Here is a 72089-nt window from a genome sequence, read left to right on the forward strand (position 1 = left end):
ATACTTTTTCATACTTGTAGCATACTTCATTGTTTTTCATACTTCATACTTGTAACACTTCATACTTCATATTTTCATCTTGTAAACAAAAAACAATAACAAGCTGGAGTATTTATATAATAGCAATATTCATAGGCAGCGTAGTCGTATCGGGATCCCGAGATGGGATGGGTGACCTGGTCATCTCCTCATTCACCGTGGAACCCTTTAATTAGTAAAGTAAAATGGTGAGTTCACGAACACGTAAAAGCTAAACACATAAAGACATAAAATGATGCAAACCTTGCACATAGATTGCAACAATGACAGGATGGCCGACAATTGCCCTTTCATGTCAGTCATGTTTTCCTCCATACTGGATACACGACTATCTAAACCCGATATACGGCCATCCAACCTCGATAGTGAGCTGTCAATAGACTGCAGGTACGAATAAATAGACTTGTCGGCATTGGCTCCCTCCCTGTGGCGGGCAGTACACTCAGGACACTCTTCATCCACAGGTCGCTTTGTACCGGAGTCCGCAAGAAAGACATCAACTTAGTTCAACTCGTCCTCCTCGCGTACGTCCCTCATCATATCATGGAACATATCATTACTATGTGTATATGTCCCTCCTTCCACCCTTCCATATTAAGTTTCATCGTGCTCAGAATGCTCGGGTTCATTCTCTCCCTCCACCCTGACAACCTCATCATTGTCATCTCCATGATGGTTATCACCGTCACTTTCACTTTCGGGACTACCCCCCTCACTCGTCGACCTATTGCCATTTTTAGAACTATCATCATCTGCACCTAGCTCAAATATAGGTCGTCGTTCCACTGGGTATCCCGAAACTCCCTTTCAGCATCTGACATCACAGTGCCCTCTTTAACCTTTATCTGCATTAACAACATAGTAAACTGGTTAGTGTCAATTTAACAACCAGATAAACATATTATGCATAGAGTAAACATACATTGTTAGACTCGAATATCTCTCTCTCTCATACTTTGAAGGACACTGAGTGGGAGCATGACCATCGTAATATGTGGGGCAAAGCCATCTTGCTCCTTCGCTCCGCAATGTTCCCAGCTATTGATGAAGCTAGGATCTCGTACGTCCATACCTAAATAAAATTTAAAATATATTAAGAACAATAGTAATGTTAGATCAAACAACACGATTATTATGTTAATCAAATTTACCTAGAACACTTGTGGAAATCCACATAAAGAGTACTTCACACAATGTAGTTTTTATTTACTTTGACCTTTATCTTGTATAGACTGCTCTTATCATTCAATGTAGTCTTTAGGGCATCCAATGTCCTCTCCCAAATAATGGTACCCCAATCAAGACTATTGTAGTATTCCAAGTTTTGAACGTCCTTGAAACGTTTGAGGTCGACTGGATTTTTCTGTTTGTTTTTTCCCATCATTGCGACCTTAGTATAGTAAACTAGGCTGATCTTCACAGCATCATCATCATTTTCAAACTCTAAGTCCTTGTATTTTTCTTCAAGTTCACGGAGGTGTAAAGTGTCCTTCGTCACTCGATTACCAAAATACTTGATAGCAAGTTCATATGAGGACTGTTGGTTCCGATCAACTCGTGATGGGGATTGCCACAAACCAGTCATCACAAAAAAGTCATCCTTCGAAAAGGTGACAACCTTCCCACAGACAGAGAATGACATTAAGTCAGATTTTGTCCTTTTCACTTCTCTAAGCAACATGTGATGGACAATTGGGTTGTTAAACACCATATCAACGTCTACAAATCGTCCAAAAACTGTTCTCCTGAACATGGCCAACTGCATTGGCATGAGCTTCTCTTTTACAATCTTGTTTGCATTAGCAATGTGGGCCAAACTGATTACTTGACCAGGAAATCGGTCGACTTTGGCTATTCTGAAATGTGTAGCCATCTTAAATCACTCCTGCATTTATTAAAAAATTCAATCAGTAAACTTCTTCAGAAAAACAAAGTAAAACAACATTCCGTTTAAATCTCGCTAGATTTGCTCTCGCTAGAATCGCTCTTGTTGGCATTACTCTCTCCGGTATCGCTCTCTCTAGTATCACTCTCTCCGGTATCGCTCTCTCCAGTGTCGCTCTCACTTATCTCTCTCACATTCTCTCTTTTTACTCATCTTCAAACAAATAACACATCAAAAACCAGAAAAACAAACAAAAAAACCATAGGTTCACTTATCTCGCTCACACTCGCTCTCTCTGGTGTCGCTCTACCGATTTCACTCTCACTTATCTCGCTCACAAACTCTTTCTACTCGTCTTCAACCACATAACACATCGAAAACCAAAAAAACAAACAAAAAAAAACCACATTGAAAGATTTACTAATAAGATTTGATTTGTCAGCGGCAATAGAATTGTTTGCAAGCCGGAAATAGTTTTTTCGTTTATGAGCGATACGAAGCTATTAGCCTTGGAAAATTTGAATGAAGAATAGTTTAGTTTTGATGGGTTCTCAGTAAAAAGGTAAGAAGACGAAGAATTAAGGGAAATTTACATAATTTGGTATGACGATGATATCAGCAGAGAATCAATTGACATTATTTTTTAAAAATAGGTCATTTGACATTTTGGACCCAATTTTTGGGTCATCCGTACAAATTTCCCATAAAAAGACCCCAATATAATAACTAACTTATTATATAACTATCAAATATAACATATAACCTATGTTTATATTATATCAAATATAATATAACCTATAGTTTGTAATTCTCTCAATAATTGTGGTATTTAATATAAATCAAATTTATTTTAAATTTAATTATATGAATCTAATCCATATAATCAATATTTGAATAATATTCAAATATTTATTTCCTCTCAAAATAAACTTTATATTATAATATATCAAATATATTATATTAGTAATATCATATATAATTAATTTATATTAATTATATCATATATAATTAATTTCCATAATTAATTTGAACAATTCAAATTAATCTAAGATTAATTTGATTCTCAATAATCCTAGTTGAGCTACCGAGGGACCTTATGGACCTATAAATTAAAACTCCAATGGTACTTCGATAATTGATTTAACTATTTAATAAGTTACCCAACATCCATTAACTGTCGGTCACTCCACTAAAAGCCTGACAACTGCACTTTTTGTACTACAAATATATTTATGTGTCTGTTGGATATAACTAATCACCGATGCGATGGCCATTTTAAAATTGCTCGTAAGTACAACTGGTCCAATCTACAACTGGGCCAAAATTACATTTAACTTCTTAAGTACCATTGATCTCTCTAATGAATAGTAAGTCATAGTCCAACTATGACCAAGCCTCACTCGGGCTAGGAGAGGGTATGACACCACATTATTCAAGTCGGTGAATTAACCACTCTCACCCATGCAAATCAAAGGACTACATTCATAGGCAAGAGTTCACAAATCACTTAAAATTTAGGTCAAGTCACCTATGGTCATCTCACTGAAATGTAGGTCTATTCTATCAATAGTGTTATATAATGAGACTATTCATTTCGTGGTCTGATCTTATACAAACTCTTTGTATAGAACACCTCCGCTCTCATGACTTCACATGAATGATTAGGATCAGATCATTTGTAGCACTTTACAACAATTGTAACATCTACAAAGCGGGTAGTATTCGTAGTGTCACTAGGATAAGGTACCCAGTCTTATCCATATACTACAGACCATTTAGGTTATCACTTAAACACGATCCACCTGTATGTCTCTACATACATGTTTAAGTTACAAAACATAACCTTGGATCTTAGTTTATTGGTTTTCTTGGTTAATGCTACTAAATGTCAAATAAAATGCCTCGAGTTTTATGAGATAAATAAAATGTTTTTACAATACAATTACAAAGTACATGATCCATGAGATTTAGGACATCAACCCCAACAGAAATAACTTAGCTTCAAGATTCAGAGGTGGTAACCCATGAATGGCTTCCTCAGTGATGGCCCTTTTGATTTATCGAAGGCTTATGTGACCAAGACATGTATGCCAAATTTCAACTTCACTAGTTTTAGATGAATGACAGACATTTGTAGACCTATAAGGAATCTAGTGATAACAATCGTTTGAAGATCGATCACCTCACAGTCATGCTTTATCGTCTTTTACTAAGCATTTGCCTTTGGAGAAGCTCACTTGATACCCCTGATCGCATAGTTGACTAATGCTAATTAAGTTTGTCGTTAATCCTTTTACCAACATAACTCACGAAGAATAGGAAGGCCAAGTTTTGACAGATTCCCTTTACCCAACACCTTTCCTTTTGCCCCATCTCTAAAGGTTATGTGTGTAGATCCACAAGCCTTTCACTCAGGTATAAAATATTTTTCACCTGTCATGTGTCGAGAGCACCCACTATCAAAGTACCAATCTTTCTTTGATGAAGTGTGAAGAGATGTAAACACAACATTTCAGGAAATGTTTTCTTTGGATTTTTCTTTGATATGCCATATGAGTTTATTTGGATGAACAATTCTACTTGGATGACTTATGGATCGCATTCTAAAGAATGAGTGTTCAGATGGTTTATATGTATTTCTTCCATAGAAATACAGACATAATGGGTGAATATGCCCAACCCTTCCACAGTAGTGACAAACCCATTTCTTCTTGGTCCTACTGATCATAGGATTTGACATTAACACAGGGTCGTTTCAAATTCATACTTGTGCAGCTTTTGGCCAGGAACAAAAATAATTTTGAAGAAGAAGACTCAGCTTTATGAGCAAGACTCCCATGTCTACTAAAACCAACACTTTTTCTATCAGGAACTTGCTTCCTAGGGTCAAAATCTTGTTGAGATCATCAGTCCCTGAGTTTAATATTCACACAGACTTAGACATTTACTCCAACTGTAGTTGAGAGAACTTCAACTCCTTCTTCAATTTAGAGATTGTGCTCAGAAGATGGTGGTTATCCTCAATCAATTTCTGAATTCGATATTTTTTATGCTCCAAGGCAAGTAGATCTTCCTCCCACTTTTCAGAGACTTCTTCAGGAGATAGGTTTTCAAATTGAGAAACAATCTGACTGGATTCGCAACATGCTTCATTCATCTTCACATTAGAGATATTGTCCATTCTAAATTCATCAATTGATGTGCAACTAATCAGAGCTCAAATCTCATCATTGGGTTCATTATTTGTGTCTGAATCATCATCTAGTAGCATAGTAGAGTACCTTTTATTCCATCTCCTCAGATAGTTGGGACATTCGACTGGGAAATGCCTAAAACCTTTACATTCTCTACATCTGATATTACGATCCCTACCAATTTGACTATTGTTCATTCATCGCCCATTTTCTCTTTTACTACCAAATGGTTTAGAATTTTTATGCATACTAGGATTGATGTTACCACTATGTATCTTTCCCTTTGACCTGAGATAATTCCTCATTTTCAGTCGTCTATAAAGCTAAGCCTTTACCTTTCCTATCAGTCTTTTCATAAAGTATCAATTCAAAAGTGCATAGGGATCCAAATAGTTTGTCTACTTTCATAATGGAAAGATCATTTTCTTCTTCAATGGTCGTCACTTTCATGTCAAACCGCTTTGGTAATAACCAAAGAATCTTTTGAACCAATTTTTCTTTTGATATTTCCTCACCCAGAGAAAATGATTTGTTACCAATATCCAAAATGCGTACATTGAAATCAGTTGTTGTTTCTTCCACCGTCATCTTTAGAGATTCAAACTTCGAGGTTAAGATCTACAAGCGAGACATTTTTACTTTAGAAGTCCCTTCGTGGGCAACTTCCAGGATTTCCTAAGCCTCTTAGGCAGAGATACAAGTATTGATGAGACAAAAGATACTCTTATCGACCTTATTAAAGATAGCATTTAGAGCTTGTAAATTTCCTAAGGAGGCCTCGTCCTCTGATTCGGTCCAGTCCTTCTCTGGTTTGTAGACGACTTTGCCATTTTCATCAGTACTTTGTGGTTGCGTTCATTCGTTCACAACCGCTTTCCAAGTCTTATTATAAATAGACTTGAGGAAAGCAATCATCCTAGCATTCTAATAAGAATAGATAGTCCCACCTGGCACAAGCGGTCTGGTTGTAGATCCATCTTCTTTGATTGGTTTAATATGAGAGAGCAAAAAGAATAATAAAAAAAAAAATGACAGCATAACTTGCTCTAATGCCAATTGAAAAACACAGACAGTTGTGTTACAACACTAAAATGTCAGTCATGAAACTGCTGACAAAAGAACCAACACAGAGAAATAAAGAGAGAGAAAATACACACAAAATGTTAACCTAGTTTAATGTAACTTCACCTACATCTGGGGGGCTAAGGGCCCAATTGAAATGGAGTATCAATGATGTTCAAAGGTTTATAAGTAAACTACTTATCTGATAGATACATTATCGTGTGTTATAATAAACTAAAGACAAGTATTCTATCTAGGCTCCCCCTAGACTTCGTTTTGCTTTCATAAGATCTTGACCCATATTAGGCTCCCCTGAACACCAGACTTCTTGCAAGTTCAATCTTATAAATTTAGGCTCCCCCTAAACTCAATGCTCCTTATCAAAAGTCACGAAGACAATGTCAACAGAGATGACGATGCTTCTCTCTCTCACAACCAAATTGTGCCTCGGTGCCACACATAAAAAAAAAGTATTTTCATTAGAAAACCTACCATATCAACTTCAAACACTTCCTTTTATATCACAACCCAAAAGGGAATAAACGGAAAAGGAAACCGGCACCATAACAAAAGTGGTATAAGAATAAAATCATTCCAAAAGAGCACTAAGACACTGAAAACTAAAGTTATAAAGAAGAAAACCAACATTCCAATAAAAGAAAATTTACAAGTCAATCAACTGCAATAACAAGTATGAGATTTTAGATCCTGTGATTTGAGGGATTTGAATGGTAACTTGTAATTTATGGGTTTAATTGGGAAAAAAATAGGTTTGGCCATTGAAAATTTCTTATATTATCTAAATGTTAAATACATAAAAACACTATTATATATTTGAATATACATTTTTTATTTTTCTTTTCCATTTCTCATTGATTAATGATTATTAGTCCTTGAAAAAAATAATTAGTCTTTTTATAAACAATAAAATTGTAAGCATAATTGTTTTAAATAGAAAATTGGAAATATTTTCAAATATAGCATAATGTCATTGTCTATCAGTGATAGACATTGCTAGACATTGATAGACATCCATCAGGGTTAGTGATAGACATTAATAAATACACTTATAGATGTCTATCAGTTTCTATCATTGATAGACTCCAACATTTTGCTATATTTGTAAATAAGTTGGTTTATTTTTCTATATCTGAAAACAACCCAAATTGAAATTTGAAATTGAGAATATATATATATATATATATATATATATAATATATATATATATATATATATATATATCTTTGTTTAAAGTGTGACTACTTTGGGTTGATGAATTTGTATAATTTTTAATATTTTACTTTTAGAATTGTCATGATGTTTACCTTTGTTTATAATTTGTAATAAATATCCTAGATATTTGATATTTAACATTTGAATTTTATGAGATTTTAGCTACTAGTCATGTGTTGTAGATAAATTTATTTATTTAAATTAATATTGAAAAATAAGTTACAAATCAACAACCCAATTCGAGTTTTAAGGGTTGGGTTGGAGACTTTATTTGGGTCTTTTAGATTGTCAACCCAACCAATCGAAATTTTTAGATTAGCCCAAAAATATCATCAATCCAACCCAACTCGTGTATACCTCTACTCGTGATTTGTCAACTTTGCTTGATTATTACTCAAAAAGAAGGAAAAAAAACATCAGAATTAAATATCAATCAATGATGTAATATGATATTTGATATATTTGATCCTCACTTATCTCGTAATTATTTTCCATCAATGATATATACATATATATATACGTTCAATAAGTCAACTATATCTATAACTCATTGCACAAGTAATGTGTATAATACGTATATATGTTTTTTTATGAATATAATACATTATTTGAAATACCAGCACATTTGTAAGGCATTAAAAGCTACACGTTTCTAAATTATTAAGATACCACATGATATCGAACACAGTTGTATGCATGTTTACTTTTAATATATTATAAAATTTTAGCCAATTTATAAAAATGTAAGTTCTTTTATTTTAATAGATTTATTTTAATTACAACACATCAGTTTAAATTCCAAGTGTCTTAATATATATATATATATATATATATATATATATATATATATATATATACACACGTTATTTTTGTCCAATAAAATAATATTATCCTTAACATGTTTGAAATCTATTAGATACAAAATTATGTTTATGATTTGTAATGGATATATTAGATACAAAATTAAAAAAGATTAAAGTACCATCGATTTTTCCTTGCACCACTAATCATTGGGGCAAAGTATTTCAACATTTATTTATTCAAACATTTTTACTAATATAACTAACGTAAATCAATTTAGGGGCACGTGTTCCCCATCCACAAGTGGATTCACCCTTGCTCGTTGGTATATGATCAACATGTGTGTCAATAACATATCCGACACAATTTATATATTTAGTATATTAGTTGATGATATACTAAATATAAAGTTATATCACTAGAGATGTCAATTTAATCATAGATGAAGCCCTAGTATAAGGAAAATCCAAGGAGTGAGAATTATCTCTCTTTGGCTTAACGGAGTTAGGGATGGAAATTATAAGGGTATATTCCTCTTCCTTATCCTCAAAACTGAGATGAAATAACAATCAAATCGATCTCTCTTTGCCAGTGTAAATTCTTGAATCAAACCTTATACATAAACCAAAATTTACTTCAACACGTAAATTTAATCTCAAAACACAAATTCACCTTAAAATGTCTCCAAACTACTTAATCAAATAGTGCTTGACTTAAAATCACTCCAAAGCTTCGACCAATGATTTTATCCTTTGCACAATTCAATAATATGCATTATAATCCCACATTACAGTGATTATATCAAGGCCCAAAAAGATTCTAGAATCTGATTCTCACTTAAAGTTCACCCATATGGTCCTTAACATTTGATTGTCAACAAGCCAACTTTCTCCAAATCTTGAATCTAAAATTCCAACATTATGGATTAATCAATTGGACCAAAATTTGATTGAGCAACAATAAGTCTATGTCAAAACTTGATAGGCATTCAAGATACTTTAAGAAAAGCCATAAAAATACCCATTAACCTACCCAAAATCTCGAGATTCCAACGAGATCTGGTGGTTGAATGACGTGAGTACGTGGGCAGAATAGGCAGCGGACGAAATTGGCGAAATGTGGCTAATATGTGGTTAGCACTGGGTGTTTTCGAGCAGCGAGGCTTACACCCATTCGCATTAGTTCATCCAAAGTTCCTTACCCTTATGCATGGGGGTGTGTGATATACACGTTTTAAGTGGCCTCCTCCACCTTGCTCCCTTTGAGAGTATGCTAGGGGTAATGGAAGGAATACCAATTGGCGGACGAGCAATAGTGGCTTGAGACGTGAAGTGTAGAATGACTTATGGAGAGGAGATCTGCTTACTGACATTCAATCGATGGTCGCACAAGGCGGCGACTCACGACCAACGACGTCACATGGCTTCAAGCGGAGGACTACTGGTGTAGCGAGCGGCATGACCAGAGCGATGATAGGCTAGACGTTCAACTAAGAGAATGCAACTATCGAGCTATAGTTGATGGATCGGCATGGACCCAGCTGTAAATATGAACGACTTGTGAAAGATCAACTTATTAATTATGGTCGAAATGGACAGAAATATATCTACGTTGAAGAGAGTGCAACTATCGAGCTATAGTGGTGTGCCTTGATATTTAACGAATAGTAATTAATTCCATTTAAAGATTTAACTGGTTAACTACAAATCGTTGGAGTTCATGAACTATAGGTCCATTAGGTCCCTCTACTAGCTCATAAATTGGAATTACAAATTGAGTATTAATTTGATGAATTTTGGAATTAGGGTTATGAATTTGAAATGTTCAAATTCAATTTTTAGGATTTTCAATTTATTGTATTTGATACAATTAAAAAATATTTAATTTAGATGAAATTAAACGAAATTGGAGAATCAATTAATATTTAAATTATGATTTAAATATGAAATTGAATCATATTGGTGGAATTGGTGTTTTATTAATTTAATATTAAGATATTAAATTAATTTTCTATTAATTGAAAGACTTAATTAAAATAAAATTAGTTTTATATAAATTAATTTTATAAAAAAAAAATTTAAATAAAATAGTTTTTTTTAAAATAAAAATCAATTTTAGGAAAACTGATTGTACAACAAAATCAAAGAGAAAGTGGATCTCTTTAAGTGGTAATTCACCAAATTCGATAAAATACTCCAAGTAGAAGTTGCCTTCCATGTAGCCCTACTATCCTGCATAATTTCAATGTATATATACATTCTTCATGCAGAGAAATGGGTGTGGAATTTTGGAAATTTGACTAAAGTGCTGGAAAATTGAAAACCCTCAAAACCCACCCAAATTTCTCTCCAATTCAGTTTGATTTGAGTGTTTCCACCACACATTCCTTCTTGTGCATTGTAGAGAAGATCTTAGTAGTGGTCTTGTTGAAGTTTCAAGCTCAAATTTAAAGTATTTCTGCTGAATTTATGGATTAAGTTTTCAAAGGTAATGTTTGCTTCTAACCCTCTATGAATATTACTTGAATAGCATGTTTAAAACACAAATTAAGAGTAGTTAGAGTGCTTATTGATTTTGATTTATTATAAATAAATGAAATTAAAAATTAAAATCAATAACTAAGAGTTGCATGCAAACTTAGGTAAAATCATTTTTTAAAATAATTTTGAAATATGATTGAGATAGACCTAAGTTCACAAATTTCTAATGAGATTAGAAATTAGATTAATCTTTTTTAACCGGTTTAATAGAATTAAATTGATTTCAATAAAATATTAAATTTGTAGCAAATATATCTATAAAGGACCTTTTGTCTAAGGCAGGTTCTGGCTCGGCTGAGGTACTTAAGATGACAGAAATGGAACACGCCTACCTGGGAACCTACCTGGAAAGGTGAATTAGACAGTTTTGCTACAAGCATGCAATTGTTGATTAACATTTGTTAAAGTGTTTAACGAATATTAATAAAAATTGTTTTAACTTTTCAAAGTAAGTGTTACTTTTGGGCAAACTTAAACAATCACTTAGTAAAAATAATTACCCGTATTTTTTTTTAAGTAGATTAACCCTATGTTGTTAAAATACTCAGTGGGAGGAAAAGATGTATATGATACGTCATTTTTGCACTCATGTTTCTCTCTTAATATTCACACTGTGAGACTCATGCTTGGCCTTGGGGCGCCCTAGAAGTGTCCCCCTTCGGATGGTGTTTTCATGGGCGAAAATCAAGGTGAATGGATTGAGTATTTATAGTAAGTGGGAGAGGTATGTGTGTCAACATGTCCTACAGTCTCTTTCATTGGTTTGCACCGTGAGATCTTCTTGCATGGCCTCGAGGTGCCTGACGAGCGTCCCCCTTCGGATGGCTTGTGCAGTAGGTCAATATTAAGGCAAACTCCAAAAATAAATCGGATCGCTTTAGTTTTTACCCCAATCGGTTTTCAAATTCAGTTAGCTCATTGAGGCGGAACTCTAGGATCTAAAATGGAGGTCGCACTTACAAAAAATTATTAAGCAAGTTAATGATTTCTTGACCAAATGAATGATGACTGATCGTTATAGGAATAAGAGTTATTTTGGTATAATGATTGGATGAGAGTGTCTCAATTTAGTGAAGGGACAACTGACTACCCTTCGGTGGCTTTGCTCTAAATCACTGAAGTGTCATTGCAAAATTAGATGTTAAATGGGGTTCATTTAGATTTTGCTAAAACTGATTGGATTTTTTTAAGAGTTATGCTAAAATCTAATGTAGATCAATGTGTTTATTTTTCAGCAAATATGTCAAATAGCATTTTTTTCCGTTAGTTGCCTTTTCTTGTTTGACAGATTTCAATTATACGACGTGGAATGAATCTATTAAAACGTTTTTCGTAGTAAACGACTTCAGAATTGTCGTGAATGAGGATTTTCCCCAAGTCCCAACCCCTGATGCACCATGAAATGTTTGTAATGCATATGAGGTGTGGATGAAGGCCAATTCAAAGGTCCGAGTTAATATTTTGGCAAGCATACCTGATGCGTTGGTTTGAGAACATGGTCATTGCACATGAGATTATGGAATCAATGCGAGAATTTTTTGAACAAAAGTTCTCACTATTCAGTCAAAACGGGATTGATGACAAGAAACCAGCAATGTCAGTTCCCAAGATAATCTCCAGTCCATATTGAACGTCAAGGGACACAGAGAAAGCAATCGTTGCCAACTCTGATGAAGTTCATCGAGGAGGATTGTCCTCCGAGATGAAACTTAGAGTTTATGATTTGGGTTCTAGAGCTGACCAACTACTCTCCAAAAAAGGAAGAACTCCAAAGAAAATAAATATGATTTATTTTTTTTGGAGACGTGCTTAGTAGAGAATGATGATTCTGCTTGGATAGTTGATTCAAGAGCTACTGACCACTTGTGTTCTTCCCATCAAGGATTTATTTCCTGGAAACGGTTGGAAGCTGGAGAGATGACTCTTAGAGTCAAATACTAGTGAGGTCGTTTTAGCTGTTGCTGTAGGCAAACTTAAGTTATATTTGAACAAGAAATGATATATGTTATTAGATAACGTATATGTAATTCCTCATATCAAGAGGAACCAAATTTTTGTTTCCTATTTGATTGAAAAAATTATTCCATATCTTTCTCTAAGAATAAAGTGTTTATTTTTAAGAATGGAATGGAGTTAGGTTTTGGTTCAATGGAAAATAACTTATATGTATTAAGGTTGTTAGTCATAAAAGTTGTGTTCAATACTTAAATGTTCAAAACAACAACCGTAAAAAGACCAAAAATTTTTCCTAAAGAAAATGCCTTTCTTTGGCATCTAAGGTTAGGTCACATCAATCTCAATAGGATTGAGAAGTTGGTAAAAATGGACTTCTAAATGGTTTAGAAGAAAACTCTTTACCAATATGTGAGTCATGCCTTGAAGGCAAAATGACCAAACGACCTTTAACTGGAAAAGGTTATAAAGCTAAAGAAACCTTGGAGCTTATACATTCAAACCTCTATGGTTCGATGAATGTAAGAGCATGAGGTGGGTATGAATATGTCATCTCTTTCATAGATGATTATTCTAGATTTGGGTATCTGTACCTAATGTAACATAAGTTTAAAGCTCTTGAAAAGTTCAAGGAGTATAAAACTGAAGTTGAAAACTTGTTAGGTAAAAAGATAAAAACACTACGATCTGATTGTGGTGGAGAGTATATGAACTTAAGATTCCAAAACTATATGATAGAGCATGGAATCACGTTCCAACTCTCAGTCCTAAGTACACCTCAACAGAATGGTGTATCAAAAAGGAGAAATAGACCCTGTTGGACATGGTTCGGTCTAAAACACCTTTTGAGTTATGCTCATCTTCCTGACTCGTTTTGGGGATATGAAGTATAGACGAAAATTTGTATTTTGAGCAACATTCCCTTAAAGAGTGTTTCTGAAATACCTTTTGAGTTATGAAGAGGTCGTAAAGGTAGTTTACGCCACTTGAGGATTTGGCGATGTCCAAACCATGTGCTAATGGAAAACCCAGAAAAATTGGAACCTCATTCAAAAGTGTGCCTATTTGTAGGCTACTTCAAGGAAACGAGAGGTGGATACTTCTATGATCCAAGTGAGAATATAAGTGTTTATATCGACAAACGCTACCTTCTTGGAAGAAGACCAAATGAGGGATCATAAACCACGAAGTAAACTTGTTTTAAGTGAGATTTCTAATGAGACTGTTGAGACTTCAACAAGATTTTTTGAACAAGTTGATAGATCAATAAGAGTTGTTGATGTCACTTCGTCTAGTCATCCATCTCAAAATTTGAGATTGCCTTGACGTAGTGAGAGGGTTATGAACTCACCTGTATGCTACATGGGTTTAACAGAAGCCCAAAAAATCATAACTGATGATGGTGTTGAGGATCCATTGTCTTATAAACAAGTAATGGAAGATGTGACAAGGATGAATGGATTCAAGCCATGAATCAAGAAATGGAGTCCATGTACTTCAATTCTATTTAGGAGCTTGTAGATCAACCTGATGGGGTAAAACCTATAGGTTGTAAATGGATCTATAAGAGGAAAAGAGGTGTAGATGGAAAGGTATAGATCTTTAAAGCTAGACTTGTGGCAAAGGGTTATACCCAAGTTGAGGGAGTGAACTATGAAGAAACTTTCTCACCTGTTGTCATGTTAAAGTCTATCAGAGTTCTCTTATCCATAGCCACATATTATGACTATGAGATATGGAAAATGGACGTCTAGACTGCCTTTTTGAATGGTAATCTTGAAGAGACCATCTACATGAAACAAACATCTCGATCTTGGAATATAAGATTTAATACTGCGATCAAATCTTATGGCTTTAATCAGAATGTTGGTGAGCCTTGTGTTTACATGAAAATCATCAATAGCTCAGTTGCTTTCTTCATGTTGTATGTGGATGATATCCTACTTATTGGGAATGATGTAGGTTTACTAACTAATGTAAAGAAATGGCTAGCCGCCCAATTCCAAATGAAAGATTTTGGAGAGACGCAGTTTGTTCTAGGGATCCAGATTATAATAGATTGTAAGAACAAAAGGTTGGCCTTGTTTCAGGCATCGTATATTGACAAGATACTTGTCAGATATTCGATGCACAATTCCAAAAAGGGTTTATTACCTTTCAGACATGGAATTTTATTGTCTAAGGAACAGTGTCCTAAGACTCTTCAAAAGGTTGAGGAAATGAGACGAATTCCCTATGCATCGACTATTGGTAACCTTATGTATGCAATGTTATATACTAGACCTGACATTTGCTATGCAGTAGGGATTGTCAGTCGATATCAGTCCAATCTAGGATTAGATCACTAGACAACGACCAAAATGATCCTTAAGTATCTTCGAAGAACGAGGGACTATATGCACGTGTATGGAGATAATGTTGGGTTTAATGTCCTAAAACTCATGGTTTGTAAACATTAAACTTATTTTGAAAATTCAATAAGTTGTTATTGAATATATGAATTGCTTATTTCGTTTTAGAAATAAATCCAATAAATTAAAAGATCCATGACTATTACATGAGTACTTGAACTTTATGTGGAGATATAAAAGTGGATCAGGTTCGAGTAAATAGTCAAAATGGTCTATAGTATATAAATAAGATTGGGTGCCTTATTTTGGTAACATTATTGGATGTGGCCCACTCTGTAGTTGTTACAAAGAGTTGTAAAGTGCTACAAATGAAGTGATCCTAATTTGTACATGTGATGACATGAGGAGTGGGGGCATCATGTGTAATGAGTTTACACAAGATCGGACCACGAAATAAGCCACTCTTACTTTATAATGTTGTTTACTGTTTAAGACTGACTATTTCATAATGATGACCTAGGTAACTTAACCTAAATCCTGAGCTAACTATGAACTCCTGTTTATTCGAAATTATCCTTAGATTTGTATAGGTGAGGGTTGGCTCAACAGCTCCGGCTCAATAAGCCTCCCTTTTCAAGGGTAAGACCGGGTTGATAGTTGTGGACATAGGGTTGTTAGAGAGGTAATTCCCTTAAGTACTGACTCCGGATCTTAAACAAGGGGCCCCACCCTCTCATTAGCCCGAGAGGGACTCGGTTTGATGATCGGATCACAAATCAATTGTTCATTAGAGGATTAGTGGGACTTAAGAAACAAGAGGTAATCTTGGGGGTGAAATAGCCTTTTGACCCAGCTGTTATTACGAACAATTTGTGAAGGGTTAACTTACTAATCATGGTTATTTTGAGTGGACACAATATATCTAAAGTGAGGGGAGTGCAACTACGGGCTTCAGTGGCGTGACCCAGTAGTTAATGAATGGGGGTTTTCGGTGAAAGAGTTTAGCCAATTAATTTCGGATCATTGGAGCCCATGATCTGTCGGTCCACCAGGTCCCTCTACTAGCTCACAAATGGATTAATCTTAGAGTAGCATGATAAGTTAATTTGAAACGTTCAAATTAGAATTAAGGGAATTAGTAATTATATGTGATATAATTATACGTTTAATATTGGAATTAAATGGAATTGGAGAATCGATTAATATTTAAATATGATTTAAATACTAAACTCATGAATAAAGATTCATGGTAATGGAATTGGTGAGGAATTAATTGAATATTTGATATTAAATTAATAAGATTAATTAAATTATTTTATTATTTTATTAGGAAATTAATTATTGAATTGTTTTTGTAATGGAGATGTTATTGGATTAGCAGCTCAATCACTTTCCATTCTTCTTCAGCTCAATTAATTCAAGCATATGTTGTGATTCATGCAAGGCTATTAATTGCATGAAAGTCATGCAATACAAAGCTGGAATTTTGAGTGGAAGAAGAAAGGCTTCAGTTGAAATTTTGCTGAGAAATAGTGTTTGAAGAACTGTTCTTCAACCAGCCGTTAAACCAGTCCTCCTCTACTTATTCCCTTATCCAAACTTATTTTGAGTCCCACAACTCAATCCAAGGCACAAGAGGATAGTAGAGAAGTCCTTGTGGTGGTTCACGAGCAGAAATCAAGGAGGTTGCAGTTGGAGATCTTGAATCAAAGGTACTTCAAAGGTTAGTGTTGAAACTCTGTTTTTAGTTTATGAGCATGCTTAGTTTAAAGCCAAAATTAATGAATTAGAATGCTTAATGATCCAGTTTTATTTCCACTGCTTGTTTCCTCATTCCAACAAATAAGGATTTGATCCTTACAAGATACACAGACTCTGACTTTTAGACTGATCGAGATTCTCGAACATTCACATTAGGGTCAATGTTTACTCTGAATGGAGCAGTTATATTATGGTGAAACATCAAGCAAGAATGCATCGCAGACTCCACTATGGAAGTCGAATATGTAGTTTCTTGTGAAGCCGTTAAAAAGGCTGTTTGGCTTAAAAAGTTCCTTATTGATTTGGAAGTTGTTCCAAATATGTATTTGCCAATCAAATTCTAAAGAACCTAATAATTGTGGTGTTGTGGCAAATTCTAAGGAACCTAGGAGTCACAGAAGAGGCAAGCCATAGAACTAAAATATCATTTGATTTGGGAGATTGTGCATCGAGGTGACGTGACTGTCACGAAGATTTCTTCAGAGCACAACGTTGCTGATCCATTCACAAAGGCTCCCATGGTTAAAGTGTTAGAGGGTCATCTAGAAAGTCTGGGTCTACAGGATATGCGGCACATTGTCTAGGGCAAGTGGGAGATGTTACTGGGGTATAGTGTATGCCCTAGTTTATTGTGATTTTGTACTTTATTTGTATTGTACATTAGTCTCCCTAAGCTTTAGGACGAGTGGGAGATTATTGAGATTGGTGTCCTAAATCTCTTTATCATCTTGTAGTTTGCAAACTTTGTATAAACATATTGTTGTTAATAAAATAAGTGTTATTTTATAAGCTTATACTCAATCCAATAAATTAAGATCTGAGATTCTTTCATGTAATTTAAAAAAGTATGTAGAGACATACAAGTGGATCTCATTTAAATAATAACCTAAATATGATATGTTAAATATATGAAATTGGAAAAGCATGATGCATGACATTACTTAAGTAAATATAAAGAGTTATATTTATTAATATCTTGTATATGTTCGGTAGATTTTCATGAGTTGTTTAATATAAGTATTATATCAATAAAATTGAAAATCAATTTTCATTGAGCATGACACATCCATAGTTTAATATAATTGTTATACTAAAGTCATGAAATGTATGTAATATGGTTTTCTTGTTAATTAGAATTTGATTGCTAATCAAGTAAACCGTAAAAACCATATTTATAAGGCTAATAATTAATTTTGTAATAGTTGAAAAATTAATATTTAGGAACCGTCAACCTATAATAAATAGAGTTGCATGCAAACTTAGGATCTTAGGGAATTGGATTCAATTTTAAAATATTTAAAATTAATCTAAATCTTAGACCATATTAATTCTAATAAGATTAGAATTTCATCCTATTTGTTTTAATAGATTTAAAATATGACTAATAGGACAAACAAGAGTTTAGGTTATAAGATAACTCTATTGGTGAAGTTCTGTCTAGCTAAGTATAATAAAACCCTAAAATAGTAAAATACTTTAGTGGAAAAAAAATGATATATGGGATATATCAATTTTTAGCTCTCACGTCCCTAAGAGTTTACACCGTGAGATCCATACTCGACGTCATGTCATCTTAGGCGAGACCTCCCTTTGAAAAATGTTTGCATGTGTCAATACCAAGGTGAATAGGGAAAGTGTTCATGGTAAGTGAGAGAAGGATGGATGTCAACGGATGAAGTTGACATTCAACAAACAAAAGCAATTAAGGATCTAAGTACAACTATATCAATTTTAGTTAATTAGCATGCATGTTCCTAGTTTTAGTATCTTAGGGTTCCAAGTGAATTCCTTTGATGATTCTTCCAAATTGACTGGACTAACCACGAAATTCTTCTCCAATCTCTATAGTAGACCACCACAAGTATCTTCTCTACTAATCTCAGACCTTAGATTGAAGTGTGGTCTTCAAATTGAAGGGAATTTGAGAATTTGAAGAAGGGAAGAAAAATCAGATTTTTCTCTCTTAATCTTAGTTTTTTGATTGCTGAGAGCTCAATCAGATCTAAAACTTCAATATATAGAAGATCATGTAACTCAGATTAAACATGAGGAAGCCACTTCATATTCCATTCAACTTTAGTGGTTTGAGGTGTTATTCATAATGGAATAAGTGGGATTATCCCACTTTCATCTAATCCAATTCTAAATCAAGAAATTGGATAATTTTGATATTTTAAAACTCATTTAAAAAACTAAAATTTTCAAAATCAATATTAATTAAATAATTTTGAGTTTCATAAATTCAAAATTTAATAATGCTAATTTGGATAATTAATTAAACCAATTTAATTAATTTAATTTAATATCAAATATTAAATTAATATAACATCTTATTAAATATTTAAATCATATTTAAATATTGTCAACTCTCTAAAATTGTAGCGTTTAATTCGATAATTAAATATCAATTATATTAACTATAATAATCCAAACCCTATACCGAGTTTGAATATTCCAAATTCTCTCAACACGCTATCCTAAGGTTTAATCTTTTTATGAGTTAGTAGAGGGACATAATGGATCTATAGATCATGAGTTCCAACGATTTGAAATTAATTGACTAAATTCTTTAAACCAAATTAATCAATATTCGTTAACTGTCGAAACATACCACTATAGCTCAGTAGTTGCACTCTCTTTACTGTAGTTATATTTCTATCCATTTGATTTAACCATAATTCCTTTACTCTCTTGACTTAACGAGAAAAGGCTATAATATACTGTTCAATCTATACTGAAGTCTACATGATCATTTTCTGAATCAAAGAGATGATATTGAAATCAGTTTTTCGAAAATATATAATTTGGTAGAAAAGTCACACACTGTTTCAATCATATAAATAATATATTAATAAGAAGACAAAATAAAAGAAAATTCATATTCCAAGTTCCTATACATTACCATATCAAGTATTAATTAATATTAAACAAATTATCTTACAAATGAACTGGTGATCATCTCCAAAGGATCGAGCTCTTATTTTCAATGCAACAATAATCAACATAAAATATATGAAAAAATTTTTAAAGAAAGACATTAATAATAACTAGGTTTAAATCCTACTTTTTGGTCCTTATATTTTTTATTTTGGTTCATTTTGGTCCTTATACTACCGACTTTGATTCATTTTAGTCTTTATACTTTAAAAATATTCATTTTGGTCATTGTACTTTCAACTTTGGTTCATTTTAGTCATTGAACTTCAAAAAGTGTCATTTTATCCCTTAACTGAAATAAAAATAAAAATGAAGGGATCAAAATGGTCACTTTTTAATAGTATAAAGATCAAAATGAACTAAATTTAAAAAATATAGGGACCAAATGAATAATTTTAAAGTATATGGACCAAAAAAATGAATCAAAATTAAAAATATATGAACCAAAAATAGACCACAATAAAAAAAAAAATAAGAACAAAAGTGGTATTTAAACCTAATAATTAGGGATAAAGCTCAATAAGAGATCTTAAACCTAAAATAGGAAAGATGTTGTAGGAAGCAAATCCAGCTTTATGGAACAATTGAGCCCATTCTTGTTCATCTCTTTCCATTCCACCAACTGCAGCCATCATCACCATGTCCCAAAACAGTTGAGTTTGGATCGAATAATAATCCGCTTTTTTATTGTTATTATTATTATTGGTTACCACCATATCAATTATAATCACTTTCCCTTTCTTCAACTTATTGCTTGTGATTGCTTCCTTACATTTCTTCAGTATCTTTACACATTCTTCATCGTTCCAATTGTGTAATATCCACTGCATTATCACCACATTCCACAAGGTTACTTCTATAAGCAATGGTCGCTTTTAGAAATTAATTATGCTTGGTTTTTTCTCTCCACTACTAAAATCATCATCTTTCGTAGGGAAGCATTTGAACTATTCTTAACCATGTTTCAAAAACAAAAACAAATTGTTAAAAATTACTTATATTTTAGTTTTCAAAAAGTGGGGATGGATAATTTTGAGAATTATGGTTAGAAAGTAGATGGAAAAAAAAAAAAAACACTCATGAGTGGAAATAATTATTTTATAATATCTTTCACCTTCAATAGAAGTGCATCAGCTGGAGGAATGGCTTGAAACATATCCCCTTGAAGGAACATCAAGTTATGATTTCCTTCCAAGCCAGCCACAACTTGAGGAAGGTCAAAAACAAAACATTTCATCTGTGGAAAGGCCTCAGCCATGGCTTTTGCCAAAGTTCCTGTACCACCTCCCACATCCACAAACGACTCGACTCCCTCAAACATACTCTTATAGTTCCCCAACAAAACACTCATCACCAACTTCGAATCTCTTGCCATGCTTTCATTAAAAGCCTCCCCATCTCTTGTTTCACTCTCCATATACTCCCAAAATTTCTTCCCATAAGCTGTCTCAAATGGGGATCGATCGAGGCCGTTACTACGAAACCAAACCGATAGAGACTGCCATGGGTGTAAGATGGAGTGGTTGAGGACGAAAAGTAGATAGGGAGACAAAGTTAGAGGGTTGTGTTGAAGAAGAAGAATAGATGCATTGGTGAGGGAGTATGCTTCTTCTTGATCTTGATCATCATCTCCTTGTTGGGTAGTTTTGTTCTGTATTAGGAAGAAGCCAGAGTGAGCCAATATACGCATTATACGACGGACATGTTGGGACTTTCGAGGGTGAATTTGGAGAGAAGAAAGGAGTTGAGAGAGGGTGATAGGTGAGCCATGGCGGCTGATGGCGTCTGGAATGCGGAGTTCGATAGCGCATTTCAGAGCCATGGAATTGATGAAGCTGAAGATGTGGTTCCATATGTGAGCTTGAGCTTTTAAAACTTCCTCCTCTTCCATTCCCATCTTTGTATTTGTACCCTCCATATTATTCAATTCAATCCTGTCAAGCGTAAGTTGAATTCCTCCTATTTATATACTCAAATATTTAAGAAAAAAATATAAAAAGAAAAAAAATTAGTATGTCCTTAATGAATATGGAGTTCAAACAATGATATATTTAAAAGATAGTTACAAACTTGCAAATATAGCAATCAAATTTAAAATATTAATAGGTATAACACAATATAATCGTAGATATATGAAAATTTAGATCCAATTCTCAGAATCTATTATCGATAGACTATCACTTATAGTCTATCCGCATATTACTAATAGAAGCCTATCGACAATAGAGTCTATGACTTAATTTTTTTTTTTTCTAAATTTACAATTCTTTAAAATTATTGTTATATGTTTAATTATTAGTCTTAAAAGTGTTACTTATTACAATTATCTTATATTTAATAAATATATATGATTTGGGTTAGATTATGATTGTTGTAACTCATAATTTAAAAAGGGTGAGAATTAGTGTAGGATTTAGGAAGGTGATTTTAAGAGCTCCATTCACACGATCAATATTACCAAACACTAAACGGAGTTAAGATTATTACACAACTAATGACAAAAAATCGTCGAGAAAAGTCAAAAAGGCATGGGAAAAAGCTTTCATAATGACGTTACTTTTCCCAACCCCTTAAAATTTCATAAAGAGAAGAAAAAAGTCAAAAAGGCATTGGGAAAAGCTTTCATAATGGTGTTACTTTTCCCAGCGCCTTAAAATTTGGCATTCAATATGGGCATTGTTTATATAAAACTTTTCCAATTTACTAAAAAACAAACAGCAATTAAAACCCATTTGAATCTTATAAATTTCATCGAATAAAGAAAAATTAATGACTAATACATTTAATTAGTTTTCTTACCTAACATTAAGTTCAATTCAATTGTTCAAAAAAAAAAAAAAATTAAAGAATTAGATATAACTACAAGAGCAAAATGGTAAGAGTCATATTGGTTATGTCCAATGAACTTAGAAATATATTTATAGTGAAAAGAGTGTAGTTGTATGTATTTAATGGAGTATCCGACAGTTAATGGATGTTAAATAATTTGATTAAAAAACTTTAATTAATTATTCAAATACCATTGGAACTTTAATCTATAGGTCCATGAGATTCGCTCAACAGAGATTTTATGAGAAAATTACACAGATTGACAGAAGAAGAGTTCTCTATAATTTTCCAGACATTCTTCTCTCAATCTCTCCATGGATTCTCATCCGAGAGAATACAAAAAGTTCCAATTGGTGGTGGCCATTGGAGATTGTTTTGATTGTACTTAATTTTGTAGAGGAGGAAATTCGTGAAAATCATATTTTCAAAGGTATGTTTTTTCTAAACCTTGATTTCTATTTTCTTAATCTTGTGCATGTTGTATTATTTGTGATTATGCAAAATTTATTTCTGTAATTCGATTTTCTGAAAGTAAAAAATTGGGACGATCCAAGTTTCCGCTAAGGGTCTTCACAGGTTCTTTCATTTTTTTTTTTTTTTACACAAATAATCTATTTTTTAAATTTAAGCAATCATTTAACAAATTTGTGCATGTAACATTTCTAGTTAAGTTGGACAAAATTATAAATTTATTGGAACAAAAAAAGTTTGAATTAATATTGTTAGTGAAATATTCTCAAAATGTAATCATTTATTAATGACATGTTACATAGTTAGACACAAAAACTATGTAACAAAAGCCTAATTTTTTGACCCACTTATATATATATATATAAAAAGTTATATATGGCATGTGCAAACAAATGGCCAAGTTCACCAGCACAATAAATTTTTTTGTGAGGAGGAACGTTGCATGACTTATGCCCTTTTTCGCTTGTTAATCCACTTGTTAAATTTCAAGAATTATAGTTTCATTCAACACATTGAGGTGTTGAATGAAAGTTATAGTTTCGAACCCACGACGTTTTTCCTTTTCATTTCTTACTTCACTTTATGTTTTTATATTTTTATTTATGTATCATAATAATGTACCAGAGAATGACCAAAATATGGTTGTTGAGGATAGTATTATACACGAAAGACTTTTCGTCGGAATTGAAAATAAACATGTTCCAATGTCTCCTGTGATTTATCTCATGAACATTGTTTGAATCATTTTGTTTCTTTCTTCTTTTTACAACTCTCTATTTGGATTCGACCGAAAAAGGGATAGTAGAAAAATGAAAATGACGACGCTCTGTCAAAGATAATTCAAAGATCAATTATTTTTACACAATTATAGAAATGAAATTAGTGTCTTAATAGATATAGTTACATCTTTTTCTTTTCATTTACTTTTAATATTAATAATTATTATTAATTTTGTTTTGAGGAGGAACCATGCATGACTTACGTCCCTTTTCACTTGTTAATCCACTTATTAAATTTCAAGAATTATAGTTTCATTCAACACATTGAGAAGTTGAACGAAAGTTATAGTTTTGAACTTACGGCGTTTTTCCTTTTCCTTTCTTACTTTAATTTATGTTTTTATATATTAATTTATGTATTATATAATGTACTAGGGAATTATCAAAATAGGGTTGTGGAGGATAGTATATTACACGAACGACTCTTTTTCAAAATCGAAAAAACACGTTCCAACGTCTCGTGTGATGTATCTCATGAAAATTGTTTGAACCTTTTTTTTTCTTTCTTCTTCTTACAACTCATTATTTGGATTCGAGAAAAAAAAGTAGAGTAGAAAAATGAAAATGACGACGCTCTATCAGAGACAATTCAAAGATGAATTATTTTCATACAATTATAGAAATGAAATTAGTGTCTTAATAGATATAGTTACATCTTTTTTTTTTCTTTTACTGTTAATATTACTAATTATTATTAATTTTGTTGTGAGGGGAAGCTGTTCATGACTTATGCTCTTTTTCCCTTGTTAATCCACTTGTTAAATTTCAAGAATTATAGTTTCATTTCAACAATTGAGGTGTTGAATAAAAGTGATTGTTTTGAACCCACAGCGTTTTTCCTTTTCCTTTCTTACTTTACTTTATGTTTTTATATTTTTATTTATGTATCATAATAATGTACTAGGAAATTACCAAAATAGGGTTATGGAGGATAGTATATTACACGAAAGGCTCTTTGTCGGAATCGAAAAAAACACGTTCCAATGTCTCGTGTGATGTATCTCGTGAAAATTGTTTGAATCGTTTTATTTCTTTCTTTTTTTTGCAATTCACTATTTCGATTCGAGCGAAAGAGATAGAGTAGAAAATGAAAAAGACGACGCTCTATCAAAGACAATTCAAAGATAAGTTATTTGTACACAATTATAGAAATGAAATTAGTGTCTTAAAAGATAGAATTATAGTTCACTATTTAATTTGTGAAACGAAATATGTGTGTTGTAGTTATAATTGCAATTAGTTCTTTATTGGAAATTGTGTATTGGAGATTTAATTTCATTGTTCTAAAACCATACCTCAAATTCCTCTTTCATAACTACACGGCATTTCCTTAATTAAAAAGGTAAAAGAAAACTAAAATTAAAACCTCATTGTTCTCACCTAGAAAAGGCGTCAAGAAAATCAATCAACTTAATCTGAAACCAGGTTTGATAGAGTTAGGTCGGTTTATTTTTTAGTCCTTAATCTCAAATTAATTAATTAATTAATTAATATTTATATGATAACAAACCTGTTTTTATTTATTAATAATTTGAGTGTCTTGATATGTCCATTGCGTAAAGCTCGAAACAACAATTCCAATGCAATTTGACATGTCACGAGGAGCAATGGAGGAGTGACACATGGTGGACTTTTGATTTTTGGATTGTTTTTTAAAATAAAATGAATTTAAAAAGAAAATAGATTTAACATTATTTTATGTTTGTGTCTAACGACAAGTTTTGGATACATGGTGTGACCATGTGCTTTCTGTTGGGTTTTAAAGGAAATGATTTAGATATATACTATTATATTATTTTTTTTGTTTGTGTCCAACGACTAGTTGAGTTTAAAATCTCCACTATTGATTTTTCTTTTCCATGATCCAATGACCCTAATTAAATGTGGTTTTCAATAATTTTTCTTCTCTATTTAAACTCATCCTCTTCTCCAAGTCATAACAACAATTACACATTTTTACAATCCTCAAAATCACCATTGTTATTCTCTCCAAGCTCTTAATTTTTCTTTTCATCATATTCTCGAGATATTTATTATATTGAGCAGATTAATTTATTGAGTGCTACAATTTGTAAACCCACTCTTTTAGAGAGTTTTTCTCTTTTTGTTCTTCATTTCTAAATCTATTGTAAAAGGTTATTCTTGAACCCGTAACAAAAATATTGTAACGGTTTGATCCTCAATCATGGGAAGGATCAGGTTTTTGTACCCGAAAAAGGAACGTTATAGCGGTTCGACTCTAAGCCATGGAAAGAGTCGAGTTCGTAGTGACATACCTAAGAGGAGCTTGGGAAGTGATGTAGGTCAGGTAGTATCAAACCACTATGAAAATTTCTAGTGTTAATTTTTGTATTTCTCTCCTACTTTAATTTTGCAATTAACGTGTTATTATAGTTTATTAAATAAAATTAATTGCTACATTTGTTCTTGAATTTAATTGCTCACATTTGTATATTTTGATTGGTAGTACTTAAATTTCTACATTCTCATCAATCTTGTTACTAGAATCAAATTGGGTGCTTTAAAGTAGTATTATTAACTTCTTGATTATTTTTAGTTGAATTTATTTGCATGAATTTATTGTTTAAATTACTTGTTAACAAAAAGTTTGTTAATTTATTTAATTGGGCCCACATTAGAATTTTTTTTTTAATTAGCTTTAAATTAACCCTGTTCACCCCCTCTTGGGTTGCCACGATCCTACAATGGGTATCAGAGCAGGTAGATCTTCTACATAAGTCATTTTTCAAATCTTTTTATTTTGAAGTATCTTATTAATATCTTGAAACATTATTTGAAAAGCTTTATTGCTAGAGCTATTACAATTTTAGAAGGTCAATATGTTGAAACAATTTTTTTCTTTAATGGTTAAAATTTTGACGTTTGAAAAAAGAGAATGAAGACATTTTTTTGCTTGCTATTGATTTTAATATCTTGTATGTTTGTGAACATAATTAGTCAAAATTAAAATTGAATAATAAATTGCTCTCTTCTAATGCCTAAGTCATAAATATCATATGTAGTGCTTTAGATAATAAAGTTTGTGATAAAATTGCACAACTTGATTATGCATAACATTTGGAACTTTCTTGATAATATGTGTAGTGTACAAAATTCTACTTGTACTACTAATGATTTATTTAATGTGAAGGAGAATTATAATTCTCAAAATTAATAAAAAAAAATCCGTGAGTTGAAAAAGGAAAAATGTGGTGGAGCTCTCTTGTGCTTAATGGCTCATTCTGAGGGTGAAAGTGACAAAGATGAGGTAATTCAAAAAACCCCAACTTATGATGAATTATATAATGCTTTTGAAGATATGCAACACGATTTAGATAAGCTTGGCTCTAAATATTTAAAATTATCACAGATGCATAAGATATTGATTATTGGGAATAAAAGTTTGATTGTTGAAAATGCAAGCTTAAAAAATAGAACTAATAATGTGTTGCATAATAAGGTTGATATTTGTTGTGATGAGAAAAAATGACTTGAATGATAGAATCAAGTTTCGTGAGAAAGAGAATGATGAGCTCAAATCATTGTCATGTGATTTGAAAATTGAAGTGAATAATTTGAGAGATAAAAATGAGAAAATTGAATCTTTCTCTTTGAAATTAAATGATAAAATTGCTAGTTTGAAGAATAGAATTACTGAGTTGGAAACTAGTAATACTACTCTAGAAATAGATAAATTTTCTCTTGTCGATAAAATTAAATTTCTTGAACATGATGTTGATGAGAAAAACAATCTTTTGCAAATGCTTAAAGAGAAAGAATTGATCGCTACTAAAGAGCATAAACTTGCAAAAGTGTCTATTAAGAAATTCACTATCACTACAAGAAAAATATCTTTCATTGACGAGTAAAACATGTTACTAAAAGCAAAAAATGCCGCTAAAAGTATTAGCAATGCATAGAGGAAAACATGTTACTAAAAGCAAAAAACGCCGCTAAAAGTATTAGCAATGCATAGAGGCGCGTCCGTTTGAATGTCACGGTAGCCACATAGTCGAAGGTTTTAGTGACATACTCATTGCGCGCCGCTCTAACGTGACTTTTACTGACACTAACACGTTAGTAAAAGTGTACTTTTAGAAAAATATGTTTTGCCACTATTTGTATTGATGTTGGAAATTCGACTCTAAAATTTAAGTTTTAGTAACTATAAGATTGTTGCTAAATGAGGATCGGTGGTAATTGCAAGTATCTTTTGCAACATATGTAAGCATCGGTAAAAAAATTTTATTAATTAAAAAATAATATTCAATTTAATATATAAACCGGCTATCACTAATACAAAACTAGGTTATAATGTCAGTCGAAAACTGACATTATAAGGGTACTAACCAATATTGAAAAAGGTTGACTAACAAATATTTATATGGATATGATAAAAGTAATAAGATATTTGTATACACAAATATCAACAAACGTAACAATAACTGACACATTTCAACAAAATAATATAATTATTCATTCCTCCATAACCTATATTCAACTTATAAAGATAAACAAATATGACAACAACTAATAAGATATTTGTATACACAAATTTCAACAAACATAACCATAACTAATTCACTTCAACAAAACTAATATAATTATTCATTCCTCCACAAGCTATATCCATCGTTAGCTTTACCACATCTAGCTCTTTTCTAATGAAGTCGTCGGCATCACCACATCTAACTTGAACTCAAACAAGCAATCTGAACCTCTGATTTGTTAGACTTTTGATAACTTGCTTCATACCTAGAACGAATCTAACATCAAAAAAAACATTCAAACAATAAATATAATCTAATATTTTAGAACAAACTAAAATTTTAAGATAAACATCTAATAAATATTACTTTTTAATTGTTACTAACATTGTTATGAAGTCTATTTTGTGTCTCTACTTGTCAACCTTCTTAAAACTCAGCAAAACATTCCTAATGCAATATTCCTATCTTCTTTCCAAGTCCATGAGAATCAAAATTGAGCATTACGCATCAAACTTGAACCTAACAAAATAAAATTATAACAATAGCCAAAAGAAGAAAAATGTTTATCAAAGCATAGACATAAACAAAAAGAACATATGACAAGAACACAAATAATTCAATGTTAATCGAAAAATCATAAACAACAACGTTTATCAAGGGACAGTTACAAATATAGACATTAAACCCAAAGTATTAGCAAATATAACATGATGTAAAAAAATGCAAATATAGCCAAAATTAAATAGACTATTAGGGATAGATCATATTATTTGTAGGAGTCTATCAGTGATAGATCATATCACTAGTAAGAGTCTATCAATGATAGAAGTTTATCGCTGATAGAATTGGAAGTTGATAGAAGTCTATCGCTTGTTTATATTTGCAATTTTTTTTTAGATGTTATACACTTGGTTATTAATCCTAAAAATGCTACCAATTTTAATTACCCATTCATCAAAGCATAAACATAAACAAAAAGAACATATGAGAAAAAAACAAACAACTTAACTTATCATTAAAAAAAAAACTCAACAAAGGGATGAAACTCATGAACTATGATGCTCAGCAGACACTATAAACAACTCAAAGAAAAATTAATTATAAATCCAAACAAGTAAACTTATCCAACTAAAAAGACTTAAAAGAATATTGAAGAGAAGCAGTGCTTTAGGACAATGATTTGAGATCAAATAAAATTTACCTCTCTCTTGAATGACCACCATCATCGTCATTAATCCTGACATTTCTGCTAGCTACAAGAAGAAGTTAGTTTCATTGAACGGAGTATTCAAAAATAAAAATAATAAAATCCCAAGAATAGGTGAGAGAAAAGGGAAAATTAAAAATATATTGTAGTTTTAAAAACTATTTAAAAAAATATGGTACTTTTCAAACTATTTAGAAAAATATATATTTTTTTAATAGGTCAAGGGTTCAAAATTCGACCTAGGGTAGGTCGGGTAGGTCAAATTTTGAACCCCCGACCTTTTAAGTTGTTATTTTTTTCTTTTTAATTATTTAGACATTCGACCTTCTTCTTTCTTTCTTTCTTTTTTTAAATTTTCCATTTTATAAAAAAAAATTCTAAAAATATTTTATTATTTTATTATTTCATTTAAACTTTAAAAAGAATAAATTAAAAAAAATAATATCTCATAAAATTAAAAAAGTGTAAATTAAAATATCTCATTTATATAAAAATAATTACAAAAATCAATATGTCCCACAAGGCGGACGTCGTCGATTTCGAGCTAGTTGTCGTCGTCGACTTCAAACTTGAGGTTGCTCAGGTTCTTCTTGATGTTGCTCTAATACCTCTGTAGGCACTTCATAATATAAATATTCATAATGCTCTCCACGACCCCGACCATATCCATGCATGTATGAAGACGAAGGACCAGCCTCTGAGTCATAATGTCCTTAACCAAATGCTGGCATCATCATCATCGACTAACATAATCAGTTTGACTCTACGTCTGCATCATAGGGGTTAACTCTTCCACATTATGGGCAACCTCATCAAACTCATCCTCTTTCCAAATAGGTTCTCTACGTCTAGGAGCTGGTGGAGGAACAATAAGTACATCGTATATATAATGTATTTTCTCCACATAGCTTTGGTTATCACTACATATAGCAAGAACCTGGTTCGGATCATTCGCAACCTCACGAAGTCTACTGTTGTTCGATCTCTGTGAATTATAAAACAATTAGATAATATTTAAAATTAATTTAAATTAAAAATAATTAGATAATATTCATTCATTTACCAGATAACCCACAGCTGCTCTCGGACGAGTGACGTAGCGCCTTGTGATATTATTATACCAATGAATATATTCTTGAGTGACATCCCTGCCAAACTGTTCAAGAGAAACCCCCACTGCAATAAACCTTGCACGATAGTGCCATCGCACTACCAAATGTGCAACTTTTTCGGACTAATCTCCAGTCCTTAAGTCAATATCATGCCGTAGGGGTTCAGTATTACAAGACGATGGGACATCCTGCTGAAAACTGAATTGTCTCATCACCTTGTCAGGAAGATGCCACTCACCAATGTGAAAACATATAAGAGGACTCATCGTCCGCCATATGTTTTAACCATTCGTACAAAAATTAGGCAAAGTATGCATAATAATTTTGTACGGCTCCCAAATAACCTGAAACACAAGATATTATATTAGAGAACATTAAAGACAAATAAAATAAAAATGTGTATAAAATAATCAATTAGATTTAGTGTAATGTACCTGATTAGGTTGAAGCAGATCAAACATGTATCTATACTGGCTGACTATATGTGTGGCTGTCCTAGTCACACAAAATTTGTCTCTCCACCTAAATTTTTAAATTGATAATTTAGAATCTAAATTAACTAGATCAGTGATATAAAAGTTAAATTGGATTAAAATAGAATACCGAGAACCGTAGGCTCGTCCAGCTAACTGAGTGCCATTAACATGTTGTAGCTGTGGAGCCATTATTGAAAATCGCTCCCAAGCCTATAGTTGCAAAAGTATGAGAGGCCCAGCTATCTCTCGAACCTCAGGTCTTGTTGGTTTACATAGCTGTCTATACAACCATGCCAAACATGCTCCACCCCACGAATACCGCCGCGCATCATAGAGGTTAGCTAATAGTGGCAGGAACATCAAGTGAACAAAATGACTTGATTTATCGGAAAACAGACTTCCACCCATCATTTTTAGTATATATGCTCGCACATATCTTATGACGGTTTTCTCGTCTGCATCATCTGTGAGCTCACGGAATTGTGTTCCTAACCATATCAAACTTAATCTCGATCCTTTAATCTTGTCGGCAGATGGGGTCGCACTGAGGTACAGTTGACAAACTTGTGACCAGTCATCGTACATCACTCTGGTGACCGGCTCACCGTCAACAGGAATCCCAACAACATTTCTATGTCTTGTAGAGTGATAGTGAACTCTCCAACAGACATATGAAATGTATGCATCTCGGGCCTCCATCTCTCAACCAAGACTGTGATCAGATGCCAGTCCAACTGAATAAATCTCAATCTAGCAACCCCATATAATCTAGAGGTACGTAGTAGCGGTAGTATTCAAGGGTGGAGCGGGATAGTGCGCTGGAGAACTGCCTCTCGACGCCTGCAAGATATTTCTCCAGTAGTACGATCTCGCCATACAACAGATGATCGATGAATGGACTGGTCATACAAAACATCGGGATCAACAGGTCTTGGATTTAAAGCCATGATCTGAAAGAAAAAGAAAATATTTATTTCTCAATTAAAAAAATATGTGTTTCTCAATTAGAAGAATAATGTACAACTTAATTAACTTAATTAAATAATGTACAACTTAATTAAAAGAATAATATACAACTTAATTAAAAGAATAATGTACAACTTAATTAAAATAATAATTTACAACTTTATAAATTATAATAAAAAAATTGAATATACAATAAAAGTATCTACACTTAATTAAATATACATGATAAAAGAAGTATTTATTTCTCAATTAAAAGAATAATGTATAATTTTATAGATTACAATAAAAAAAATTGAATATACAATAAATTATTATAAAAAAATTGAATATACAATAAATTATAATAAAAAAATTGAATATACAATAAAATGAATTTATAATAAAAAATATTTATTTTTCAATCCCTAAATATCTGGAGCCCGTCTTAGTAACGAAGGACACTTCCTTCGATTATGGCCTAACTAATTACAAAATCTACATCGTTGTCAAATGGCTGGTTTTGTCCAATTCATCTCGTTGTGATAACGTGAACTTTTCGGTCTACCAGGTCTTCTCAACAATGATGGATCAGGATATAAGACGGGCATATGAGGGTGCGTGATCCAGTAATCTTCATGCGGTACAAGTTGAAATTGAGGAGAGTAACATTCAGCATACATTGACAATTTATAGTAGTCCTCAATAAAGTCTTCGTCGTTCATGTTAAAATGCGAGCAAACGGTCATAAAATGCGAGCATGGAATGTCGAATGCTTGCTACTTGTTACATGAACAGTACTACTCTCACCTGTTTAGCCTCAATATTTGAATGTTTCCTCCTTTGGCATTGAGACTATGATGTCCGGTCTTCACATGAAACACACCTTCATACCGATCGTATAATTGTACTTCATGTTTACTAGATCTTGCAGCCCATTTATTTATTTTCTCGTGTGCGTACCTGAATTTTTACTCCACTTAGTATTATAAAATATGTTTGAAATAAATTGTTAATAACATATATATATAAAAATAATATTACCGGGTGTATTTATCTTGACGCTCCAATGCATCCCTTATTTTCTCTTTTTTTCTCGAAATAATTCATGCATTTGAAGAATGTTATCTGAGCAAGAGCATTTATAGGCAACATTCGAGCTCCTTTGAGGACTAATTTTTGTATTATACTTTTTATAAAAAGTATATTAAAAAATATTAAACTTTTTAAAAAAATCACAATAATTTTACTTTTTATAAGAAGTGTATTAAAAAATCACATTAATTTTGTATTAAACTAAAAATATTAAACTTTTTAATTTATAAACATAAACTTTTTAAGTTTTATGAACATCAACTTTGTATTAAACTATAAATATCAACTTTTTAAACATAACAATAAACTAAACATTTTAACACTATAAACATCAAAGTTAATACTAAAGAAATCAAATATCATATGAATAAACTAAACTTTTCAAACTATACTAAACTTGTTAACTTTCACAATAATTTTGTATTAAACTATAAATATCAACTTTTTAAACATAACAATAAACTAAACATTTTAACACTATAAACATCAAAGTTAAAACTAAAGAAATTAAATATCATATGAATAAACTAAACGTTTCAAACTATACTAAACTTTTTAAATTATATTAAACTTGTTAACTATCACAATAATTTTGTATTAAACTATAAATATCAACTTTTTAAACATAACAATAAACTAAACATTTTAACACTATAAACATCAAAGTTAAAACTAAAGAAATTAAATATCATATGAATAAACTAAACGTTTCAAACTATACTAAACTTTTTAAATTATATTAAACTTGTTAACTATCACAATAATTTTGTATTAAACTATAAATATCAACTTTTTAAACATAACAATAAACTAAACATTTTAACACTATAAACATCAAAGTTAATACTAAAGAAATCAAATATCATAAGAATAAACTAAACTTTTCAAATATCATAAATTCAACCCACAGATTTGATGGTAGTTCTCTTTTTTCCTTCAAAGTGATAGCATTCACCCTTTTTTTTCTGTTATTTGTTATCTGGCAACAACTATAAAAAATTTAAAAAAAAAATAGAATCTATAAAAAAAATAATAATATAAGAACAAAAATAAAATTGATAATTATTCTTAGAAAATAAAAATTTAGTAGAGTAACGAACCAGTATAGTTTGTGATCAATGGTTGTGTGAGAACAATTTGTATCAAACGAAATAGAAGAAGAGAAATGGAAATGGAAACCAGTGAGTTAAAAAATGGGAGGAGAGGGATATTAATAAGAAGAGAAATGGAAACGGAAAGCAAATGGGAGGAGAGGGATTTAGTAGAGGAAGAAGCAGATGATTTCGAAGGGCAGTGAGCAATTAGTAGAGGAAGAAGCAGATGATTTCGAAGGCAGTGAGCAAGGGACTCGAAGAAGGCAGTGAACAAGGGACTGGAAATTGGTGTTTAAAAACACACCCACGGGTTGCAAAATTAAAGGCTGGTGGTTGGGGGAGGCAGGGCATACGTTTAAAGCTGCCCAGATTCCTTGGTCAGCAGTGGCAGAGGGTGGCAGCGATGGGACAGGACATAGAGCTTGTTTGAGGGTTGAACTTTTGACCTACATAAGTCGAATGTTCAACGTTCGAAAATTCTTACTTTTCGAGGGTTGAACTTTCGACCTAAACGTTCGACTTGTCGCCATGCAAACCCTTTCACAAAGTTCATCGAGTTCTCAACCTTCGACATCCATCTTCATCGAATTCTCAACCCTCGACTTCTAACTTCGAATAGACAAAACAACCATATTTCTCTAATTAGTTTTAAAACCACCATATTTTTCTTATAACTTTTCAAAACTACGATATTAGAATAAAAGATCCGAGAGAAAATACCAGATATGTACTCAACCTTGAAAGTTTTAGCAAGTTTTTTTTAATGCTAATATATGTAAAATAACTGCACAAGAGAGTAGTAGGTTAAAGTGGATCTCATGTTCTTAAGAATTCGAGAAAAAGTTAAAAAATGGTAAAAACTAAAGTGAATTCGAGTGGATGTCATGTACTTTTTCACAAGCAAAGGCTAAAGTAAGAAAAGAATTCATTAACTGCCGACCACAAATTGAAGTGATTATAAGATAATTCTAATTAGAATGGACATCTAAATAGGCAATTGGCACAATAAAATCAGGGAACCAAGAAGGAAAATATCATACTCCACAGAGCAAAACTTCTCAAGGAAACTTTGCCTTGAACTCACAGTAAGAGTTCCTTCTTTCAGGTTGCAAAACAGTAAGCACGACTTCTAATTATCTAACTAATATGACATACTATCTCCATAAGTCCATATAAGTAAACTTTGCCTTTAAGCCCACAAACAGAAAATTGATTTCTGTATGCACATGCCACAACTAAGAAAAGCTTATCTCACAAGCTCAGAAACTAAATCAATCCAAGAGGGTAAAAGAAAATAAAAAATGAACCTTCTTCAATGGCATTCCACGTATGCACATGCCACAACAAAGAAAAACTTGTCAAATGCCAACAAATCTGCCACAAACGGTAACGAAACTTCACAAACCCAGATGGACCTACCACAAACCTAGAAGGCTATCACGAATGTTGATGGAGCTTCAGGACACTAGCCAGATCTGACACGAACGTTGTGTTGGGTTATGTGACCTAAAACTCGTAGTTTGTAAAGTTAAACATATTCAATTATCAATAAAGATGTTATTTAACATTTCTTTAATAATGTTGCTATTGAATATTTAAGTTGCATTCATACCGTCTAAATCCAATAAACTAAGATGTTATTCAACATTTCTTCAATAATGTTGTTATTGAATATTTAAATTGCATTCTAATAACTTGTAGAAATACAAGTTATTTTGGCTCTTAAGTTGGAACAACTGAGGTTTTAAATAATAAATTCTCCTCAATTTTAGAAGAAACACATGGAATTACTCAAACATTAGCAAACTCATGCAAAAGAAGTTTTATTACTAGATACTGCGACATTAACGCATTATATTGCAGGATTTCAACAAGAAGCTAACGCATGAGTAAGAAGTGTCGCAGGAAAAAGATCTAATGCATGGGCCATGCGTCGGAGGGAATGCAACGCAGAGAAGATTCATTGATGCAGGCTATTTGTGTCAAATCACCACTTGCAAGTATGGGCACCTGCAGCAGGCGGCGTCTGAAAAGCTTTTAAGTGTCAGGCAGCTAACCAGGGCATGGACTTTAATGCTACCCATCACCAAGCTGGAGATGACCAACGCCTATAAATAAATGAAGTCCTTCCAGAGTTCGCAGTTTAGAAATTTTCAAGATCCTCACTCTCATAATTAGTGTAGTCATAGTTTTAGTTCTTTAGAAGCTGTGCTATGGTTCCAAGACGATCAGAAGGGTTGAGAACCGCCATCACCGCCGGTCAGGGAGCAGAGGAAGCCGAGCTTGAGAAAGACACTTCATCCAATTCCTATACAAGTGATTGTACACAACTAGAATTGAGCCAAAGAGTTACAAGAGATTGTACTCTGCGGCTTGACTCAATTCCTTTCATCTCATTTATCGTTTTCATTTCATCTGATTAAATATTGCATTTGTAAAGACAATCTGCTTCTTTATAAATTTATATGTTTGATCTATCATATTTTGTCATTGTTTATTTCTTGTTTATGTTGAATGCATCTATACTTTATGCAAAACTTCATTTCAAACGCTTAAGCCATCTTGATTAATTGGTAAAAGCATCTTTAACTTAGACTATTCGAGAGAATAACTAAGCCACATCAAGTAGAATGCCTAATGCATCTAGAGATAGACTTACTGATGTTTATTGCATTCTGTGTTCGACGCATGCATCCTAGAGATAGGTTTTGTATGTTATTCGCATTGAGAAGTGTCGAATAAGAGTCTAATGCTTAAGCAAAGATAAGCAAGCCATCTCATCCACATCACATTCTAGTTTGTGTACATTCATCTTAGATCGACGCATACCACTTACATTAAAATCCATTCTCGCATGATCCATCATTCACTACTCAACTCTTTTGTATCTTCTTGCACAGGCACAACACCATAGTGTAAATAACACATCTCTTCATACATTTAGGAAATCCCTACAATAGCTACAATGCAAGGTTTGCGTTAGCTTAACTGAATCCCTAAGTTCGATCCTAGACTTACCAGGAACCTAAATGGGATTTATACTTGGGTCTGATTTAGGAAAACTTGAACGTCAATAGGAGGAGTGTCATGCATTCTGTTGCACATCTTTAACGCACCAATGCGTTACAATTACATAAACGCATCAAAGTATCAACACATCATTTATACTTACTAATTCTTCCAATTTATTTTATACAATACACTCCCAGCTCGAATCATGATAGTAACGAACAAGTTTTGGCACCGTTGTCGGGGATTCAGAAACAAGAAAAACCAGAAATTTCGTTTGTATCTTTTGTAGGAACACTTCAGTCGAGGGAGTATTACAAGTTAAGTCTAAGCTTGTGAATGTTTATGAGCAGGGAGAGCACTCTTGAACTCATATACGACCCCGAGCTTGAAAGGATCTTCCGACGTAGAAACCGATCTAATCGTCGTGGAAGGTTGAGGCAACAACTTCTCAAGCAATAGAGCAATGGCGGACAATCAAGAAAATCAGAACTTAGATCAGCAACTAGCTCATACTGCACAAAATCCGATCCTAATGGAGAACAGTACCACGTGTCCCATGAGGGAGTACGCGTCCCCTGTACTGTATGATTTCTCTCCAGGAATCATATACCCAATGCCAGATGGGACGAGGTTCGAGATGAAATCTGTAATGCTTCAAATGCTCCAGACTGCTGGACAATTTGGGGGTGGTCGTGGTGAAGATCCTCACGCCCACATGAAGCGTTTCCTGGAAACGTGTAATTCATTTATGATTTCTAGAATCACCCCAGAGACGATCAGGCTATCTTTGTTCCCCTATTCTTTGTGTGATGACACAAAACAATGGGTAAGCTCACTGGAGCCTGGTGAAATCACCACCTGGGAGAAGTTGGTGGAGAAATTTATGCAAAAATACTTCCCACCTACCACCAACACGAGGAGGCGTCGAGAGATTATGAACTTTGAACAAGAAGAAGCTGAGACCTTAAGCGCCGCATGGGAGCATTTTAAGAGATTGGTCAAAAATTGCCCGAATCATGGACAACCACTAAGATCCAAATGGAGACTTTTTCTGGTGGATTGAATAAAGCATCGCAGATGGCAGCCGACGCAGCGGCAGCTGGTGGGATTATGGATAAATCTTATACAGAAGCTAAGGAGATATTAGACTTCATTGCTAAGCACAACATGGAATGGGTGGACGATACGTATGATGGAAGAGCTGACAGAAAGAAGAGATCTCAAAATGTTAATTCTATCGATTCCAATGCAATAGCCACACTTTCTGCACAAGTAGCTACGATGACCAGCCTTTTGCAGAACATATCGCTAGAAAACACATCAAATTAGCAGAAGGTGAATCAGGTAGAAGCATTCAGGCAACCCATGGTTAGCTGTGTGGGCTGTGGAGATCCTCACTCCTATGCTGACTGCCCACAAAATCCTCAGTCAGTATGCTCCATTAAAAACAACCAATTTTCCAATACATATAATCCTGGATGGAGGAACCATCCAAATTTTTCTTGGAAAGGAAGAAATCATCAGGAGCACCACTCAGGGGCGAACCAACAGCAAAGATAAAGACCGCCGCCTGCATTTCAATCAATGCATCAGCCACACCAACAACCCTTTAAGAGAGGAGGACATGCGTCGAGCTCAGGATCTTCGCTTGATAACCTATTAAAGGAGTACATAGCCCAGAATGACGCGTTGCTGAAAAGCCAAGCGTCGTCTATCAGAAACCTAGAAATACAGGTAGGGTAGATAGTGAGCGAGTTGAAGAACAGGCAGCCTGGAGTTCTACCTAGTAACACTGAAACCTAAGAACAACAATGGAAAGGAGCAATGTCACGTTGTTCCTGATACTTCTGGAGTTCAACCATAAGGTTCCTGATGAGTAAAAAAGATGCGAAGCCAAGATTAATAAGATGGGTGCTGCTGTTACAGGAATTTGACATTGATATTCAGGACAAAAAGGGAACTGAGAACCAAGTGGCTGACCACCTATCCAGGTTAGAAAATCAGGAAATGCAAGATCAAGAAAGAGAAATCAAGGATGCATTTCCTGATGAAAGCTTATTCAGAGTTGAAAGCAGGGAACATTGGTACGCGGACATAGTTATTTATTTAACTACCAAGCAATTCCCTGGGAACTTCAACTCTCACCAAAAGAATCGGTTAGTACATGAAAGAAAATTTTATTTTTGGGATGAATCGTTTCTCTATAAACAAGGCCTTGACTCCATAATGCGTCGATGCGTTCCGGAGGAGGAGACATAATTCATCTTGGCTGAGTGTCATGACTCTCCTTACGGAGGGCATTTCAGTGGGCAAAGAACTGCTGCGAAGATCCTTCAAAGTGGATACTTCTGGCCTACCCTCTTCAAAGACACGAGGGAGTTTGTTCGTAAATGTGACCCCTGCCAACACACTGGGAATATTTCATCAAGGGACGCAATGCCCTTGAACAATATTTTTGAAGTTGAATTATTTGATGTTTGGGGCATTGATTTTATGGGACCTTTTCCCCTGTCCTGCAGCCAACAATATATCCTGCTTGCAGTAGACTATGTATCAAAGTGGGTAGAAGCAGTAGCTTGTGCCAGAAATGATGTGTCCACTATTTCTAAGTTTCTTACCAGGAACATCTTCACACGCTTTGGAATGCCAAGAGCTCTGATAAGTGACGAAGGTACGCATTTCATTAATCGTATCATTTCTAAATTACTTGCCAAATATAATGTTAGGCACAAAATCGCTACCGCCTACCACCCACAAACAAACGGTCAAGCTGAGGTATCCAATCGGGAAATAAGATCTACTTGGAGAAAGTTGTCAACGCATCGCGGAAAGATTGGGCACAGAGATTGGATGAAGCGCTCTGGGCCTATAGGACTGCCTACAAGACCCCCATAGGTATGTCTCTATACTTTCTAGTATTTGGAAAAGCTTGTCATTTACCCCTAGAGTTGGAACACAAGGCTTTTTGGGCAGTTAAGAAGTTAAATTTGAACTTGGACGCCACAGGCGCTCAATGCAAACTTCAGCTCAACGAGCTTGAGGAGTGGCGATTGAACGCGTACGAGAAAAACAAGCTCTACAAGGAGAAGACAAAACGTTGGCACGACCAACGCATTAGTAAGAAATAGTTTGTTGTCGGCCAAAAAGTTTTATTGTTCAATTCACGATTGTGTTTGTTTCTAGGAAAATTAAAATCTGGGTGGTCAGGACCCTTCATCATTAAAACAGTCTTTCCATATAGAGCAGTGGAATTAACACGGGAGGATGGCACTAACGCATTCAAAGTAAATGGCCAAAGAGTGAAGCCATACTTTGAAGATGGCATGGAACATCAAAAGTCATCTCTCGCACTACGCGAAGCCAGCTGAGGCCCGCTTCGAAGCATCCCTACGTTCACATCGATGTGTATTCCAGGGACGCTTCCTCTTTCCTTGTTCTTTTTGCATTATATATTTTACCAATGCATTTGAGTTTGTTGTTTGTTTGTTTATCTGTGTTTTAAGATTGATTGTTCTTTGTTATTTCCTTCATAAGTTAGAAATTTTACTTTTTAAAAAAAAAAAAAAGTTGTGTATAATCGGGATGGGAATAACGGATGCGTCAGACTTAAGTCTAACGCATGGCCCCAGTTGAAGGGATGCGTCTCGAAAATACAAAGCACTCGAGTGCTTAGAAACCCAAGAACGTCCCTTCAACTTCACGTTTATTACAGACATCAGGCAGCTCTCTCTCCCCTGCCTATAAAAAGACCAAAACGCTTTGTTTTCTTCTTCTTCCCCACTACCTTTGAGCCCTCTATGAAAAAGAAAAAGAAAACCCTAGTCCTTTCGTTTTCTCTCACCGCCGATCTGCTCAAACGTCTCTCCGGCCACAATGTCGTCAGCGTCTGATAGTCAGAACCAAACGATGAGCTTCGAAAATGACTCGTCGGTAAGTTCTTTCTCCTCTTCATCTGTTTCAACTTCGCCTCGCTCAAGCCCTCGAAAAACCTCAAAACCCTCTGTCTAAATCAAACCTATGCACGGTGAAGCAACCTCCACCTCCCAGCGACCGTCTCGGTCGAAGCCTACGATAACACCAACGAAACCTCCTTCTAAAACCACCAAAGCCATCGCAACCCTTCCTGCCAAGACTCCTCAACCAAAACCCAAAGCTCAAAACCCCTTCGGAACCAAGGCAACGTCTGTCATCTACGGCTGCCAATAAGCCATACACCAAGGCTGCCTCACTACCATTGATTCCTAACATAACTCCGGTAGGTGCAACGAACCTTCACAATGCCCCATCACCAACCGTGCGTCCACCTCCTCAACTTTCAATCCAACCCTTAGCAACCATCTACCCAGTTGAATCAGACACGTCCAACCAACCGCTGCCAAAAAAATGTTCACCCATCGTCATCTCATCCCCTGGGTCGCCTCATACCCCATCAGGCACCCCACCATTTACTCTACCTAGACCCACCTCTGACAATCCTGCGTCAGAGCGTAACCTTGTAGAGTTGGTGGAATTGGCTTGACTGGACAAGCAGGAAGTGTTTGGTGCTATTTTGGCAAAACTAAATCAAGGCCACAAGGAAGAGAAAGTGATGCGTTCTAACCCACATAACGCATCACTTGAATTGGACGAAGCGGAGCGATATGCTATGATGCTCGAAGCAGAATTAGAATAAGAGGATGAAGAAGAAGAAGAAAGGAGATTTGGCCCAGACGCGTCTCAATCACACCAAACTGATGCGAATGAAGGGCCCTCAAAAGAAAAGAGAGTGACAAGGAAAAGAAAATAATCTTGGAGGAAGAAGATGAGCAATTAGCATCTAGTTCTGAGGATGCAACGCGTGGGAGTTGCTCAAGGCACGACCCGTTAGAAAAGGACTTAGAAGATTATCAGCCTGCAAGGCAAGGGCGAAGGAAGGCAACTCTCCAAAGGGAATTGGAGAATGAATTGAGAGAGCTGGCACGGGAAGCCAAGGAACATGCGACGGGCAAATGCAAGGTAACCTATACATTACCTAAGAAGACCACAGGAAGAAAGCGTTAGTTCCATGATATCCTTGTAGACAAAGGCTTCTTTCCCGAGCGCAACCCACTGCCAATATACATAAGAGAAACCATAAATGCAATGGGTTGGGATCAGCTCTGCGTTGGGCACACAAGAATTTGGCTCAACCTTGTCTGCCAGTTCTACAGCAGTGAGTTTAACATGGAGAAGAATACAACATTTGTTGATGGGGTATTAGTGCATTTATCATCCGATAAGATCAACGAAGTGTTCAACATCGCTAGTAATCCGGACGCAGAAGGTAACCGCATCTTAGAGCAACCAACGCCGAGCCAAATTGAAGATGCATTAAGAGTGGTAGCCAAGCCTGGAAGCAAGTGGAAAACATCTAGAAATGGAGCAAAGATGCTAGTTTCCAGGAACTTAAATCGAGACGTGAATCGATGGTATTATCTGATCAAGAGGAGCATCATGCCTTCAATGCATGATGAAACATTGTCGAAAGAACGCGTCTTGGCTACCTATTGTATCATGTAGTGCATCCCTTTAGATGTAGGAAGAATAATAAGGGATCAGATCAAGGCCATCAAAACAAAACCAAGAGGACAACTGTATTTTCCATTGCTGATCTATGCATTGTGTGAACGCGGGGCATCCCTCTAGGGGATGATCATGAAGAGATCGACGGTCTAATAGATATCAAGTTAGTCAGGCATTTACTTCGTGGTTCACCGCATCAGCTTACCTGCCTTACCTTCCAAAGAAGTGGCAACCAAACCACGATCATCTAAACGCACCCCCAAAAGAAGACGCATCCGGATAGTTGAACACAGCGATGAAGCTTCAGAGCATGAAGATTACGAAGCAGAGCTTAAAATTACGAATGAAGAAGCGTAGCCAACCCTAAACCTCACTCTCCATGACTCACCAATGGCCCCGCTAGAAGGGAGTCTTGATCAAACGCATCAAGAATCTACTGATGTAGATCAAGACATACCTTGTTCCCTTCCTTCACCCTCACCAAGTCTAATTCCTAATTTTGTACCTCTTCCAACCATCTTTGAACCAATTGGGTTAAGGTCGAGTAACGCAGTAAATTTTGAAGACCCAGTTGGAAGAAGTGAAGAGCCAGCACCACCTCAACGCAGCACTGACCTTGAAGAGTTGAAAACTTTCATAAATGATCAGCTCAGACCATTGGCCGCATCCCTCGAAGGTCTTCAGCAACAAAACCGGGTTCTAAGAGATTACCTAAGGCAGCAAACAAGAAGGATGCAAGACCAATTTGTTTATACAACGCAATACATCAATTAGGTCTTGGTTGGAATGTTTGCCCTGCCTCTACTACCTGCTCATCTTAGAAACCCTTTGCACTTTATAGATGAAGACCCTGTAGAAGAACGCAAGGATGACGTGCTAGCACAATGAAGTTTTGGGGTGTTAGGTTATTTTGTATTTTTAATTATTTGATGATCTTTTGTATTAGTTTGACTTGTTTGTTTATTTCATGTTATTCCATGAAAATGAATGAGAAATTTCTATCATTTTGTTCCATGCGTTTGACCTTAGCATACTTTTTTTGTTCTTTAGCTATTTTCTAGTCTTGTGCTTTGCTTTATCTCAATGATATCAACAATATGTTATCTCAATGATATCAACAATATGAAATCTATAAGTATAGAGTAGGCATTAGGAAAATCAACAAAGCCTGAACTACTCTAAAAAGACTACATGTTTTCTTTCTAACGCATGCAAGCTTTAATTCAGAACTCCTTACAGAACTCTCAAAGCTTTTTCAAAATTTTGTCTCTTTTAGCAATGAGGATTTAGCTCATCTCCAAATTTGGGTATGAGGAAAATCCGAGTTAAGATGCATCAAATGAGTACATCATAAAGAAAGGGAACAAAATAAGAAAAATGTTAAACACAACTCCTCTATCATTACTTCAAAAGAAAAACCTCAAAATGGCATGAGTTAAAAAGTTGGAACAGGCACTTAGCCGTAGTTGGATGCTCCCATGACACCCGTGGGGGCAAGCCAAAACGAAAATGGGATGCCTGGAACAACACATAGGTAATTGAATTCATATTTTTTTTTCTTTTTATCCGGCATCTATCTTAAAAAGAGCGTCTAACGCATCGCTGGTTTAGAAAAAGGGGAATGTTTTGAGACGAAAGGAGTTGTTGATAAAAGGCTTGCTGCACTTGAAACTAAACATTATTCCTTTTAGAAAATAGTCAGTCTGCGTTACATTTTCCAAACTATTGTCTCAAGCTTATAATTAAATATGATGAGAGGCGAACTCTGCACACTTAAGACATGGGAGATAACAAAGAATTATTTTGGAATGCTTGAGGACAAGCATTGTTCAAATTTGAGGGTGGTGATAACTTGTAGAAATACAAGTTATTTTGGCTCTTAAGTTGGAACAACTGAGGTTTTTAATGATAAATTCTCCTAATTTTTAGAAGATACGCATGGAATTACTCGAACATTAGCAAACTCATGCAAAAAAAGTTTTATTACTAGATACTATGGCACTAACGCGTTATATTGCAGGATTTCAACAAGAAGCTAATGCATGAGTAAGAAATGTCGCAGGCAAAAGTTTTAATGCATGGGCCATGCGTCGGAGGGAATTCTGAGTGTCAGGCAGCTGACCAGGGCATGGACTTTAATGTTGCCCATCACCAAGCTGGAGATGACCAACGCCTATAAATAGATGAAGTCCCTCCAGAGTACGCAGTTCAGAAATTTTCAAGATCCTCACTCTCATAATTAGCGTAGTCATAGTTTTAGTTCTTTAGAAGCTGTGCTGTGGTGCCAAGACGATCAGTAGGGTTGAGAACCTCCATCACTGCCTGTCAGGGAGTGGAGGAAGCCGAGAGACACTTTGTCCAATTCCTAGACAAGTGATTGTACACAACTAGAATTGAGCCAAAGAGTTACAAGAGATTATACTCTGCGGCTTGACTCAGTTCCTTTAATCTCATTTATCGCTTTCATTTCATCTGATTAAATATTACTTTTGTAAAGACAATCTGCTTCTTTATAAATTCATATGTTTTATCCATCACATTTTGCCATTGTTTATTTCTTGTTATGTTGAATGCATTTATACTTTATGTAAAAATTCATTTCAAACGCTTAAGCCATCTTGATCATTTGGTAAAAGCATCTTTAACTTAGACTATTCGAGAGAATAACTAAGCCGCATCAAGTAGAACGCCTAGTACATCTAGAGATAGACTTACTGGTGTTTATTGCTTTCTGTGTTCGACGCATGCATCCTAGAGATAGGTTTTGTATTTTATTCGCATTGAGAAGTGTCGAATAAGAGTCTAACGCATAAGCAAAGATAAGCAAGCCATCTCATCCACATCACATTCTGGTTTGTGTACATTCATCTTAGATCGACGAATACCACTTACATTAAAATCTATTCTCGCATGATCCGTCATTCACTACTCAACTCTTTTGTATCTTCTTTCATAGGCACAACACCGTAGTGTAAATAACATATCTCTTCATACATTTAGGAAATCCCTACAATAGCTACAACGCAAGGTCTGCGTTAGCTTAACTGAATCCCTGAGTTCGACCCTGGACTTACTAGGAACCTAAATTGGATTTATACTTGGGTCTGATTTATGAAAACTTGAACGTCAATAGAAGGAGTGTCGTGCGTTCTGTTGCACATATTTAACACACCAACGCGTTACAATTACATAAACACATCAAATAAGGTCAAATAAATAGCCAAAATGGTCTTTAGTATACGAATAAGGTTGGGTTCCTTGTTCTGGTAACACTATTGGATGCGGCCTACTCTGTAGCAGTTAGAAGTTGATGTAAAGGTACTACAAATGAAGTGATCCTTATTTGTTCATGTATTCACATGAGGAGTGAGAGCATCCTATGCAATGAGTTTGCATAATTTCGGACCAAGAAATAAATCACTCTTACTTTATAACATTGTTTAGCGTTTAAGACTGATTATTTCCCTTCGATGACCTAGGTAACTCGATCTTAATCCTCAGCTAACTATGAACTCCTGTTTATTCTGGATTATCCTTAGATTTTCATAGGTGAGGGTTCGCTCAATAGCGCCGGCTCAATAAGCCTCCCATTCTAGGGGTAAGACCAAGTTGATAGCTAGGGACATATGGTGCAAAATGGAATTCACGCTTACCCGATTTAGGGACAGGAGAAAGGTTGTTCTCTTAAGTATCTGAATCCAGGTCTTGAATAAGGGGCCCCACCCTCTCACTGGCCTAACAGGGATCCGGTTTAGTGATTCGATCATAAACCAATTGTTCATTTGAGGATCAATGAAACTTAAGAAGCAAGACGTAATATCGGGAGTAAAATAACATATTGACCCAGCCGTTAATATCCAATTTTAATTCAACTTGGGAAATTGAATTTTTTAGATTTAATTATGAATTAATTATATCAAATTTCAGAAATAACTGATTTTGAAATTAAAAAAGGAAAAATTTGAAATTAATTGACAAAGTGGGTTTTTCCCACATTTTGCATAGCATGAGGTGTTCTTCATGCATTGTCACACAAATCCCACTAGAGTTTGCAACTTGAAGCTAGCAATTTTTTTGCTGGTGAATGCTTACATGGTGTATAGTCATAAAATACTCAGATTTGAAGAAGAATAGTAATGGTTGGAGCTGAAGAAAGGTTCTTCTGCACTAATCTTCTTCTTTCTCTCAAAACTCAGAAAATTAACTTCACAAATTCACTCAAATTCGAGTTTCACTACTCAAATTCAAGGTTGAAAATAGTAGAGAATGTCTCTTGGTGGTTCACTAACAAATTGGAGCTGAATTAACTGAAGAGCACCTTGGATTCGGGAGAATTCATCAAAGGTATGAAACTTGAAACCCACCTTTTGTTTTTCTGAAATAGCATGCTTTAGAACTCAAATTAAATGTAATTAGAGTGCTTATTGATTCTGTTTACTTACGTTGTATGCTTATGTATTCCATCACATTGATGGATCTTTTTTGAAACCTGTTGGATCTAAGAGGAACTTTGATAGAGCTTCATGAAACTTGTTATATCTCACATGAATATGGATGGAAATTCATGAAATCGGCCAGATTTGACACGTACGTCGATGAAACTGGCCAAACAATGATGGGATGTGACGGTATCAGACGGATCTGCACTTATCGAAACGAATGAGCTCCGAATGGTAGCTCTACAACATAAGTAAGAAGAGAGAAGTTGAAAATGGGGTTTGAGGAGCGGAAAAAGGAAATTAAATGAGAAAAAGGGTTTGGTTTTGGGAAAATGGAAATGGGGGTTAAGAATGGTGGGAAAACGAAAATCATTAGGAGGCTACAAATTTTTTATTCAACTTTTTTATGAAATATTGTGTTCTTTCAGTGGCAATATAGTATGTTGCTAAAAGTTTTAAATGTTTAACGGTGCTAGTTAATACTGAAGGAAATCAGACATGAGGATTTCCATGAGCAGCGAAATGATCATTCCAAATTCCATTCGAAATTGAACAATAACAATTGCAGTCAAGAAACAGAAACTTACAGGCCATGTATAATACAAAATTACAGCATGCTTTACAATAAGATCAAGGGAAAGATTATACATACCTTTGAAGACTCATCTTCAAACTCCCTCGATCATTAACGCTCGTTCAATCTCCAAGACTGCAAAACACGAACACTCGAACACAACGACCACAATATAGCACGATCACAGTGACCACCACATGAACACCATAACTCAACGAACAACCTCCGAAACCTCGACTCAATCGAGTTGAGTAAGATACCACCATAATAGCTACCTTGGTATTCTTGGTGATACAATCCAAAAGTTTGAGCTCTATGTGGACTTGGTTAGAGGAAGAGACCAAAGGAGTAACAATTGTGTAAACGATTAAGCAAGTGGGAGATGACAAAAATCTATCGTATAGACGAATGCCCAATCGTTTAGCAAATGCTCCGCAATCGTTTAGCTAATACCACCTGAGTGATCTATCGTGTAGTGTCACTCCAAGATCATTTAGTCTCTCTTCAACTATCGTTTAGTGAATCCTATTCACTTGACAACAAAACATGAGTACTTGCCGATAATAGAAACTCTTTCTCAAATCTATTAAATTTAGAAAAATATGTTTCCTTTTATCTCACAGATACCATGAAACTACCAATAACCTCCCACTCAATTGGTTATTAGAGAAAAAGATATAATTATTTAGTTTGTTAACCTGTAGCTTTAAGCTCCAACAGTACGTGAATAACTAACTAAACTCTTTAGTCACTGGATCCACCATCCGTTAACTGCCAGGCACTCCACTCAAGACCGATAGCTGAACTCTACTTACTAAAGACATATTATATGTCCATATCAACCAATCAACAGTACGATAACCCTTCACAGATCGCTCGTAAGTATAGTTGAGCCAATAACCATTATGCCCCTGTAGTTACATCTAACTCCTTAAGTACCACTGATCCCTCTAATGAACATAAGTCATAGTCCTACTATGACTGAGTCCTCTCTTCCAAAGAGAAACTGTGACCACTATGTTCCAGACTCGGGATCAGCCCTTAAGAGAGCAATCCATCTACTTACCCCTGCTTTGGGAAGGAGTGAATTTTATCTTGTGTAACTAAGTTCCCAGCTCCCTAAATGAGACAAATTCCCAAAAAGGTAGGCATGTTGAGTTAGCAATCTGGCCACTCTCACCCATACTAATCAAAGGACCGCCCTTAAAGGCAGGAGCTCCCTAAACACTCAGGATTGATGTCATGTCACCTATGGTCATTTAAGTGAGGGGTAAGTCTCAAGTATCAACGATGTTATATAAAGAGATGAATCATCTCGTGGTCTGGTCTTATACAAACTCTTTATATAGGACACCCTCGCTTGCATGTCTCCACATGAATGGTCAGGATCTACCATCTATAGTAGTTCACAACACTTGCAAACTTCTACAAAGCGGGTGGTATCCGTAAAGTCACCAGGATCAGGTATCCCTCCTTAATCCTTATACTACAGACCTATTTAGGTTATCACTTAAGGCATGATCCATTTGTATATCTCATATACATGCTTAAGCTTACATATAATAACCATGGAGCTTTGTTTATTGGATATGAGTAAATGCCAAATAAAATAACTCTTATTTTATTCATAACACAGTGTAAGGTTTACACACTACGAGACTCCAGGAGAATTAGGACACCAATCCCAACAAATATGTCAGCGATTGTTTGAGCGACGTCAATGTAAAATTCTTTGCTAATAATAACATTCTGCAACATGGTTTTAAACGTGTCGCTAAAAATAAACTTTTAGTAACAAAAATTAACGTCACTAAATTGTTGTCACTGAAAATAGATTTTCTTGTAGTGAGATAGAGAGGAGGAGAGGGAAGAGAAGAAATTTTCTTCTTTGTAAACTTTTTCTTGAAGAGAACACTTCTCTCATAGCCAATTAAGGAAGAAGATGAATGTCCAACCACCTTAATCACAACCCACGTAAAAACATTGAGAGAATAAGGGGAGGGAGTTGTAACTCCTTCCCTTTAATTAATTTCAATTAAATTAATATTATATATATATATATATATAATAACTACTTTATTATATATATATATCTTATATGTTATATCAAATATAAGCATGTAGTTTATATTGCTTCAAATACAACATAAACTATAGATTTTATTTTCTCTCAACAATACATGACATTTAATATAAATCACATTTATATTAAATTCACTTATATGAATCTCATCCATATAATTGATATTTGGATCATATCCAAAAATTCCTCTCAATATAAATCATATTTATATTTAATTACATGAATCTCATTCATATAATTGGTATTCAAATCATATTTAAATTCCTCTCATATTACCTTAAATTATAATGTATCAAATACATCATATTAATTATATCACATATATAATTAATTTAATCAATTACATCATATATAATTAATTCTCTCAATTAATTTGAACACTTCAAATTAATCCAAAATTAATTCTCAATTAAATCCATGTTGAGCTACAGAGGGGACCTTATGGATCTGTAGATTGAAGCTCCAACAGTACTCGAATAATTAATTAAACTCTTTAATTAAATTACCCAACATTCATTCACTGCCGGTCATTCCACTACAGATCGACAGCTCCACTTTTCGCACTACAACTAAATTTATGTGTCCATTAGATATAACCAATCAACAGTAAGAAGACCCTTCACAAATTGCTCGTAAGTACAGATGGGCCAAAAGACCGTTTGCCGTTGTAGTTACATCTAACTTCTTAAGTACCACTGATCCCTCTAATGAACCATAAGTCCATCCCACTATGACCAAGTCCCTCTCGGGCTAGGAGATGGCGTGACCACTATGTTCAAGACTCGGAATCAGCCCTTAAGTGAGCAATTTATCTACTTGCTCCCGCATCGGGGAAGGAGTGAATTTCATCATGTGTAGCTGTGTTCCAAGCTCCCCAGTTAGACGAATCCCCAAAATGGTAGGCTTATTAAGTTGGAAATATGGCCACTCTCACCCATACAAATCAAAGAACCTCCTTCATGAGCAGGAGTTCACAATTCACTCAAGATTCAGGTCATGTCACCTATGGTCATCGTAGTGAAATCTAAGTCTCTATTATTAATGGCATTATATAAAAAGACTAATCATTTTGTGGTCCAGTCTTACACAAACTCTTTGTATAGGATACCCCCGCTCACATGTCTCCACATGAATGATCAGGATCTGATCATTTGTAGCACTTCACAATACTTGTAACACCTACAAAATGGGACACATCTGTAGTGTCACAGAATAAGATACCCAACCTTATCCATCTATTACAGACCTTCCTCAACTTCAGCTCTGAAATTCCATATGCAGACTATTAATCTCAGCACAATCAGCTGAATTTTGTTCCTCTTCAGCATGCCAAGACTCTTCCCAAGAGGTTGACACCTTCTACTTGGAGGATTTCGGTGGAATTGTGAGTCAAAGTGGGGAAAACCCACTCAAATTGGATTTTTCCAATTAAATCCAATTTTCTTTTCAAATCAATTTTCTTTAATTTTAATTTTCAGAAAATTAAAATTAAAATTGAAATTGAATTCAATATTTGAATTTTCCAAAAAAAATCAATTTTTTAATCTTTTCTAATTTTATATCAAATTAATTTAAATAATTAATTTTAAACACAAATTATTTAATTAATTAAAACAATTTAATATCCAATATTAAATTATTAAAACACAAAATCTATAGTCATGAATCTCTATTCATGTAATTAATATTTAACTCGAATTTAAATATTTTTCAAATTTTCAATTTCGTTTAATTCGTTAATTAAATGAGTAATTATATCATATATAATTACTAATTCCCTTAATTTGAAATTTGAATGTTTCAAATTCTCTCATCAAGCTATTATAAGGTTTAATATGTTTGTAAGCTAGTAGGGGACCTAATGGACCTACAAATCATGGGCTTCAACGATTGGATGGAGAAAGGAAACTAAGAGAGACCATTTTTACCTTTGAAGATTCCTGAGTTCCACAGAAAATTATCTTGATCTTGGCACTAATATACAATTTCCTTAAATTGATTTGAAAAATTCAAATCATTCCTCTTTAATATTCTTTAGTGAGCTAACAAGGAGACCTGATGAATCTGCAGATCAAAAGCTCCAACGATAAGAGATTAATTGGCTAAACTCACTAATCAAATTAATCAATATTCGTTAACTGTGGGTACACTCCACTAAAGACCCACAGCTACACTCTTCTCACTGCAGATATATTTTTGTGTCCATGAATATTTAAAATAACAACAAGTTAGTCATTCACGAGTGTCCATAACATCAATTGGGTCAAATTACTGTTTTACCCCTATGTTACATCTATATTCTTAAGTATTAATGCTCTTTTAATGAACAATCTATTTATGGTCCAACCAATAAACAGAAATCTCTCTTGGGCCAATGAGAGAGGAGGGCTCTTTAGTCAAGTCTCGGAGACACCACTTAAGGGAACACTCTTCTACTTACCCTAAAGTAGAGTATGAGTGAATTCCACTTTGTATTATTATCTTTCCAACTCCCCACTCGGTATTGTTTCTAAAATGGTAGGCTTATTGAGCCGAAAAACTAGCCATTCCTACCCATACAAATTAAAGGACAATTCTTCATGAATAGTTCATAATACACTCATGATTAAGACTAAGTTTCCTAGGTCATCCAATTGAAATAGGAACCTAACTAATTAACGGTGCGTTATATCTAGTGATTAGTATTACGCAGTCTAGTCTTATGCAAACTCATTGCATAGGATACCCACACTTGCGTGTCACCTACATGAATGCATTGGATCATCGCATTTGTATCAAATACGAAGTGAGTCATATTGATAGTGTCACCAGAATAAGGTACCTAGCCTTATCCATATACTATAGACTCTTTAGGATGTATCTTGAATATTGATCCCTATATGTCTCCACATACAGTTCAAGACTCATAAAACAACCTTGGATGTTAGTTTATTGGATTTAGGATTATGAAGACAAAATAGAATACAACATAATCAATAACATTTATTGAATTAGCATCAATAACTCTTTGTTGATGACGGTCAATTAATAACATTTACTATCTACAAGTTTTAGGGCATAAAACCCAACATCCCTAGCGTTGTCATTGTCGTAGCATTGCAACACTGTGAGCAGTGTTGCAACGTTGTGACACCAGATTGCAATTTTTGGCAAATTCTTCAACTATTCATCGTTTTGGTCAAAACTGGTCTCAATCTCTATCAAATTCAACCCTAATTCTAGACACATACTTATAGAAGACTTCAAATTTCATGATTAAATGCCCAAAAACATAAGGGCCTTTACAATTTTGATTGAATCAAAACATGAAAATGGCCATAAACTATCGTAAACATTCATTCACGAAAATTAACATTCATAATGCAATTTAATCCCGTAAAAAACCCAATGTAAATTTCATAAACCTAAATTAATATAACGAGATGACTCGCATACCAATTGTACGGATGAAAACCCTAACGCAATGGAAGAATATAGGACCATTACTCAAAATTAATTTAGGAAACGTGAAATACCCATATACTGAAAAATTCCAGAAAAATTATAGAGACCAAAAATAACAACAGCCTATTGTAAAATTAATCTAGGTTAAGTATACTATTAAATAATGCTATAGAGAAAAGGGAAAGAATACTTACTTTTGTATATCAAGGAATTCGTCAATTCTCCAACTGGATTGAAATCAAGAACACTACCAACAAGGCTACCTCCATATTCTCTAAATAAAAGAATATGAAAAAAAAAAAAGAAGAGAGAGATGAAGAGAACTTGTAAAACTTCATAGAACCTTTCTGTGTTTCAATCCCAATTCACCTGTAAAACTTATGTTTTGCAGGTCTCTTAACCAACAAGAGAGAGATGAAGAGAACTTGGGATAACCCAATTTCAGATAACTCCGCTACATGGGAGTTATTTGATTAATTAATTTAATTAATAATTAATTAAATCTAATTTAATTAATGAATTCATCGCAATCATATTAAGTGAAAGATCTCTCACATAAGCTTTAGTTTTAATTCAATTAATTTAATTAGATCAAATGTAATTACATTAATTTAATTAGATCAAATGTAATTAAATTAATTTAATTAGATCAAATGTAATTAAATTAATTAAATTATATAATTATATAGTTCTTCAATTAAATAATTACCAAGCTAAATATCAAATATTTAATTTAGCCTATATTTGAATCATATTCAATTGTATTTCGTGCATAACATATAGTTTTAATATGCATCAAATACACATTAAATTTAATCTGTAGTTTTGATATTAACCTAATTCATATTAAGTTAATATTGAACTCTTTCAAATATTTAAATCTCCATAAATTAATTTTGAATCATATCCAAAATTAAATTTATATTATAAAGTTTAATTAAAATATAAACTTTATATTATTATGTATTATTATAAATTATATTATTTTCCTAAGTGAATTTGAATAGTTCAAACTCAATTCAAAGACATAGTTACCTCAATTCCCTTTACAAGCTAGGAAGGAGAACTCGTGGACTTATAGATCAGAAGCTCCAACGATATGAGATCTATTTACAAAGTTCTTCATGACTAAGGTATTTGAGGGTCACCTACAGAGTATGGGTCTATAGGACATGCTACATTTAGACTAGGGCAAGTGAGAGATTTGTACTTGGCAGTTTGTGCCCTAATTTATTGTTTTGTGCACTTTGTATTATAGTTTAACTTCTACATTGTACAACCCACTAGTTTTAGGTCAAGTGGAAGATTGTTTGGGGTTGATGTCCTAAATCTCGTAGGTTCCTATAGTTTGTAGTTGTATTGTACAAAATTCTTATTTATTTAATAAAATACATGATGCTTTATTTCAAAATTAGTTGCATTAACCACAAAAATAACTAGCATCCAAGGTTAACTTGTAGCTTAAACATGTATGTACAGACATATGGGTGGATCATATTTAAGTGATAATCTAAATAGTTTTGTAGTAGATGAATAGGGCTAGATACCTTATCCTTGTGACAATACGAATATGTCCCGCTTTATAGGTGTTACAATTGTTGTAAAGTGCTACAAATGATCTGATCCTGATAATTCATGTGGAGACATGTGAGTGGGGATATTCTATACAAAGAAGTTTGTATAAGACCGGGCCACGTAATGTTTAGTCTCATTATATAACGCCGTTCATAGTAGAGACTTACATTTCACCATGATGACCATATGTAATATGACCTGAATACTGAGTGGGTTGTGAACTCCTGCCTATGAAGGCGGTCCTTTAATTTGTATGGGTGAGAGTAGCCAGATCGTCGACTTAACAAGCCTACCATTTTTGGGTTTCGTCTAATTAGGGAATTGGGAACACAGCTACACAAGAAGGAATTCACTTCTTTCCCAGGTCGGGTTAAGTAGATAAATTGTTCCTTTAATGGGCTGATTTCGGGGCTTGAACAATGTGGCACCACACCCCTCCTAGCTCGAGAGAGGTTCGATCATAGTTAGACTATGATTTATTGTTTATTAGAGGGATCAGTGGTACTTAAGGAGTTAGATGTAACTATAGGAGCAAAACGGTAATTTTGACCTAGCTGTACGTACGAGCAATTTGTGAAGGGTCATCATACTGTTAATTGGTTATATCCAATTGACACATAAATATATCTGTAGTACGAAGAATGCAGCTGTCGATCTTTAATGGAGTGCCTGATAGTTAACATATGGTGAATAATTTTATTAAAGAGTTTAATTAATTATACACATACCATTGGAGCTTTAAACTACAGGTCCATGAGGTTGCCTTAGTAGCTCAATAGGACTAAATGAGAATCAGTATTTAGATTAATTTGAATTGTTCAAATTAATTGAGGGAATTGATTATATATGATATAATTAAATTATTTTAATTATATGTGAACTAATTATTATAATGTATTTGATACATTATATTATTTATGAGAGGAAGCAAATATTTGAATATGATTCAAATGTTGATTATATGAATTGAATTCATAATTGTTAAATTGAATATAGATATGATTTATATTAAACGTCATATGTGAGAGAAAATAAACTATAGGTTATATTGTATATATTGTAATATGATATAATATTAAAACTAGGTTATATGTTATATTTGATATAACATATAGTTTAATATATATTATATAATAAGTTAGTTATCAAATTTATATATATATTAAATGTTAATTTAAATAAATTAATTTTATTATTTTTTATTTTAAAATTAATTTAAATTAAATGAGGGAGGGAGTTACAACTCTTTCCCCCTCTTTTTTTTCGTGGGTGGTTTTTGGATTTTGATTATCTTGACCTATGAGAGAAAAGAGAGAGAGACACAACATTTTTTTTTTTTTGACAGAGAAAGGTTCTCTGAATTCTTGTCCTCTCTTCATCTAAAACTCTTATTCTCCTCTCATCCCCCAATCCTGGGTTTTCTACTTGAGAATACCAAGATTTTCAAATTGTGGTGTCCCAATTGATCATTTTGGCTTTGTTCGTGATTTGCAGATCGAGGGATTTGTTGTGAACATGCTGTAGTTATTTTTATAATTGCATAATCTATTTGTTTATTCTATAAAATTTCTTTATCTGTAAAAATGAGATTTGGGACATTACCGCTTCCGCTCAAGGGTCCGTCAATATGGGATCCTTCAGCTAGACACCGATAGACATCATCAGGATTAGTGATAGACATTAATTAATACACTGATAGACGTCTATCAGTTTTTATCATTGATAGACTGCAACATTTTGCTATATTTATAAATAAGTTGGTTCATTTTCCTTTATCTAAAAACAACCCAAATTTGAAATTAAGAAAGAAATTTATATATATATATATATATATATATCTTTGCTTAAAGTGTGACTACTTTGGATTGATGAATTTGCGAATTTTTAATATTTTTCTTTTAGAATTGTCATGATGTTTACCTTTGTTTAAAATTTGTAATAAATATCCTAGATATTTGATATTTAACAATTGAATTTTATGATATTTTAGTTACTAGTCATGTGTTGTGGATAAATTTATTTATTTAAATTAATAATGAAAAAAACAAGTTACAAATCTACAACTCAATCCGAGTTTTAAGGGTTGGGTTGGAAACTTTATTTGAGTCGTCTTTTAGATTGTCAACCTAACCAATCGGAATTTTTAGATTAGTCTACAAACACCGTCAATCCAACCTAACTTCGGTATACTTCTACTCGTGATTTGTCAACTTTGCTTGATTATTACTCAAAAAGAAGAAAAAAAAACATCAAAATCAAATCTCAATCAATGATGTAATACAATATTGATATATTTGATCCTCACTTATCTCGTAATTATTTCCATCAATGATATATATATATATTATACACACGTTCAATAAGTCAACTATATCTATAACTCATTGCACAAGTAATGTGTATAATACGTATATATATTTTTTTATGTATATAATACATTATTTGAAATACCAGCACATTTGTAGTGCATTAAAAGCTACACGTTTCTAAATTATTAAGATACCATATGATATCGATAACACAGTTATACTCATGTTTACTTTTAATATATTATAAAATTTTAGCCGATTTATAAAAAATGTAAGTTTTTTTATTTTAATATATTTTTTATAGATTTATTTTAATTACAACACATCAGTTTAAATCCTAAGTCACTTTATATATATATATATTAATGTTAAATTTTTTGTCCAATAAAATAATATTATCTTTAAAACCTTTTAGATAAAAAGATATATTTACGAATCTGATTTGTAATCGACATACTAAATACAAAACTAAAAATGATTGGAGCACTATCAATTTTTCCTTGTACCACTGCAAACATTTTTATTAATATAACTAACCTAAATCAATTTAGGGCATGTGCCTCCTCGTCCACAAGTGGATTCCCCCTTGCTCGTTGGTATATGATCAACATGTGTGCCAATAATATATCCGACACAATTTATATATTTAGTATATCAATTGACTGATATATTAAATATAAAGTTATATTCCTAGATATGTCTATTTAATCATAGATGAAGCGTTGGTTATAAGGAAAATGCACAAAGGAGTAGGGAGAATTACCTCCTCTTTGGCTTAATGGAGTCGGGGATGGAAATTATAAGGGTATATTCCTCATTCCCATTTCCCTCCCAATTCAATTATATATATACCCTAAATTAAGCACTTCTTGCTTTTATAGTGTTTTCTTTAAATAGATATTGTTCTGGAAATGTTCCAATTATAAAACTGAAAATTTTAAAAATTTAAACTTATTTGGTTCAAAAAATAAATGAAAACTTCCTAAAAAATAATAAATAAATAAACAATTAGATGGAGAATTTGGTGAGAATATTTACAAATTCAATGCATGGATGATTTTCGAATATAATCTTAATAAATATTCTAAATTGATTCATTTATGGCATTTTAGAAGTTTAATTGAACCAATTATGCATCTCACATTATATGTTTTGAACTAAATCTGAATGAGAGTGTAAACTAATACAATTACAAAAGCTGAGTAAATCGATATAAATATCATTTTATAATTTAAATTGATACACTTTAAAATTTAAAGGTGTAAAATGAAAATTTCTCCACCTAAAAAAAAGAGAAAACTAATGTGCTACTTCAAATTGCAATCTTTCTTGTTATTAAGATGATAAAAACAAAAAAGAGCCATACTAATTTACATAATCTTTCTCCTTAGAAATTAAAGGTTCAATTGCCCGCTCCGCAATTGTTATATTAAGAAAATGACTAATATTTAAAATTTAGATTTAAATCTTATTTTGGTCCTTGAATTTTGAATCTTGTTCTATTTTGGTCTCTAAACTTTAAAAAACAACCGTTTTAGTCCCTAAACTCTTAAAAAGTATTTATTTTGGTCCCTACTATTAGCATTTTGTTAACTTTTTGATAAAATTGTATCTAGCATGTGTTGAAAATAATGAAGGTAAAGTAAAATGCCAACAATCAACGTACCAAAATACTAAACAACAAAAAAAATTGAACATAAAACGACTTTTAAATTCTATAGAAAATCACTTTACCAACTAATTCAAAAATTGAAACCCTAAAGTTTTTTCGTGTGACTAACTTATTTGGCAGTTAGTCTTGTATAAATATAAGTCATCTCATCATTTTGTTTAAGAGTTAACATAATTTTAATAGCATGGACCAAAGTAAGTCTTTTTTATACGTTGAAGACTAGAATAGATGTTTTTTTAACAGTTTAAGGACTAAACTAGAACCAACTTCAAAGTTCAGAGACCAAAATAAGATTTAACCTATTAAATAACTTGACATATAGGATAAAAAGAAAAAAAGGCGACTACTTTCTTTCTATACAACCTCCCATACTAACAAATAAATAAATTAAATAAATAGTCCATAACAACCTTCTCAGTTTTCAAGGGAAAAAACCCATTTGAAAATTGAAACTATGAAATATAAGACAATATGTATTAATGAGGAGCTAAAACTTTTTCTACATTGGTAAATGCAGTAACAACCTTTGGATTTTGCTGACAATTTTTGAAATCTGATTTTTGGGATTTTTGTTAATTCAATTTTTTCTCTCTTAGATTTTCAAATATATATTAATTATATAAAAAAATCAGTATGTTTATCAAATATATCATTAGTATTCCAACATTCATATCACGAATATATTAGTTGTATCGTTTAGTAAACCAACACTCTCATAATTTACCCATAATAAAGTATACAACATTTTTTTATTCTTGGCTAAATCATACAAAATTTCATCAAACTTTGTATTTTGTATAAAAAATATTCTTGAACTTTCAAAAGTTAAAAAAATATCTTTAAACTTAAAAAATGTTCAAGTATACCTTTATCATTAGTTTTGGATGTAAATAGTACTATTACTGTGTTTTGTTTTAAAAAAACCGATTGACTTTCAAAAGTTTCAAAAGTATGCTCAAACTTTAAAAAAATAAATATATATATATATATATATATATATATATATATATATATACTATTAATGTATGAACGCAAACTATTAATACTCGTTTTAAAAAAAATCCTTTTAACTTTCAAAAAGTTGCATTAATACTTTCAGCCTTATAGAAAAAAGTTGAAAAATGCTCCTACTATTAGTCTAATGATAAATTTGTTTGACGTTTTATTGAGTTTCAAAATAACCAATTTTAAAACATATTATATAGATATATATTCCTTTTTTTTTTCCATATAGATACTTTTATTTTTCTCCCATTTGTATAATTCTTAAACCAATTGTCTCACAACAATATATAAACCAAAACAATTCAAGTTAAAGAGTAAAATCTCACAAAATTCCAAAACCAAAATCTCCTATCAAAATTTTATATTAAGTTGAAAATTGGTATAATGGTATAATGGTAAATGTGTAATTGTATTTAAGTTTGAGTTGAATTTTATTACATTTGATGTTGAGTTTTGACATATTTGTAAAGTAATGCTTAAATTTAAATCAGATTAAAGTGTGTGTGGGGAGGGGGGATTATAACATCCCGGCCTTTTGGGTACTCTGACAAAGATTGTTACTCATGACTACACATTTTCATTCAAATGTTTTGAACAATAATGCATAAATTTAGAGGAAATACGAACGACTATTTCAAAACCAAATTATCAAATTAATAAATAAATCAAATAAACAAAACATTCTAAGAAAATTTCTAAAAATGATAAAATATCTTGTCTGATAATAAATTCAAATTTCAAAACAATCATAAGACTAAAAATATGGACTAAGCAGAAGCGATTTCTGTTGTCCCCATATGACTCTGTCATGTGTTCCGTCTGTTGCTCGTCGGTGTATTTCAGTCATTACCTGAAATAAACATAAAGAAAGAAAGGATGAGCATAAAAATACTCGATAAGTGACTCACTACTTGGCCCACTAAGTAACATGTTAGACATTTTATCTAGGCAATGGTGTACACCCATATCATATCAGTCGTAGAACCCAAAGGGTCATGTATCAGTCGTAACATGATCTCAAAGAAAAATGCATCAATCATAAGCGTGTAACCCAAAGATACATAAATCAGTCATAGGTGTGTATCCCGAAGGTACATATACCAACCGTAAGTGTGGTCTCAAGGGAGCACGCATAAATCATAGGTATATACCCAAAGGTACACATATCAGTTGTAAGTATGTCTCGAGAGAGCACACATCAATTATAAATGTATGCCCGAAGGTACACATTCAATCATAAATGTGCACATAAATAGCCATAAGTGTGAATCTCGAAGGAACACAAAATAAGTCACATGGTGTACACTGCCCAAATAAAAAGGTTAACATACACCATATATACTTAACATGCATCAACCCACGTATAAGTCTTTTAATATAATCATAGTCACTTAACACAGGGAAGATATACCAGAATGCCCTCAGTCATCATTACTTAACATCACAGTTAAAACATCCAGACAGTCCATATCATTAAATCAAACAGTCCAATCATCGCCACTTAACCCATGAAAATTTATCGAGCAACTCAATGAACATATCATACAATATCAGTCAAGACAGTCCATTATATTATATATAATAGTCTAAACATCCTCATATGCTTGGGGCGACTGGTTCGAAGGCAAACAAGTAGTAAGACACTTACCTCAAAACTGAGCTTAAATAACAAGAAAATCGATCTCTCTTTGCCAGGGTAAATTCTTGAATCAAACCCTATGCATAAACCAAAATTTACTTCAACATGTAAATTTAATCTCAAAACACAAATTCATCTTAAAATGTCTCCAAACCACTTAACAAAATAGTGGCTTGACCTAAACTCACTCCAAAGCTTCGAACAATGATTTAGTCCTTTACACAATTCAATATAGGCATTATAATCCGACATTACAGTGATTATATCAAGGCCTAAAAGGATTCTAGAATCTGATTCTCACCTAAAAATTCACTTATATGGTCCTTAACATTTGATGGTCAACAAGCCAACCTTCTCCAAATATTGAATCTAAAATTCCAACATTATAGATTAATCAATTAGACCAAAATTAGTGGGTAACAATAAGTCTATATCAAAACTTAATGGGCATTCAAGATACTTCAAGAAAACCCATAAAAGTACCCATTAACAAACCCAAAATCTTAATATTCTAATGGGATGAGATGGTTGAATGACGTGAGTAGGTGGGTAGAACGGGTGGCGAGCGAAACTAGTGATGTGTGGCTGATATCCAGCGGAGGAGACTCCATTTAAGACTTTCCATTGCTACGTCTCGAGGGGAAAATGATCATTCTCAGTATGGCCAGCACTAGGTGTATTTTAGCAGCGAGGCTTACACCCATTGGTATTAGTTCATCCAAAGTTCTTTACCCTTATGCACGGAGGTGTGATATACACGTTTTAAGTGGCCCCCTTCGCCTCGCTCCCTTTGAGAGTACGCTTAAGGGTAATGGAAGGAATACCAATCGGTGGACGAGTAATAGTGGCTTGAGACGTGAAGCGTAGAACAACTTATGGAAAGGAGATCTGCTTATCGACGTTCAATCGAAGGCCATGCAAGGCGGTGACTCACAACCAGCGATGTCACACGGCTTCAGGTAGAGGACCACCGACGCAGCGAGCGGCATGATCAGAGCGCCGGTTGGTTGGGCATTTGACTATTAAAATAGAGGGAGAGTGGTGCAACAGCCGTGGGTCTTTGTGGGGGAAAATTTCACAAAATGACCAAAAATTAAAAACTTGTCTACCAATGACCTCTTCCTAAAAACTTTACTACCAATGGGAAAAAGGCTAGTGGTAGAAAAGTTTTTAGGAATAGGTCATTGGTAGAAAAGTTTTTGGTTTTTGGATCATTTTGTGAAATTTTTCCTTTCGTGGTGGGGGTTGTACGACATATAGAACAAGAGGGAGAAGGAAATTTGGATTTTCTTTTCTTTTCTTTTTTCTTTTTTTTGTTAAATCATAAATAGATGTATAAACTTATTCTAGTCAAACCCTAAGTTTGATCTCTCTCCCTCCTTCTTCAACCTTTAAAATTTTCCAAGATTTTAAGGAAAAAAAATCAAAATTCCAAATCTTAATATATCCTTTTATTAACTATCTTATCCAAAAAATTCAAGTTTGGCTTTAAAACCCAAAAAAAAAAAAAAAAAAAATCCACATGATAAATCATTCACCAAATTAATTCCAAATAAAGTTAAGACAATTAATTTTAAATCATCATAAAATTAGGATGTTCCAAGGATAGTGTCGAGAGTTTGTTTGAAATTTCTAATGTTCTTAGGTTGAATTTAAATAGGTCTAATTTATATTGAGTTTTAAATTAGTATAGGGGGTAAATGCATAATTATGTTTAAGTTTGAATTGCATTTTGAGTTCCGATGTTGAATGTTAACATATTTATGATTTATTGTTTTAAAATTTAAGTTTCAATTTAAAATTTAAGTTTCACTTAGGCTTGTTTATAAAAGTTATGAATGCCTTGTATGTGTAGCTTCGCATTGTGTTGGTTTTAGTTGTTTCTTATTATAAGTGTTATAATGAAAATTAGAACTAAAATCGATAAGAAAGAGTTGCATGCGAACTTAAGCGAACTCATGTTTTAAGAGAGTTTTAAAATTGGATTGAGATAGACCTAAGTTTAAGGTTCTAATGGGATTAGATACCTAAGTTTAATCTTTTAAATCGGTTTAATAGGATTAAATTGATTGGCATAAAAGATTAAATTTGTATTAAATCTATCTATAAGGGACCTTTTGTCTAAGGCAGGCTCTGTCTAGGCCGGGGTACTTAAATTGACGGAAATGGAACACTCCTACCTGGGAACCTACGTGGAAAGGTGAATTAGATAGATTTTCTACAAGCAGGTGACAATTAATCAAAGACTTCGTTAAAGAGTTTAATGAATGATGATCAGAAGCTGTTCAACTTTCCAAGGTAAGAGTTACTCTTGGGCAAACCTAAAAAGTCACTTAATTAAAATTCTTAGCCATGTTTTTTCTAAGTAAACTAAACCCTAGGTTATAAAATACTCAGTGGGAGGAAGAGATATATATGATATGTCAATGATCCCACTCATGTTTCTCCTTTAATGTTCACGCCGTGAGATTCATGCTTGGCCTCATGGTGTCCTGGAAGCATCCCCCTTCGGATGGTGTTTGCATGAGTCAATATCAAGGTGGACAGAGAGAGTGTTTATAGTAAGTGGGTGAAGGGTGTGTGTCAACACGTCCTGTAATCTCTTTCATTGGTTCGCACCATGAGATATTCTTGCACTCCCTCGTGGCGCCCTGGGAGCATCCCCCTTCGGATGGGTTTTATGCAGTTGGTCAATATCAAGGTGAACTCCAGAAATGGATAGGGTCACTTTAGTTTTTGCCCTAATCAGATTTTTTCTCTTTGGATTGGCTGCTTGGGGCGAAACTCTAGGGGCCTAAAATGACGGGTCACACTTACGGGAAATTATTAAGTAAGTTAATGATTTCTTGATCAAATCAATGATGGCTAGTCGTTATAGAAGCAAGAAATATTCTTGTATTAATGACTGATTGAGAATGTCTCAATTCAGAAGAGGGATAATTGACCATCCTTTGACGGCTTTTATCCTAAACTTTTGAAGCATCACTACAAAACTAGATGTCACACGGGGTTCATTTCAGTTTTGCTAAATCGTATTGGATGGTTTTTTTCAATGAATATTTACTAAAACCTAATGTAGATCAATGTGTTTCTTTTTCAGTAACATGAATGATTTTCCGTTAGTTGCCTCTAATTTGACCGATTACATACATTGGAAAGAGTCCATTATAACATTAGGAGTGTCCTCAAGTCCCGACCCTTGATGCACCGTGAAATGTTTGTAATGCATATGAGGTGTGGATGAAGGCTAACTCATTGGCCCAACATCACATTTTGGCTAGCATACCTGATGCATTGGCCAAAAGGATTGAGAACATGGTCATTGCACGTAAGATCATAGACTCGTTGCAAGAATTTTTTGAACGTCAGTTCTCACTTTTCGAGCACAAAGGAATGGATGACAAAGAAACCAATAGTGTCGGTTCCCAAGATAACCTCTAGTAAGAGAAAGCAAGTGTTGCGAAAAGTTCATCGATGAGAAGTGTTCTCTAAAATGGAACTTGGAGCTTATTTAGGTTCTGATACTGATCCCACTACTCTCCAAAATAGGAAGAAGTCTAAAGACAGTAAATGTGATTTATTTGTCTTGGAGATGTGTTTGGTAGAGAATGATGATTCTGCCTAGATACTTGATTCAGGTGCTACTAATCACACCAGTTCTTCTTACCAAGGACTTAGTTCCTGGCAATCGTTGCAAGGAGAGTTGATTCTTCGACTCGGTACTAGTGAGGTTGTTTCAGCTATTGTTGTAGGCAGGCTGAAGTTATTTTGGACAAGAAACGTTATCTGTTACTAGATAATGTTTTTGTAGTTCCTCATATCAAGAGGAACTTAATCGCAGTTTCTTTTTTCATTGAACAAGGTTATACCGTCTCCATTTCTAAGAGTAAAGTGTTTATTTTCAACAATGGTATGAAGATTGATTTTGGTTCAATGGAAAATAAATTATATGTACTAAAGCCGTTAGTCATAAAAGCCTTGCTTAATACTAAAATGTTTAGTACATCGACAACAGCAAAAAGACTAAAGGTTTCTCCTGAGGAAAACACCCATCTTTGGCATCTAAGGTTAAGTCACATTAACCTCAATAGGATTGAGCATATGGTGAAATGTGGACTTCTAAAGAGTTTAGAAGAAAACTCCTTGTCGGTATGTGAATCATGCCTTGAAGGCAAGATGACCAAACGACTTTTTAGTGGAAAAGGTTATAGAGTCAAGGAAATCTTGGGACTTATAGAAAAGGTCCGATGAGTGTTAGAGCTCAAGGTGGTTATGAATATTTTATCTCTTTCATAGATGATCATTCAAGGTACGGTATCTATACCTAATGCAATGTAAGTTTAAAGCTCTTGACAAGTTCAAGGAGTATAAGGCTGCAGTTGAAAACTTGTCAGTTAAGAAGATAAAAACACTACGATCTGATCCTGGTGGATAGTATATGGACCTCGAATTCCAAAACTATATTATAGAAATGGAATCACGTCCCAACTCTCCGCCTCAGGTACACCTCAGCAGAATGATGTATCAAAAAGAAGAAACAGAACCCTGTTAGACATGGTTCGGCCTATGATGAGTTATGCTCATCTTCCAGACTCGTTTTGGGGATTTGCAGTGGAGACTGCATGTTATATTTTGAACAACGTTCCCTCAAAGAGTGTTTCTGAAACACCTTTTGAGTTGTGGAGAGGCCGTAAAGGTAGTTTATGCCACTTCAGGATTTGGGGATATCCGACCCACGTGCTTGTGCCTAACCCAAAGAAGTTGGAACCGCGTTCAAAAGTTTGCCTCTTTATAGGCTACCCCAAGGAAACGAAGGGTGGATACTTCTATGATCGAATGAGAACAAAGTGTTTGTCTTAACAAATGCTATCTTCTTGGAAAAAGACCACATCAGGGATCATAAACCACGAAGCAAGCTTTTTTTATATGAGATTTCTAGTGAGACTATTGAGGGTTCATCAAGAGTTGTTGAACACACCGATAAGTCAATAAGAGTTATTGATGTTGATACATCTAGCCAACCATCTCAAGAGTTGAGACTACCTCAATGTAGTGAGAGGGTTATGAACCCACCGGAACGCTACATAGGTTTGACTGACACCCAAAACATCATGTCTAATGATGGGGTCGAGGATCCATTGTCTTATAAGAAAGCAATGGAGGATGTTGACAAAGATGAGTAAATTAAAGCCATGAATTAGGAAATGGGGTCTATGTACTTCAACTTTGTCTAGGAACTTGTGGATCAGCTTGATGTGGTAAATCTTATAAGGTATAAGGGGATCTACAAGCGAAAATGAGGTGCAGATGGAAAGGTGCAGACCTTTGAGGCTAGACTCGTGGCAAAAGATTATATCCAAGTCAAGAGAGTGGACTATGAGGAAACTTTCTCACCTGTTGTCATGTTGAAGTCTATCAGGATACTCCTGTCCATAGTCACATTTTATGATTATGAGATATGGCAAATGGACGTCAAGACTACCTTTCTGAATGGTAATCTTGAGAAGACCATCTACATGGCTCAATCAGAGAGGTTCATAGTTCTAGATCAAGAGCAAAGAGTTTGCAAGCTTAATAGGTCCACTTATGGGCTGAAACAAGCGTCTAGATCGTGGAAGATTAAATTTGACAGTGCGGTCAAATCGTTTGGCTTTGATCATAATGTTGATGAGCCTTGTGTCTATGAAAAAAAATCATCAATAGCTCAGTAGCTTTCCTGGTACTGTATGTAGATTGTATCCTACTCATTGGGAGTGATGTAGGTTTTCTGACTGACATTAAATCGTGGCTAGCCGCCCAGTTCCAAATGAAAGATTTGGGAAAGGTGCAGTATATTTTAGAGATCCAGATCATTTGGGATTGTAAGAACAAAAGGTTGGTCTTGTCTCAGGCATCATACATTAATCAAATGTTGATCAAGTACAGGATGCAGAATTCCAAGAGAGGTTTATTACCCTTCAGGCATGGAATTGTTTTTTCTAAGGATCATTGTCCTAAAACATCTCAAAAGATTGAGGAGATGAGACAGATTCCCTATGCTTCAGCTATTGGAAGCTTAATGTATGCAATATTATGTACTCGACCTGACATTTGCTATGCAGTAGGGATTGTCAGTCCTTATCAGTCTAATCCAGGATTAGATCTCTGGACGGCGGTCGAAACGATTCTCAAGTATCTTTGGAGAACGAGAGACTACATGCTCGTGTATGGAGATAAGGATTTGATCCATACAGGATACACGGACTCTGACTTTCAGACTAATAGAGATTCTCGGAAATCGACATCAGGGTTAGTGTTCACTCTGAATGGAAGGGTTGTAGTTTGGCGAAGCATCAAGCAAGGATGCATCGCGGATTCCACCATAGAAACCGGATACGTAGCTGCTTGTGAAGCTGCTAAAGAGGTTGTTTGGCTTAGGAAATTCCTTACAGATTTGGAAGTTGTTCCAAATATGTCTTTGTCAATCACTCTCTATTGTGATAACAGTGGGGCTGTGGAAAATTCAAAGGAACCTCGGGGTCATGTAGAGGCAAGCATATCGAACGGAAATATCATTTGATCGAGGAGATTGTGCATCACGGTGATGTGATAGTCACGAAGATCGCATCGGAGCACAACGTTGTTGATCTGTTTATAAAGGCTCTCACGGTTAAAGTGTTTGAGGGTCATCTGGAGAGTCTAGGTCTACGTGACATGCGACATCTTGTCTAGGGCAAGTAAGAGATGATACTGGAGTATAGAGTATGCCCTAGTTTATTGTATATTGTATTTATTTTTTCATGTATTATACATTAGTCTCCCGAGGCATTAGGACAAGTGGGAGATTGTTGGGATTGGTGTTCTAATTCTCCTGGAGTCTTGTAGTTTGTAAACATTGTACACATTGTTATTAATAAAATAAGAGTTATTGTATTTGCATTTACTCATATCCAATAAATAAAGATCTGTGGTTATTGTATGTAAACTTAAACATGTATATGAGATATACAAGTGAATCATGCCTTAAGTAATAACCTAAAAGTCTGTAGTATAAGGATTAAAGAGGGATACCTTATCCTGGTGACACTATGGATACGACCCGCTTTGTAGAAGTTTACAAGTGTTGTGAACTACTACAGATGGTCTGATCTTGACCATTCATATGGAGACATGCGAGCAGAGGTTTCCTATACAAAGAGTTTGTATAAGACTAGACCACGAGATGATTCGTCTCTTTATATAACGTCGTTTATAATTGAGACTTACATCTCACTAAAACGACAATAGGTGACATGACCTTAATCCTAAGTGTTTTAGGAACTCCTGCCTATGAGGGTGGTTCTTTGATTAGTATAGGTGAGAGTGGCCTGATTGCCAACTCAACAAGCCTACCTTTTTAAGGATTTGTCTGATTGGGGAGCTGGGAACTCAGTTACACAAGATGGAATTCACTCCTTCCCCGAAGTAGAGGTAAGTAGATAGATTGCTCTCTTAAGGGCTGATTCCAGGTCTTGAACATAGTGGCCACATCATCTCATTGGAAGAGAGGACCCAGTCATAGTAGGTCTATGACTTATTGTTCATTAGAGGAATCGGTGGTACTTAAGAAGTTAGATGTAACTACAAAGGTAAAACAGTAAACTGGCCCAACTGTATTTACGAGCGATCTGTGAAGAGTTATCGCACTATTGATTGATTGATATGCACACAGAAATATATCTGTAGTGAGAAGAGTGCAGCTATCGATTTTTAATGGAGTGCTCGATAGTTAACGGATGGTGGATCCCGTGACTAAATAGTTTAGTCAGTTATTCACGTACTGTTGGAGCTTCAAGCTACAGGTCCATAAGGTTCCCCTGGTAGCTCAATGGATTCAAGTTGAGAATCAGTTCTTAGGGTTAGTTTGAAGTGTTCAAATTAACAAGAGGAAATTCAATTATATATGATATAATTGGTGTGATTTATGACATACATCAGGTGGAGGAATTAATGTAAATATGATTTACATTAAGTACTATATAACAGAAAAAGAACTATAGTTTATATGTTTCATGAGATGAAATATTAAAACTATAGGTTATAAATATAATATGATAAGTTTATCATATTTATTTATAATAAATTAATTATGTGATAATTAATTCTTTTTCTCTAATAACCAATGGAGTGGGAGGTTATTGGTAGTTTTATGATAATCGTGAGATAAAAGGAAAAATGTTTTCCTAAAATTAAAGAGTTGCCTCATTCGGAAAGAACTCATGGATAAGCTATCAAGTGAAAGAGTTTCACTAAGCGATAGTTTTGAGAGACTACACGATTAGCTATGGATCACTTACCTTTGACTATATGATAGTCATTCAGCTGATCGTAGCTAAACAATCGTTAAGAGTTAACAATATGATCGTTGACCTTTTGATCGTAGCTAAACAATCAAGTGGCAAGTCTTTGTGATAGGCTGCAGTTTACTAAACGACCGAGCACATCGTCTATACGATATACAACATCTTATCTCCTACTTGCTCGATCGTATACCTCCAGTCTCTTCTTCAAACCAAGATCATACAGAGCCCACAACTCCTGGATTCTCACACTGAGAATACCGAAGTAACCATGGTGGTGGTGTCCTGACTCTGTTCGTTGGGTTTGTGAAGGTTGTGTTCGTTGTTTGTGTTATTTTGTAGGCTGTACTGGTCGTTGCATTCGAGTGTGATATTCTTTGATGCTTGTAGATTGATCGAGGGATTCGGGAAGAATGGTTCTTCAAAGGTATGCATCCTTTATCCCTTGTATCATCGATTAGCATAGTGTAATTTCTTGCTTGATTTCCTTCAGTAGCCACTTTATGCTTGGCATTATATTTAGCAAGTATTTTTGATATGATGCGGCTAATAAATGTGTACCTTCATCACTTATCAATGACCTTGGTGTTCCAAAATGCGTGAAAATGTACTTGGTCAGAAATTTTGAAATAGTTGTAGCATCATTCTTCATACAGGCCACTGCCTCAACCCATTTAGACACACAATCCACTGCTACTAGAATATACTGCTGACCACAAGATAGAGGAAAAGCCCTATGAAGTTACTGCCCCAAACATAAAAAAGTTCAACTTCGAATGTGTTGTCGAGTTACATTGTGTTCCTTCCTGAGATGTTGTCCGTGCGTTGGCATGGGTCACACTTGAGAACATATTCTGTTGCATCTTTAAATAGAGTAGGCCAGAAGTACCCACTCTGGAAGACCTTTGCAGCTGTTCTCTATCCTCCAAAATGACCTCCATTATGCGAATCATGGCATATTTTTTTGTAATATTTAGATTTAATTTTCCTTTTAGGTGTCCAATCCCGGTCCGTTAATTGCTTTTATTTTATACATATGATGTATGAATTTTATTTATATTTATGTCATAAAGTATGTAATATAGTATAAAATCCCACCATAAGTTATGCATTTAATTTCATGCATCATATTATAAATGTTATAATTTTAGATGCATGATTTATTTTTAGAGCATGCTCATGCATCATATAATATAAATATTATAATATATGCGTGCATACATTAATAGCATATCCATGCATCATTATATTATAATTGTTATAATTATGGTTCAATGTATGGATGTATGATAGCTTATTTCATTACCTTATTATATAAATGTTATATATGCTAGTAATGAAATAAAATTGCATGAAGTATGTGAAAGCATGCAATGTTTGTTTTAATTTGTTTCACTTATTAATAAATGTTATAACAAAATGAAATTAGAAATTAAAATCTATAATTAAGAGTTGCATGCAAACCTTAAGTTAAAATCATTTTTCAAAATTTGTTTTAAAACATTATTCAAATAGATCTAAGAACACATTTCTAATAAGATTAGAAATATAAGTTTAATCTTTTAATCCGTTTAATAAGATTAAATTGATTCTTGTAAAAGATTAACTATGTAACAAATGTATCTATAAAGTGTTGGGAATGGTGTCCTAAATCTCCTTGTAATCTCGTAGTCTGTAAACTATGTATAAACATATTGTTGTTAATAAAATAAGTGTTATTTTATAAGCATATACTCAATCCAATAAATTAAGATCCAAGGTTATTTCATGTAATTTAAACAAGTATGTAAAGACATATAAGTGGATCTTGTTTAAATAATAAACTAAATGGTCTGTAGTAGATGGGTAAAGCTGGGTATGTCACACCCCCTCCCAAATTACTCTTTTAACCTAAAAGGGAATGTGATAGGAACAGTTACAAACCCTCTTACCAACATTTACTTCCTAACTTACATTTTAAACCTGCTTTAGAACTCTGATATGCATTTATGACTTAATAGCAACAATATTTATAACCTCATAGCTTAACATACCAAACGTACGGAATAGATTAACTGAAACTTAACATTCTTACAACAACAGGGTTCCATAGTTACTATTGACAATCACAACTATGTACACTATAAAATCCAGTGAGCCCATGACATTAAGTTTAGTCCCTATACGCACAAAACATGTCTAGTAGTATTTACAGTACAAAAACCTAGTCTTTCTTTAACCTTGAGTC

General features: G+C 33.8%; 1 protein-coding gene and 1 pseudogene across 1 annotated transcript; both read right to left on the reverse strand.

Moving 5' to 3' along the window:
- Window positions 1–19645: 19645 nt before the first annotated feature.
- LOC120086595 (trans-resveratrol di-O-methyltransferase-like) lies at window positions 19646–21784 on the reverse strand. The gene is made up of 2 exons (XM_039043325.2): window positions 20871–21784; window positions 19646–20580 (listed from the first exon to the last, which is right to left on the reverse strand). Exons 1-2 carry the CDS (start codon window positions 21672–21674, stop codon window positions 20260–20262), a joined length of 1125 nt encoding a protein of 374 aa, XP_038899253.1. The 5' UTR covers window positions 21675–21784; the 3' UTR covers window positions 19646–20259.
- Window positions 21785–30038: 8254 nt separating this feature from the next.
- Window positions 30039–32067, reverse strand: LOC150033800 (serine/threonine-protein phosphatase 7 long form homolog; annotated as a pseudogene).
- Between the last annotated feature and the right edge of the window lie 40022 nt (window positions 32068–72089).

This window comes from Benincasa hispida, chromosome 9 (genome assembly GCF_027475165.1).
Source record: "Benincasa hispida cultivar pf3 chromosome 9, pf3_genome.v1.1, whole genome shotgun sequence".
NCBI lineage: Eukaryota > Viridiplantae > Streptophyta > Magnoliopsida > Cucurbitales > Cucurbitaceae > Benincasa > Benincasa hispida.

Excerpts from the sequence above, each read along its gene's own strand:
- LOC120086595 (XM_039043325.2), bottom strand. The coding sequence starts at position 21,674 with ATGGAGGGTACAAATACAAAGATGGGAATGGAAGAGGAGGAAGTTTTA. Across the intron at positions 20,581-20,870 it reads CTGATGCACTTCTATTGAAG|TGGATATTACACAATTGGAA; the intron begins GTGAAAGATATT and ends GTGATAATGCAG.